General features: G+C 42.4%; 3 protein-coding genes across 4 annotated transcripts in view; all 3 read right to left on the bottom strand.

Moving 5' to 3' along the window:
• Positions 1–37306: 37306 nt before the first annotated feature.
• On the bottom strand, positions 37307–58246 carry chst10 (carbohydrate sulfotransferase 10). Of its 2 annotated transcripts, none has more exons than XM_080422346.1 (6): positions 58104–58246; positions 54163–54289; positions 50799–50917; positions 48665–48902; positions 44323–44428; positions 37307–39903 (listed from the first exon to the last, which is right to left on the bottom strand). In XM_080422346.1, the coding sequence occupies exons 2-6, from the start codon at positions 54266–54268 to the stop codon at positions 39306–39308; spliced, it is 1167 nt and encodes a 388-aa protein (XP_080278472.1). In that variant the 5' UTR covers positions 54269–54289; positions 58104–58246; the 3' UTR covers positions 37307–39305. The 2 variants fall into 2 exon arrangements, with proteins under 2 accessions (XP_080278472.1, XP_080278471.1); XM_080422345.1 differs by having other exon boundaries at positions 50802–50917; positions 58104–58228.
• A 3357-nt stretch (positions 58247–61603) lies between these two features.
• Positions 61604–67485, bottom strand: rpl31 (ribosomal protein L31). The gene is made up of 5 exons (XM_080422337.1): positions 67434–67485; positions 65484–65587; positions 63922–64047; positions 62839–62951; positions 61604–61775 (listed from the first exon to the last, which is right to left on the bottom strand). The coding sequence occupies exons 2-5, from the start codon at positions 65585–65587 to the stop codon at positions 61744–61746; spliced, it is 375 nt and encodes a 124-aa protein (XP_080278463.1). The 5' UTR covers positions 67434–67485; the 3' UTR covers positions 61604–61743.
• A 3450-nt stretch (positions 67486–70935) lies between these two features.
• LOC308080749 (mediator of DNA damage checkpoint protein 1-like) overlaps positions 70936–72089 on the bottom strand; it is a gene marked incomplete at both ends in the record, with an annotated part of 6261 nt that continues 5107 nt past the window's right edge. Inside the window, one exon of the mRNA XM_080422708.1 lies at positions 70936–71139. Within this exon, the coding sequence (XP_080278834.1) occupies positions 70936–71139 (204 nt within the window). The remainder of the gene's footprint in view (positions 71140–72089) is intronic.

The following is a 72089-nucleotide window of genomic DNA, read 5'->3' as shown; positions in this document are numbered from 1 at the left end:
AGATCAGTGGTTCTCAAACCTTTTAGGCCGCAACCCCAAAAATAATCTTATTTTAACTGGGGACCCCCCACCCTGACAAGCACTTGGAAATGTAAGTTGAGGCATTACATTTAGTTTGACTCCGTTCCGCAAAAAAATTAGAAAAAAGATTATCTACAAGCTCACAACGCCTCACGTTGCGAGGTGTTGTGAGCTTGTAGATCAGCCATTTTCCAATTATTTGTCTCTTTCTTATATTATGATATTTTGGTCAATGTTTAACCCGTTTTTATAGTACAGTTTGTTGATTACTTTAACTTAAGTTGACACTTTACTGTCATGTGGGGAACCCCCCCCCCCCCCCCCCACAAATATGGGGACCCCCAGGTTGAGAATCACTGATTTACATGATTCTGATAAGAAGCTAATGCTTTTTATTCTGTGAAGAACATTACTTTATTTACCCTCTGCGTCCTTCAATCCAAAGTGCTCCAATGTAGCAGCCAGGAAAAGAGCTGCAGTGTCCTTCTTTACAAATTCCTTGTAAGGGTTGAAGGCTGCATGCGGTCCTTTTTTGGCATTGCTACACTTCACCTTGGTCATGTTGGAGCAGAGGGTCCCATGGTCCTTTGCAGATCCTTCCTTGAAGAATATGCCATGGTAGACCTGAAGACAAAGTGAAGAAAAACACCAATGCAGAAATAACTAATGTTAGTGTGCAGTTAATACAAGTTTGATAACAAACCATCCAAACATAATGATGTTGCATGCAAGAATAAAAAGAGCAATAATCATACAAGTCACTTTTTAACTAAATAGATAAATGCATGCACACCCTGCATGCACCCATCGTGTTGAACACAAACACATTAACAACTTTGTATGAGAGAAAAATAGGTGATCCAGGTAATGAAAGGTAACATAGAGGAAAGAGCCTTTATTGAAACAAGGGGACTGCCAACATGTTATGACCTTGAAAGATCTTCAACAGGGCGAACAAACTGCCTACATGTTTCGACCTTGAAAGGTCTTCAACAGGGCAAACAAATGCTGTCCACACCAAGAACGACAACTATAACGATAATTAGAAATATATAAATTCACAAAGGGTGTCAGCATCATATTCAACATATCACTCGCATTGGTTCAACATGTTTACAGAATGTGAACATTCATCAGTGTATCTTTATAGTTATCATTTTTGTTGTGGAGGGACCTTTAATGTCTACCACTCACTTCATACAGATTTCTGACTGCATGCCAGTCAAGGAACATAAAAATAAGGCCTTCAAGTCTATCCTCCCTATTCTCTCCATCTGCAAAGGACCACTGGACATTACGACTGTCTCCTTCTGTCAGCCTGTCACCTCCAACTAAAATCTGTGTAACTCCATCAGGGCACTTTGGGACATACCTATACCAAGACAATGTTCAAAGGGAAGAAGGAACGGCAAAATTAGTGAGTCATTACAAGGTTAATGGGTTTAAGGTAGGGCAATTGAAATGTATTCAGGTTTTTATCCTATACGAGTTGTCTCTCATGATAGTATAAAATATTGCATGTTTCCCTACCTGAAAATGCATTATGTTTACTAAAAAGATTAAAGACAGGAAGACCCATGTTACTGAACAAACTATATAGCCATGATTATTATTTGAATATAGGACTATTTAACACTTATATAAATATAAATTATAAACAAATATCATATATATAATATTATATATCAAAGTTATAATATTAACAAATATTTATTATGGAGTTAAAAACATTATTGTGTTATACGTTGTCTATTGACAGTGGTAACCGGAATGCTCACCCCAAAACACACTCGCTCCCATTTCTTCTCGGACCACTTGCCCCCATCGGTTCTTGTACTCGTTTTAACGAGGTTAAGGTTAGGAATAAGGTTAGGGTTAGGCATATTTTACTGAGGTTACGTTTAGGAATAAGGTTAGGTTTAGTCATAGTTTTACTGAGATTCAGTTTAGGAATAAGTTAGGTTTAGGCATAGTTTTACTGACGTTACGTTTAGGAAATAGGAATAAGTATAGGTTTAGGCATACTTTTACTGAGGTTACATTTAAGAATACATGGTGGCGACCGTTTTGAGGTTGCCAGATTTAACCTGGGTGAGCGTGTTTTGGGGTGAGCGTTCTTGTATTCTTGACAGGTGCACAACTGCGCATAGTTTTGAAAGATCGTGTGTAATTATAGGGTGCCTGCAGCTATCAGAGAGTTTAATCTAATACTTTTTCAATGGAACCATTAACGTTTTTCACCACAGGGCTTCATACAGGTTAATTACTAGAAATCTCTTTGATTCGTCTATGTGAAAATATGTCACACAAGTTTAAAAGGGAAATAGTTGTGTTTCTGGAATACGCATCTTCCCAACCGGCAAGTTGAAAGTGTATAATGTTCAGCAAAGAGGTAAGTATTACTAGCCTGACACTCAGCCTGAATTTTCATTTTGTTTTTTGATTCAGGGGCTGGAGCCAGGCTAAAGTATTACTGTAGTTATGCTATTTGAAAGTTGTTTACAGATGGATTTAGGAACATACTCACAGCCTTTATTAGCTACATGGCAATCTGGGAACCCATCGCCAACTGAAAATGAAAAACAGCGCCCTCTGCTGTTTGTTCTATGTCTGTTGGCTCTGGGGGGAAGAAAACGTAGAGCCAGAGCGCAAGGAGACCGGTGTTTGTGTATGCCTATGCCGCGTCACTTCCGGTTGGTGCGCTTGTGTTTTCATTCCCACTAACAATATTTCTACACGGAACACTAACACCACTTCTCCCAGAGAACATGGATCGTTTTGGTTATAAGCCCACTTGTTTCTATGATGAAAGAGTAAGTTAAAATGTGAATATATTTCCGTGGTTTTGTCTGCTCCGCGGACGCTATTGTTAAATTAGTTTCGGTTTGTTTCGAGGGGGAAAGATCGACGGACATGTGAATCCCGCCCACTACATTTGATTGGGTAAAGCGCGGCCTGCTTCCTGATCTGAAGGCACGCCCACTTGTAGCCCAGTGTGTACATGTTACGACGAGCCTTCACGACAGATTCTCACGCAGTGCAGAATCTGTTCTTGAGAGATTAGCTACATGGTAACATTAATATGAATTTTAAACTAGTTAAAAAGGTCAACAAATGTCACATCCTATTGACAATGGTTAGTTTATTAACCCTATATATTGGATTGGGACCCCATCCTTTCTCTACACCTTTAAAAAAAAAAAGGAACATAGTCATTAACACATTGAAAGCTTGTAGATCGGCTATTTTTGCAGAATGTTGCCATTATGACATGTCAAAAGAACTTGGCGCAAGGGTGCATTTGGTGGACTTACTCTTTCTGTATGTGCTGCAGAATGTCAATCAGGTCCGAATTAATATTCTCATTCTTCATGAGAAGGCCTAGTGGATGCTGGTATGAGAGAGAGACCGAGACAGAGAGAGAAAACAGGGACAAATAGGGATCAGTCTGCTGCTGTACAAGGAGAGAGATGCCTTGTAGAAGAGCAAATTAATTAACATTTTGTATTATGTTTTTTTCCACTCAGCTTTGTAAACATTCCATGTGTACAAAAGGTGTATTTGAACTTACTGATGTGGATGCCTCTGACATGTTTGGAGAATATTGATGTGGCATGTGGTGAACCACAACTGAAGACAGGGGTTTGAATGCTGACAGATGCTTGGTTAGAATCCTGCTGCCTAGAACAACAAACTCCCTACGCATGTGGGTCTGAGTTTCGACATTAGGCAGACAGCTGGAAATGTCAAAGTCCTTGAGACTTGAAATAGGGGTTTTGTCACTGAGGTGGTGAGATGGGACTCTGTCCTCCACAGCAGTATGGTGGGTCCAGTGGATTGACTTGTTAGGATTGCTGCTGGTTTGGTGGTGTACAGGCACAAAGAAATCAAGGTTGTCAATTATCACAGAATAAGCGGGTGGAGGAGCAGCCTGAGGTAGAGAACTTGGAAGCGTTGATAGAATAGGCTGGGGATTAGAAGAACATGCAAGGGCTGGTGTAACAGGTGCACTTTCATTAATGCAAGATGAGATATTCAAAAGTTGAAAGTCCAGATCAGAGATGTCCGATTCTAACAACTCACAGTATGAGAAACTGGCAAGACCTTCTGAACTAGTTGGCACTCCTGTGCTAGGTGTACTAGTTGGCACTCCTGTGCTAGCTGGACTAGTTGGCACTACTGTGCTAGGTGTACTAGTTTGCACTCCTGTGCCAGCTAGACAAGTTGCCACTTCTGTGCTCGCTGGTTCAGTTCGCTCTCCTGTGCTCCCTTTATGTGTGGCATTCATTTCTGCCTCTACCTTAAGCTGGTATACAGCTTCTCCACAGAGTTTTGCCATGTCGTTTTGCTTTAGGACAGCTTTGGAGTGTGATGTGGTTATCCCCATTTTGCACAAACGCTCAAACACTGCCTTCTTGGCACCACCATATTGTAGTACACTATTAACATAGTAGGAAAAGACTGACAGACGATTCTCCCTCCCTCTTAGAGCAATTGCAGCAGCAGCAGCACAGGTATGGGGCAGTTTTTGGCTGGTGATGGTGGAGAAAAAAGCAAACATAAATGGCGCCATGCGCTCAAGGTCCTTACTCAGGGCATCAAGGGAGAAGTTCCTAAGATCCTCTGGGGAAGACTTCCATAAAATAAAGTTCTCCTTTTCATGGCAGAGACGCTGACACTCTTCATCGATAACTTGCAAAATGAGTGGTTTTAGGTCATCCATCAGAGCATTATGTTGCACTATCCGCTTGGCTGCTTTCTTCCACTTGACCCTTGCCAGACTTTCTATAATTCCAGCCTCTTCTGGTTGACATGAAATCCTCACAGGGTCTTTTTTACTAGGGTACTGGATAGACACCTATAAGGAGAGCAAAATAGTGAAAATATAGTTGAATTGTTAAACATGAAACAAATATGAACTATTTAAAAAGGTAGAGTAACTGATATATTTTGGTCAAAACTAAGAGTTTGGTTAAACGGTTAATGCACTACATTCTGATAGTAATCATTGATATACTGTTTGTTTAGTAACAGGCGTCCCCCTATCTCTCCAGCACTTTAATATGGTAGCAGAAAATACATTTTCAGGTAGGTGACCCATTTATCAGCTTCATTTTTAGTGTTCCACTTCCAATTTTGTCTGCTCATTTTGTTGTCATCACTTCATATTTCACTTGATTCATCTGTGTCCTGTCTGAGTTCTCTATCCTGATTGGATAAAATATGTATCATGACCTGAAATGTATTTTATTTTAATAAAGAGCTGGAGAGACATGGAATGTCCTGTTACTGAACAACCACTCTATCTATAGCAATGATTACCATCAGAATATAAAGCTATTTAACCCTTATTTTACCCAAAGAAAAACACTTGCCCTAACTTTACATTTATATTGCTACTAATAATTTAATTACTCAGACTATTCTGTCCTACTATGGTAATTGGGAATGCATACAGAATATAAAGTTATTGTGAGGCCAGATGATAGTATGCTGATCATTGGAGATGGGCCAGTTTATTGACTTTATTTTTTGTTTTGCCTGTGAACAGGTGTACTTTTCACTATAAAATGATACATGGGGAGACACAGCAGCAATGAATAGAGTAAAGGTATAATTGCACTATGTATTTGCACTTAATCAAGAGGCAACACACACACACACACACACACACACACACACACACACACACACACACACACACACACACACACACACACACACACACACACACACACACACACACACACACACACACACACACACAAAGGAACTTACCACAGTATTACATTGTCTAGAAGGAATGTCATTGGGTTTTGATGTTGGCGATGTGGGATTTGGCCGAAAATTTGACTGGCGTATCCCGTTGTCTCTTCTCTCGCCCTGTTGTGGGTCCCTCTCTGTCTTCAAGTTCTGTTGCTTTTTCGGGTGTGTGATGGTGGTCTACTTGCCATTGCTTTAAAAGAATTACTGCGTCCTCCACCCCTTTAAATATCCTATAACATTTGTTACAAAGTCTTCCAGAATACACCTTTCTGCAAGACTTTGTGCAAGATTGACTCCAATCTCCCGAAACCGTTCGCACAAAGGTTTCTTCACAGAAACGACAGGTTTTCTGTAAATCATCCGACATGTTTTAAAGTGTTTGTTTCAATGGTTAGCAACAACTACAATAACAACTACAAGAATAAGGGTCGCTTGACAACGACGTCATCTGCTTTGCTACTATTGTGATTGGGTAAGGGTGAACCAATCGCCGAAGACTGCCTCTTTGTCAACGCCCATCTCAGAAACGGCTGTAGTAGGGAGGGCTTTCAGACTGAATAATGGAGTGAAACGAAATGAAAATTCAGGCTGAGTGTCAGGCTAAAGAAGTGGAAGAGATCAAGAAAATTGTCTACTTCCACCTACAGCCAGCAACAGCCTTCCAGGTCGAGGCCGTCCAAGATATGATCTGACAATAGGGCAGGCAAGGCTGGTGTCACTCCACGGCTGCGGCTAGCCCCGCCCCCGGTCGGTGGGGTCGACATCTCCCTTCACTCGGAGGTTCGCTAATAGTAGCCTGCTAGTTGGTGTTTTTTCAGCAGTGTTTCGCCAAAATGGGAATGAATTGTTTTATGAAAACGGTTCCACGGATTCTCACCATCGCGGAGTTGAGAATAAAGGGGCTAAAATGGACAACAGACTAACTTTTCACCGCATTCCCAAATGGAAGCCAGCCAGGTCTCCTGACGTAACAAAGAGACGATGCATGGCTTGGTTGTCTGACAGCCCAGATGACAGAAAAAGACGTGGAAGAAACACGCAAAATAGCACACATCAGGATCCATGTAGAGAGGGTTATAGGCACTATACGCAACAAGTACCATATATTAAATGGTAGGGTACCCATCACTCTGACGCATACACCTAGACTGGTTCCAAACAGGCTGATAATCAGGCCAGCATAAACCAGGAGTGGGCGAGGACATGACAATCCTTGACAAAGTTGTCTGAGTAAAAGCAGACATGACGTTATAATCTGTAGATACATTATCTGTTCCCTTTGTATGTACATAGTAACCTGTACATGTTTTCAAATAAAATACATAGTCTTTCTACATAAAATGATTACATGCAAATAGCACCGCATTCTTTCACATGGCTAAAATGCATAGGCCATTCTATCATTATGCAGTGCTTTCATTCAATGATAAAATGATTAAATATAACCGAATCCTGATGGTGATGGCTCAGGTCACCAGTTGCCTCACCTGTTAATGATCACATTATAATATGGATGGGCAGAGACCATTTTACTCCTCTTTGAGCCTGATGAGGTTCCTTTTTTATACCCATAGTAACCTGTAAATGTACCTTGTTTTCAAATAAAAGACACCTTCATGTGACGTTGACTTACAGTACTTTGTAGATTTGGATTATTATTACAAAACATACAGTAACCACTTCAGCCCATACATTTCGGCCATTTGAAAATAGCCGATCTACAAGCATTGTGAGCTTGTAGATCTGCTATTTTCAAATGATTATACATTTTATACATTTGAAAGTTTGTTTTTGCAGTTGGCTTTTAACGTTGTTGATGTAATTCTTTGGATGTGCCGCTGTGTGTACAAGCTATATAGTAGTGTACCCTGTTGGATGGGTCTGTAGACTGGTAGTGAGTGACCCAACCAACACGGTGAATCTTGGCCACGCCCCCCAAATCACTCCCCCACCCAAGCCAACTTTGCCAGCCCTATTGAACAATTTAACCAGTGCATGACACTTGGTTTCTAGCTTCAGATATGGAGCAGCTGATTCCCATTCCTTTGGCCAGCCCATCATCTCCATTTCTGTCACAGCTTCCCACAGCAATTAGTCTCAATGTGTGGCAACGAACTCTTGTTTTATTTTTGTATTGTTTTATTGGATCTTGATTAAATGACTGTAATGTAATGTAATGTAATGTAATGTGGCTGCTGAGTCAGCCATCACACACTCCCCCCCCTTCGGAGCTCTCGCTGAAACAGTGAGAGAGGTAATCTGAAGTCACGTTGAGTTTGCCGGGGATGTGCTGCACTGTAAAGCGGAAAGGTTGCATGGCCAGGTACCACTTTGTGATGCGGCGGCCATTGGTGTCTTTCATCGGCTGCATCCACTGGAGGGCTTTATGGTCGGTCTGGATCCCCTCACACTTCACGCTTCTCACTTTCTCACGCTTCTCAGTTTCTCGCTTCACATTTCACGTTTCTCGCTTCACGTCCATCATGTCCCTCACGTCCATCACGTCCCTCACGTCCATCACGTCCATCACGCAAGGGACGACACAAGCCATTTACCAGGTCAGCAGCTGCACACCAACAACCCCCCCTCACAACACACTATCACTACCAATGTGGTGTGAGAATCCACAGGTTGGCCATCTCCATGCTGATGATTTATTTTTCAAAGTTATCAGAAAATGTTCACTATCATCACTCTGTTAGTTTTTCCAATCTAGGAGAGAACCGAAACCGACCTGAGGTAGCGACGTCTGGAGAACCCTCTGGAGACACTGTTGCTTCGGCCTGTGGACCAGGTTCATCACCTGCCATGTGGGCCTGAACAATACCGGCCAAGTCTGCCAGTGTTGGCTCTCGGCTGATCTCCTCAGTGTCCCCTCCAGAGTATGGACTACCCTCCTCCTCCTCCTGTAATGGTGTTGGTGGTCCTCTTCCTCCTCTGCCACGATTCATGGCTCATCATGGTTGTGATGATGACATGATGTCTTTGCGTGATGACGTCATCAAAATAAGTAAATAATACATTATTACACAAACCAGTGATTTTTGAGCGGTGCAACCACTCCTATAAGTGGGTTTGGGACTCATCCGTAGCGAAAGTTTTTCTTCCGTCGCAGAAATTTGTCTTTCGCTGTACTGTGATTGGCTGATTGGCTGTGACGTACTGTGATTGGCTAGCGAGACGCATGATGAAATTAAGAACCCATAAATAGCACCATTCACTTCAAAATAAATCACTTTTTTTTAAAAAGTGAAACTTGTATATTTTGAGCTTCCATCACTGTGATGACCACTGTTGTTTTTGAGCACCGAGCGGTGCAGATATACAAGTGTCACAGCCAAGGGTCTGAATACTTATCTTTGCAGGATGTGCTGTGATTGGCTATCGAGACACATGATGAAATTAACTTAAAACTTTGCTCATAAATAGCACCGCTCACTTCACACAGGGTGTGATTTTGGGCGGTGAAACCGCCCCTATATGTGAGGTTTGGACATCGACATTCGCTGCACTGTGATTGGCCACCATTGTACCCCCCCCACCTATTGTACCCCCCCAACCCTGTGCTGTGATTGGCCACCATTGTACCCCCCTAACCCTGCACCGTGATTGGCCACCATTGTACACTATGGTGGCCAAATCAGGACTATTCAGGACTGTGATTGGCTAGTGAACACATGACACATGTGCATAGCCCTATAAATAGGACTATGCACTTTAAAAAAACACATTTATGGTTTTTTTTAAGTTAGGGGTGTACAATGGTTGGTCCACAATATTACTTTTCTTTAAGTGAACTTCCATCACTGTGATGACCACTGTGACCACACCACCCACTTCACACTGGGTGTGATTTTTAAATTAGCAGCTGATTTAATTCATTTTATTCCAATAACACACACACACACACACACACACACACACACACACACACACACACACACACACACACACACACACACACACACACACACACACACACACACACACACACACACACACACACACACACACACACGCACACACACTAAATTATGGGCTCCGGTAGTTAAATTAAAGGGATATTTCACTTTCAAATAAAATAAACATTAAAAAAATATATTTAAAAAAAATGAAAGGAGTTATGGCAAAATCACGGCCCCCTCACACATTAGTAGGACACTCTAATGCGTGAGGGGGCCGTGATTTTTCCATTACTTTTTTCATTTATTTTTAATATATTTTTTAAATGTTTATTTTATTTGAAAGTGGAGTATCCCTTTAAGTTACGAGTAAAGTCACTTTAGAATTCAACAGGTGGTCACAGAGAACATTCTCTAGGCGACAGAGATACTGGGACCATGAAGAGTTAGTGAGGTGAAGGTTGGCATATATTTCTATGGCAGGACATTACATTACAGTCATTTAGCAGACGCTTTTATCCAAAGCGACTTACAATAAGTGCATTCAACATAGGTAGGCAAAGAAACTAGTCACCAGAAGTCTTAAGTCCATTCCCTTCTAAAACACGTGACTAAGAGTATACCTAGCGCTAAGGTAAAAAGTGCAATATATCGGCTACCAACTTTCTTAAACAGATGAGACAAATAGGAAAATCAAATGAGCCAGAGCTAAAATAATTAAGTGTATCAAATAAACAAGATCTAATAAAACAAGAGCTCGTAATACTAATTGACAACAAGTAGGCAAGGCTAAGAGGAAGGATCAGGGTAGTGTTTCCTGAAGAGGTGGGTTTTCAGCCTGCGGCGAAAGATGGGCAGTGACTCTGCTGTCATGACATCAGTGGGGAGTTCATTCCACCACTGTGGGGCCAGAACAGAGAAAAGCTGTGACCGTGTAGATCGCCAGGTTACATCCTATGTAACCCTTGTTCTCTGAGTGGAGAGACTGGCTCTCCACTAAATATTATTCAATATTTACGGGAACTGTCCCCCCGGGGGCAGTGCTCGTGGATACTCTTTAAGACACATCACATATGGTGGCCCTGCCCTGATTTGGCAAGCCGTGGAGGTATTGTAAGCCACACGATTTGTGAGAGACTATTTGATTAACTTTGATTGACACGATCGAGAGGTTAAGGTGTACGACTGGGTAGTGCTGATCCTGAGTCAGAGACAAGGGTTACATAAGATGTAACTGGCGTCTCTTCGTGGTGGAGACGGGGCTTCCACTAAATATTATTCAATATTTACGGGAACTCTCTAAGACACACCGCGAGGAAATAAGCAGACCCAGCCGCCCCGCGGCAGCCAGAAGCAGTTTAAGCCCGCAGTATCAGCCCAAGGCGTGCTCCAAAATCCTATCATCCAAAAGTATGTAATGCTCGTGGCCTAGGCGCAAGACGCTACCTAGGCCCAGCTGGCGACAGCCAGTCAACTGATTAGCCACCTAGCCCGCAAGACGCAGGGCTAGCTTACTATGCCCGACATCACTCCGAGCCCGGCCTGTCCTACGGGAGCCAGGGTCTCGGAGGCACGGTGAGTATGACCTGCTCCACCGCCTGGAGCCCAGCACTCGCTCCGTGAATGGGGTGCTGGCTGCCACGCTCAGTCGGTAGAACCGGGTGAATGTAGACGGAGTCGACCCTGTTGCTGATGTGCGGATCTCTGTCAGAGACGCACCATTCCACAGCACCCAGGAGGCCGCCGTCCCATGGGTGGAGTGTGCCCGCACCTAGGCGGCACTGGTACTCCTGCCCGCCTGTATGCCTGCTGGATCCTTTCTGTGATCCAGCGGGACAGCCTAGCCTTTGCCAGTGGTCCAAGCACTCCTGCGTCAGCACCCGAAGAGCTGGTCTGTTACTCTGTGGGCCTGTGTGGCCCTGACGTACGACACTAAGCTCTAACAGGGCAGAGTGGGAACCGACTCTGTCTTTGTACTCCATCTGTCCGCATGTCAAAGAGGGACAGAGCTCAAACACCAGTTTGGGATATACCCCTGCGAGAACTTTGGGGAGAAAGGCCAGGATGGGGCGTACACCGCTCCTCCATCATCTGGGCCTAGACCTGCATAGCTCCTCATGGACTGACAGAGCTTGCAACTCCACAATTCTCCCTGCAGATACGACTGGTGAAGGCCATGTCCTGCTGCGGAGCCCAGCACGCACTCAGTGATAGGGGTGCTGGCTACCACACCCATGCAGTAGAACCTGATAAATGCGGACGGCGTCAAACAGGAGCCGTCACACAGATCTCAGATAGATGGGCACCTCGCCAGGAGCCCATGAGGTAGCGAGGCCTTGTGTGGAATGTGCACACATTCCTGTTGGGGCTGGCCTGCCTGCCCACCTATACGCCTGCTGGATTGTCTCTCAACCTATTGAGGGAGCCCAGCCTTGGAGACCATCTGCCCCAGGCAGATAGGTCCATACACACTTTCAAGGCCCTGACAGGGCCCAACAGTGACTGCAACCCTGCTCCACTGCCCTGAGGGGGTGGGAAGGGTGCAGTTCAGTAGACTGACTCGTACTCTGATCAGGCCATAAGGTGGAATGCAGGGATTGACACCAGCACCACCCAGGCATTGCCATGTAGGAAGCGTCAGCATCTCTCATGCACGACAGGGACATTCTTGTAGCTGAGAAAGTTAACAGCAAGAATGCTGCCTCGAGAGAAGCCATTGCAGCCCAAGTGCTCACAGGCTCAGATGCCCCATGCCGCAAGGCACTGAAGGCACACGGTACCACCTCCTGTGGGGGGACTGCTGGCCTATCGTGAGAGGGCCACGAGCCCCCTTCGGCAACTGGGTAATTTACATGTTGCCCTTGTTTGGGACCGTCGTGTCACTGGCTGAACCCCAGCGACACAATTCTCTTGGGATGAGGAGGGAGCTCACTCCGTGACTCACACGACCACGCCGGCTTCCGCCCTGCAGAACTACATTCAGGTGCGTAACTGGCCATGCCGTAGCACACCCGTATGGTGCGCTCCGCTCACCCCTGACAGTCTCTGCATGCTCCACTGTGTCACCGTCCTGACGGGACTACATACCCGAACGCGTTAGCTGACCCCGCCAGCAATACGCCCGTATAGTGCATGACTGTAAATGACAAGGAATGTACGGCGTCAAACAGGAGCCGTCACACAGATCTCAGATAGAGGGGCACCTCGCCAAAGCCCAAGAGGCAGCGAGGCCCTGTGTGGAATGTGCACACATTCCTGTCGGGGCTGGCCTGTCTGCCCACCTATACGCCTGCTGGATTGTTTCTCAACCCATTGAGGGAGCCCAGCCTTGGAGACCATCTGCCCAAGGCAGTTAGGTCCATACACACTTTCAAGGCCCTGACAGGGCCCCACAGTGACTGCAACCCTGCTTCACTGCCCCGAGGGGGTGGGAAGGGTGCAGTTCAAGACTGACTCGTACTCTGATCAGGCTGGATAAGGTGGAATGCAGGGATTGACCCAATCCGTACTGGCCGCATGTTCAGGAGAGCCGGGGGCACAATGCGTGCCGTGGCTGCCATCAGCCCCAAAGGGCATAGGTACAGCCTCCAGGTCAACCTGGCCCTCAACTGAAAATCTGGGCGAGCCCAGAGGGTGGCCCGTCCCACTGGAGCAAGGGACAAAGTCCCTGCTCTGGCCTCTAACCCATGCCGAGCCTGCAACCTCTCTTGTCGAGGCGCCGGCCTCAGTGCCCAAGTGCCGTCGGAGCCTGGCCAATCGTTGTGGCACTGCTCCTCTGAGCAAGCACGCACCAGCCGGTCATCCAATCCTGGATGCGGAGGCTCTCCCGACGCCAAGGTCCCAGGACTGCATCCAAGCACCTTGTAACATGCGGGGGGCTACTCTTGCTCTCCTTTAGGATCTTGTTTGTTTCACCTATAAACGAGCCGCAACACCAACCCCAAGAGGGGCGATTTACCACGCCCGCTCCCTGAACTGCACACTGCAGTTGGTTAATAGGCTGCCAACACTCGTAGTCTTGTCAAAACAAAATCCAACTCTACAGACCTGTCCAAACCAGGCAGGGCAGGTAAAGAGGGGGAGCCATAGCCTGAGCTTGGCTCTCACAGCTCCGTCGACCACGGACGTTTAGTCTGTTGGGCTGGAGTGGAAACGGCAACACACCATATATGTTGCGCTCCGTTCGTCCCTGACAGTACGGATGTGCTCCGCTGGAATCCCAAACCTGGTTCTCCAGCGAACTATGCCACAGCTGTAGGCCGACCCAGTCGGCGATACGCTGTATAGCGTGCAATGACTGATTCAGGGGACCCCTGGCAGACCCAGCGCGTTCTGTCTTGCGTCACTGAGACCAGATTCACCGACAGAACTCCGCCACGGACGCGTAGACCGACCCAATCGGTGATACGCCGCATAGTGGGCTATAATGGCCGCCCAGGTTGTGTTCGACAGACCACCAGCCGCCTGCCAAGTGATTCCGCTGACGGAACTCCGCCACGAACCCGCGAACCGGCCTAGCCGGTAATACGTTGTATAGCGGGCTCTAATGGCTGCTTTATGTGTGTTCTAACAGACCACCAGTGCGCCCCGCCCAGTGTTCCCACTGACGGGACCCCGCCACGGACACGCAAACCGACACAATCGGTGATACGCCGTAAAGCAGGCTACAATGACTGTCCACACCAGTAGTGGAGAAAGTACTCTATTACTTCGGCAAGCTGCTCACAGCCCCGCCGGAGCATTCCTGCCATCGCCTCCCGTGCACATCCACGAGCCTCCTTAGCTCGTTGTAGCCGGGCACTGGCCTCTTGGCCTAACATGGCCGATGGCTCAATAGGCCGCTTCATCGGACAAGCTCGGTCCTCCTGCCGCAGCTTGGACTAGGACCGCCACCGATGGCGCCTCACCGGCCGGAGAGCAGCCATACTCCATAAAGGTCAGGGCTATTAAGGTCACGCAAGCGCCGCGTAAGCGCGCGCTGATACGGTGACGGAGTAGCCTCTGTGTTTGGCTAGCTGCATCCGGATAGCCATGGCTCTGTGCATTCTCGGGATGAGCAAGGAGCTTACTCCGTGGCTTCACACCGATGACCGGATTCTACCACGCAGAATTACACCTAGGTGTGTAGACGGCCCCGGTGTGTAGACGGCCCTGCCGTGTAGACGGCCCCGCCGTGCCACACACCATATATGGTGCGCTCCGCTCGCCCCTGACAGTACGGATGTGCTCCGCTGGAATCACCAAACCCGGTTCTCCAGCGAACTACGCTACAGCGCGTAAACAGACCCAGTCGGCGATACGCTGTATAGCGTGCAACGACTGATTCAGGGGACCCCTGGCAGACCCGCCACGGACGCGTAAACCGACCCAATCGGTAATATGCCGTAAAGCGGGCTATAATGGCCGCGGGTATACTGTTGCAATTGTTCGACAGACTCCCAGCGCGCCCCGCCAGTGTCTCCACTGGCGTAACTCCGCCACGGACGCGTAAACCGACCCAACCGGTGATACGCCGTATAGCGGGCTATAATGGCCGGGGATTGGCCGCACAGTTTGTGTTTGTGTGAATCACTTGTATATTGTAACCAATATGCTCGTATGGTGCGGCTCTGCCACCCTGGGACGTTCAGTCTGTTGGGTTGCAGTGGAAACGGCTTGCCTCTAAACGACAGGCACCTGGCCTTTTTTTTAAAAAAATTTTAATGTATATATATATACATCTATATTTGTATACACACATTTTATTCGTTAGGATGGATGCCCATATCAACCTCAATGTCCAGCAGTTTGTCTTGTGTCTCCAGCAGAGTTTCTAGTGTCTCCATCTCCCCCTGGAAGAGGTTGTACCTGAACTCTGCAGCCGCACTGAGGCGCTCCAACAGAAGACATTTCTACTCCAAACTCTTTTCTTGTTGTGGAACGCGCCACAATGTAGAATCGCACCTAGGTGTGGACGGCTCTGCCGTGCAACACACCATATATGGTGCCCCCCGCTTCGCGGGTTGGAGAGAAACGACTGCCGGCAGGATAAAGCAATTCATGCACGCAGAGGGGTCCAACCCGTGCGCGCATGATCCATCCCCAAGCAAAGCATACATCTATCGTGGCCGCCCACAGCCCAGACAAACGTGGGGCGCTGGGCTGGCCATGTTTGCCATATTATTTAAGCCATGTATGCTTATCTATATACCTAAATAAATAGGTATATATTCGTAAACGTATGTATTTGTATACCCATACATTTATATACTCGAGACTCGAATATATGTATACTCATATACTTTATATATTAATACACTTACTCTATCAGTATCTGAGCAGAGCCAATTGTCTCTTTATCTTTATTTCACTTATTTACCGTGAAAGTATTTAAGTATATTTATATACTTATACAAAGACAGAATTGCAGCGAGTGTAGTGACTGGCAGGAGACTCCTGACCTAGCGCCACACTGCCCTCTTGTGACCTGTGGGGCACACTTCTCCTTGCGTCAACAAGGAAGTAACCCGGGACACAATGCAAACTTTGTTTGTTTGTTACTCTTTTCACTCGGCTCCGCCGAGGGCTTTTCGGACCACGGCGGTGATGACCACCGGTAGTAGATGGCCCGGAGGTCCGCCGACTAGGTCAGCCTCGCTCGGGTTCTACGGTCTACCTCGGTACCGCGCCGTGGCGGCGCTGCCGGCGATCCAAGCGCTCAACCGCTTCACGGGGTTGGCCCACTTGATCGCTCCAGCAAACCAGCGGCCGTCCTGGTCCGCCCTCTGACTGGGTCAGAATCGGAACCAGGCTGCAGCCGCGGCGATGGCGATGCCGGCGATCCAAGCTTTCGGCCGACAGACGGCTTCCCACTTGGTCACTCGAGCAGAACAGCAGCAGCCCTGATCCGCCCTCCGACTAGGTCGGATTCGGAACCAGGTTGCACGCCGTTCGCCAGGAAAGTACTTTTGTTGGTGTGAAATATGACAGCGAAGCGTCCTGAGAGGAGCCTCGCAAGACCTGCTCTCTACCAAAGGTAAGTGGACACGCTGCCAAACACCCGTTCTGTACTGTTTTTCGTCTTAATACTGAGCCCACAAAGCGTCTGCACTCGTGGAAATCAAAGAATCAAAGTGGCTCTGCCTGGGTGGGGCTTAAATACCCCACTGATTGCAAATCAGGGCAGGGCCACCATATGTGATGTGTCTTAAAGAGTATCCACGAGCACTGCCCCCGGGGGGACAGTTCCCGTAAATATTGAATAATATTTAGTGGAGAGCCAGTCTCGACCACGAAAGAGAACGGCCAGAAGGACCACTGAGTGACGAGGCAACCAGTCGCCCGAGGCGGCAGACCCAAGTGGTCGGGCAGGGGTGTAAGCCTCGACCATAGCCTGGAGGTAAGAAGGAGCTGTTCCTTTCACTGCCCTATAGGCTAGCACCAGGGTCTTAAACTGGATGCGAGCCGCAACGGGGAGCCAGTGTAGAGAACGGAGGAGAGTATGTAATGATGACAGTGAACCCAGGCAACTGTGTTCCCTGTCATCATTACAAATATGTGTGTGTGTGTGTGTGTGTGTGTGTGTGTGTGTGTGTGTGTGTGTGTGTGTGTGTGTGTGTGTGTGTGTGTGTGTGTGTGTGTGTGTGTGTGTGTGTGTGTGTGTGTGTGTGTACTTGTACCATACTAGTGATGGCCAAATGTCCCCACAAGTAGGCTATAGTAGAATTTGAGAAGTAGAAATTTTGTTTGGACAATGGTCCTCACAAGGACTAAAAAAAATGTTTATGCCTGATTTATACTTAATTGCACACCAGTGTCACACACCAAAAATAGGCGATCTACAAGCTTACAATGCATCACACAGTGTAGATCTGCTATTTTTGGTGTCACCAGCACCAGCGCGCCATTAAGTATAACTTAGACTTCCAGGTTTGGGTTAAAATTGGCCAAAAGGAAAGGTAAAAATGGCATTTAGAAAATTGCCATCCTAAAATATAGATATTCTCCCAATCCTACGCATGATAACCTGCAGATAACTAGCTTGTGATACTTTTTGTGTTTGTCAATACATGTTAGCAATGGGATTCTGCGTTTGTATTCAACTTGTAAATATTAACCACATGAACCCTAGCAACCCTTTAATGATCTACAAACTCACAACGCATTGCGTTCCGAGCTTGTAGATCTACCATTTGTTTGGTTAAGAAATTTGGTGTAGAGGGGAAAAAAAAGGAGGGGACAAAGTATAGACCCCCTGCGGGATCCAGGGCCCGGTCAACAACTAGGGTTGTTAATGGTGAGTGTTATGTTTTAAGACATTGACAGTGAGTGTCCAGAGGGGGGGGGGGGTAGCCCACAACACAGCCGATCTACACCAGACTTTTCAAAGCGAGTGTATTTGATTTGATTCATTTGATTTGCACAACAGTTACTTAAACATAGGCATACATAATAGCTCTTTCCATGGGAAAGTTTACAGTATTAGTTGTTGTGCCGGTGAGGTAAGAAACCCTGGGGGGCTTATGCGAGTACCTCACCGTTTATATTACATATATTAATTTATTTATTATTAAAAACAAAAACAAAAAATAATGAACAGAGAGAGAAAAAAAAAAGACAGAAAAAAAAAAAAACATCTGTGAACTAAACATAAGATAAAGGAAACATAAATTACAGAGACAAAAACAAAACGGAAATAAAATGATTGGGACAAGACAAAAAACATGATACTACGGTATAGCCATGTGAAAATAGTAAAGATAAGATATTTCGAAGGTCCATACTTGACACCAATTATGGTTGCCTACCATCTAGTGTATTCAATTTACTTAACAGACTTCTCTTGTAGGTAGGAAGGGAGGATGTGGCTGCCACTAGGTGGAAGTGGGCATTCCATAGCACAACACCTCTATATTTTGTGGCGAACCCCCTGTTGGTGGTACTTAGTGGGACATGTAATTGATTCGCTTGCCTGGTTGGTTAGGAATGAATGCTAGAATTTGGCTGGAAGTACTGTTTGAAATGATATGGGAGGTGGTTATACTGGTATTTTGTTTTGTAGGTGAATATACATGTTTGAAGTATATTTATATTAAAAATAGTAAGTAAATTGAGTGAAGAAAAAAGAGGTGAGGACGGATCCCGGGGACTAGAATTTGTAGCTATCCTGACAAACTTTTTTTGTAGCATATATAGTTTATGGAGAGAAGTTGGGTAGGTGCTAGCCCATACAATGTTACAGTAGGTTAGGTAGGGATATACTAGGCTGTAGTATAGGGTTATTAAACAGGCTCTACTTAGAAATGGACAGATTTTCCTGATAATCCCCACTGATTTTGAGACTTTCTTTGTTACCTGGTTGATGTGATCCTTCCAACAGTATTTCTCATCCACCATTATTCCTAGGAAAGGGGTGGAGGCTACTCTGCTTATTTCAACGCCTTCAATATTGAGTTTCGCTTCCTCAGGGTTGTATTTTTTCTTTCCAGAAAATATTATAAATTTAGTTTTTTTTATATTTAGTGAGAGCTTATTTAGTTGGAACCATTTAGAGAGGATAAGTAGACCTTGGTTTGCTTCCCTGATGAGGGTATTGAAATTTTTATGGGTATGGATGACGCTTGGGTTGTTGGCGAACAAGATGGAAAACATGTTTTTTGATGCTGCGGGAAGATCATTTATATAGATAAGGAATAACAGGGGGCCAAGAATTGAGCCTTGTGCCACTCCACAGGATAATGTTGCCCTAGAGGATTCTGCATTTTTGACAGCAACATATTGTTGTCTATCAGTTATATAATTTTCTAGCCAGTTGTACACAGTACCTCTAAACCCATATTTGGACAACTTCATTAGCAGTATATTGTAATTCACAGTATCAAACGCCTTGGAGAGATCCAGGAAGAGTCCCAGTGCATATTCCTTATTGTCTAGTGCAGAGGAGATTTTCTCAGTGAGGTCTAGTAAAGCCATGTAAGCTGAATGTTTTTTACGGAAACCATATTGATGGTTGTATAGTATATTGTTTGAGTTAATGTGCTGGAGCATTCTTTTGTAGACAAGTTTTTCTATGATCTTTGAAAATGAAGGTAATATTGAGATAGGGCGATAGTTAGTAAAGTAGTTTTGGTCGTCAGATTTGAAAATAGGAATAACTTTTGCTATCTTGAGGTCACTTGGTACCTCTCCAGTTGACATTGAGATTGAACATATAAAGGTTAGTGGGTTAATGATAGTTGATTTTACCTCTTTTATGAGTGTAGTTCTGATTTTGTCGTGGCCTGCTGCTGTTGGTTTCAGTTTATCTATAATGTCCAGTACCTCCTGTGGGTCAGGGCAGTCAAAATTATTACATACAGGAAAACAACCATCAATATAGTCCAGGGGACTTCCCTCTCTACTTACGATCTTTTTACTGAGAGAGGCACCAACGTTTACAAAGAACTTATTAAACTTATGGGCTATTTCGTCAGGTTCAGTGATGGTTTTCCCTCCATCATAGAACTGATGTGGGAACTTGGATATTACTTTCCTTCGGTGGAGTAACTGGTTTATTATGGTCCAAGTTTCTTTGATGTTTCCGGCGGATGCCTTGAATCTATCACTGAAGTGCTTTTTTTTTACCACTCGGAGGAGATGATTACATTTATTTCTGTACAGTTTATATCTAGTGTGGTTCTCTGGGGTTGGTTTTGTTATATATATTTTATAGAGTCTGCTTTTCTTTCTTGAGGACTTATGCAGTCCTGGCGTAAACCAGGGCTTGCAAGGCTCCTGCTTTTTTGCATTTTTTACAGTAGTTAGGGGAAAACATTTGTTGAAGACATGATTAAATGATTGAATAAAGACTTGGTATGCGCTATTTGCGTCGGTTTGCGTGTAGACATTCTCCCAGGATATATCTTTAAGTAGACTTTTAAATGTTGATATATTTTTTTCATTATAATTCCGGTAAGTCAATTTGTCATCACACTGATTGCTTACTTTGTCAAGGAGGGTAAATTGAAAAATAGGGAAATGATCCGAGATGTCTGTGCACACAATACCTGCCTGGAGCACTTTATTCACTTCATTTGTTATGATGTTATCTATTAATGTAGCAGACCTGTCAGTCACTCTGGTTGGTTTATGGATTGCTGGATAAAAGTAGCTTGAATATAAGGTGTTCAGGAAATTCTGGGTAGGAGAATGGACTTCATTTTTAAAGAGGTTTATGTTATAGTCGCCAAGGATATAGCACATTTTGCCTTCTTTATTTATTTGATCTAATACGGTTACCAAGCTGTCATTGAAGTTATCAATGTCAGTGTCTGGTGGTCTGTAAACACAGCCAACTATAATTCTCCTGCCGCCATTTGACAATATTATTACCAGGAAGAGTGATTCTACACCTTCAGAGTTTAGTGACAGGTCTGCTCTGTTTATGTAATCATAGTCCATTCGGATATACATCACTAACCCACCACCAGTTCTCACATCTCTAGTTACATGTACAGAGTTATAATGGGGGAGCTCGTACACACCTTTAGTGTCTTCAGTAGCCCATGTTTCAGTTAATGCTATAACAGAGAAATTGAGCTTTAAAGATGATAAAAACAGTGAGAGGGGCCCATAATTCGTGTTTAGACTGCGTATATTGAGGTGGAAAGTGGTAAACAGTAGATTTTCGGCTGGCAGTAGGCTAGTAAGTTCCTCAAGTTGTTTCTCTGTGTAATATCTACAGGGCTCCTTAATTTGTGAGTTACAGTATACATCAGGATCTACACTGTGTAGTCCTGTGTTGCCAACCTCCTTATTCAGTTCAAAGGGGTTAAAAATCATATTTTCAAAATTTGTACCGCTATTCCCATCAAACAGAAAAACAGGATCATCATCTTCAACATCGTTAAATGGAAAGAGAGTTACACATATATGGCAGGTCCAAGAATCCCACATCCACACATGTGTGTGTGTGTGTGTGTGTGTGTGTGTGTGTGTGTGTGTGTGTGTGTGTGTGTGTGTGTGTGTGTGTGTGTGTGTGTGTGTGTGTGTGTGTGTGTGTGTGTGTGTGTGTGTGTGTGTGTGTGTGTGTGTGTGAGACACACACTGCAGGCAAGGGGGCAGGGGTGAAGTCAAGGCACAAACGGGTCTCAGGGGCACAGTGGCGCAGTCGGTAGCGCTGTCGCCTCACAGCTAGAAGGTCCTGGGTTCAATTCCCGCCGGGGACGCTGTGGGCGCTGGGGGTGTGTTCTCTCCTCCGCGTCATCAGTGCCCATACCCTAGGTGGGGTTGGTGAAAGGGCCTACTCTGTGTGGAGTTTGCATGTTCTCCCCGTGTCTCCTAGGGTAGTTAATTAATACCCTCACAAAAACATGCAGTAATCCTGGTCACTATACTGCCTCCCCCTGGTCAGCCAGGGTGCCTGATGGAGGGGAAAGGAACTGGTTGGAATAACGTGTTCCTTCCACGCGCTACGTCTAACCAGGGAACCTCCCCCCTGTTGGGTGATAAGAAGCGGCCTGCTTGCTCCTCATGCATTGAAGGAGGCATGAGCTTCAGCTTGGGCTCTCCCTAGGCTGGCAGAGGGAGAGTAGCGCCCAGGATTACATAGGCAATTGGCACTGGGTGAAAAAAATATGGGTTACAAAATCGTGGGATAAAAATTATTTAAAAAAAAAGGCACAGACGGGTCGGCTATGTTGTTTACAGACAAAGGATGTTATGAGAAACAACAAAAATAAAACCTGCCTTAACGGTTGCGTGCATTAGCGCACAATGAGGCTAAAGGAAACATTCAGTCTAAATCACTAAATGTCCAGTTTGCTAATTCACAACTACTACTTTTCTATTTGAAACTTTCAATTTCTCTAAATATTATACACTTTCACGCCAGCCTACCCAGCCAGCACGCCCACTGCGTCCCATATGGTTTCGAGATGGGCTAAACCAAATGGGCCCCATGTCGGCAATGTCAGCGGGATCCACTTGGGTCCCAACTGGGATGCCCATATGGGATATGGGCCTTAGGTGGGTCCCACCTAGGCAATTCTATGTGGGACCGAGGTGGGTCCTAACTGGGTTGCCCATGTGGGCTATACGTGGGTCCTACCTGGGCCCTAGGTGGGTCCCACCTAGGCAATTCTATGTGGGACCGAGGTGGGTCCTAACTGGGTTGCCCATGTGGGCTATACGTGGGTCCTACCTGGGCCCTAGGTGGGCCCCAACTAGGCAAGTCTATGTGGGACTGAGGTGGGTCCTAACTGGGTTTGCCCATGTGGGCTTTAAGTGGGTTCTACCTGGGCCCTAGGTGGGCCCCAATTTGGCAACTTATGTGGGGCTGACATGGGTCCCATTTGGTCTCAATGTGGGCTGAACTATATGGGCCCACTTGGGCTTGCCTGTGTGGGCTATACGTGGGTTCTACCTGGGCGCTAGGTGGGCCCCAACTAGGCAAGTCTATATGGGACCGAGGTGGGTCCCAACTGTGATGCCCATGTGGGCTTTAGGTGGGTTCTACCTGGGCCCTTGGTGGAACCCAACTAGGCATTTTATGTGGGGCCGAACCTTATTGGACAGACAGGGGGACAGACACAAAATTCCCAGGGGCGGCAGTGGCTCAGGGGTAGAGTGGCCGGGTAGAGTGAACTGGAAAACCGCAAGGTTCCCAGCTCGATACCGTCTCTGGGTACATTTCACACAATGAACAGTTCACACAGATGTCTTTCTTGAACTTAAGAAGATAATGACTTGTTGTTGCCTGGCGGAGATCTGCACACTTCTCTTGTTATTATTCTTATTAACTGATCTTATTCTTATTCTTATTTTTCAGTTTGGGCTTGTCAGCTAAAATGCCAAAAATGAAACATGTAAACATGAGTATGTATACCTCTTTGTGGAGGACATCTAGAGCTGCACGGATCCGATCAACCACATTCCTAGCTGAGAAAAAAATCTGTGGAAAGTAGAATGCTGTTTGTCACAAAGATGTTTATCATATTACTGGCTTTACCTCATTGATTCTCTGCTTGCGATTAATTGTTAATCTACTAGCGAGTTTATTCAGAATTTATATGGCATCAAGCCCAGAACTTCAAAATTTGGCTAGATGAATGTTGGAAGCAGAACTTTGGGACTACTGCTTGATTTTGTCTTTTATAAACATAAACATTTTATAACATTGTTGTACCACAACTTAGAAGTTGCCACTACACATTCAATAACAATGCTTACACTGTCTGTGCAAAAGTCACACAAGTCGTTCTCAAAATCAATGCGCTGTGAGGAAAAAATAGGTTAATTTATTGGGTTAAGTTATTTAATTGCACCACCACCTTGATGTAATCTCTTGTTGTTTTTCTTTTGGGCGGCTGGCCGTAGCCCTCAACCGGGTATATCATTAATATGATCAGTATCAATTGACAATTCATACTCAATAATCTTCAGGTCTTCCGTTCCAAAAAGAAAATAGTTGTCCTTTTTGGCTTCAGTGTATGAGCATGTTTGCGCGTGTGTGTGTGTGTGTGTGTGTGTGTGTGTGTGTGTGTGTGTGTGTGTGTGTGTGGAAAGGGGGCTTGTGTGTGTGTGTGTGTGTGTGTGTGTGTGTGTGTGTGTGTGTGTGTGTGTGTGTGGAAAGGGGGCTTGTGTGTGTGTGTGTGTGTGTGTGTGTGTGTGTGTGGGGGGGAGGGGGTGGAGAAGGGGAGAGGTTACTAGCACTTATGAACCATCTCTGGAATGATGTACTGTAGGGTTAATTTGTTGCCAATTTGAACAGAATGAGGATTTTTTACACTTACGCAGTTAGTTAAATATAAGTAAAACTCCTCTGTGCAGAAGGGACTTTGGGCTACAAATGCAGGCAAAGTGTAAATCACACCACAGTCTATTATCAAACAGGAGCAGTGTCCTGAGAATGTCAAGGTTGAGTTCATTGAACTCAGATGGTAAAAGACAATACAATCATCTTTATATGAATTGTCCACTGTTGGCTTGGGAAAATAATTGGAATTGACCTGTCCATTTAATACCTATTTTTACCCTAACCTGTTCATATTAATTGTGTGAACAATATGTGTGTAAAAGTTGTCCAGTATTGCAGCTAACTGTTTCATTTGTTTCTGTCTCATTTAGATGCAGTCCACAATGATATACATTCTAATCAGCTACCAACAGAAGAATCAGAGAATGTGAGTGGTATAGTGGTACTGTATGCTGTATGATAAATTCTTTGTATATTTGCTATATGATGATGTGGGTGTTCACTGTTCATACAATCTATTTCATTTCTCTCTGTTACAGAGGGAAAGTTACATGCCATTCCTCTGTTCTCAACCTGCCCTCTCATCTCCATCACCCTCTGGTAGACCTTTCTACTGCATTCTGATATTAATGAAGTCTTATTTCACAAGAGAATTGCTGATCTACAAGCTCACAACGTGCCAAATTGCAATGTGTTGTGAGCTTGGATATCAGCAAATTTAGAATTGTTTTCCTTTTCTTATGTGAAAATGTGTGAAATTTGTAGCGTACAGAATACTGACGTGACCAGATTAAGAGCCGTTTCACACTCAGGTCCCGGGTGCGCGCTCCAGACCGTTTGGCTAGTGTGAATGTAGCGAATCGACCCGCGAAACGGTTAACCGTTCCGTTCCCGAAACCACCTCCGGAGGCAGTTTCGGATCCGGATCATGCGTTTTCGGGTACGGTACGCTGCAATGTGAAAGCAAGCGTACCATTAGACGGAAGTGGCCCGCTATTTGGAATAGGTGACGGTATATAAACTCGACAAAAACAGCCAACAAAAACACTGCTCTTCTAGCCGGTGCTACTGAATGAATGAAAACGCCCCAGAATGCATTGCGCACTTAAAGGGATACTCCACTTTCAAATAAAATAAACATTAAAAATATATATTTAAAAAAATGAAAGAAGTTATGGCAAAATCACGGCCCCCTCACACATTAGAGTGTGTTAAGGTGGGCTGGTGCATATTACTCTTAAGGTGGAACATAACAATTGAAATAATAATCAACTTATATTATGGGAGCCTTTCTAACAATTTTACTCATTCAATTCTGAACCGATTCTTAAAATTAAAAATTCTCTATTAGCTGTGAAGGGCCTTCTTTCATGTCTATCAGTCATGAAACATTGGCGGGTCTCCATCGCGCATTTCAGGTGCGCGAGCAGCGCATATAGTATATCTTGTGGGTATCTTGTGGAGTTTCAGCTACTATGCATCCCAGAAATATATAGCTTATAAGGCTTTGTAATTTGAAATTTGTAAGTAAATATGGTAACTCATTTAGATGTAGGCCTACGTAGGTTTATAGTTTCCCAAGGACTATAGCCGTTTCATTCATGATGCAATTTCTCTTTCATAACAGATACATACATGTGCCAGATAATCCCCACACCAAGAGAGTCAAAAAAGAAAAGACGTTGGATTGATGTACTTTATTTAGACATGAGACATGAGAAACAGTACATGGAAGTACAATTCACAATACAAGGTTTCAGTCATTCAGTCGGACTTCACTGTATAGGCTATAGTTGCCTTTTCATAAATGATATATTTTTGTACTTAAGCTGTCGTGAAAGTTTATAATATTTAGAGAAATTTAAAGTTTCAAATACAAAAGTATTAGTAGTTGTGAAGGTTAGCAAATTGGACATTTAGACTGAATGTTTCCTGTATCCTCATCTTGCGCTAATGCACACAAGTGTTTCACCAGGTTTTATTTGTGTTGTTTCTCATAAGCGTACATCCGTTGTCCGTCAACAACACAGAAGTCTGTGGCTTGACTTCTGTGCGCTCACTGTGTTGAGCGCTCAGTGCGTTCTCCCCGCTTCGGGGCGAGGCTCCCCAAAGACCGTGCACTTACATAGATCGCCTCCCCTCCCCAGCATAGCTCTCCAGCCTATATTTCTGCGCGACGACCACAAACATTGTCGCATAGTTGATGACGTCTGTGTCCACAGAAGAAACACTATGTGCATGCCGCCACCTATAGGATCGGGGGTATACATGCAAGTGTTCTCTGATGCGATTGGATCTTGGGCAGTGTGAACGCTGGCCAGCCAAGCGTACTGGGGAACGCTTCGATTCAAACGGATCCAGTGAGAAACCGCCCTTAGGATGCCGGGTTGAAAGTGATTAAAAAAGGCACTTATTATATACTTTAATCTACTTAGTTTTATTGAAAAAAGAGTGTCCAATGGTTGTTTCTTCTCCATCAGTTGATACCCTCAGACCTGCTGATATCTCAGTGATCTCTGCCATGGGCCTACCGCTCTCTTATAGGTAACACTATGAAGAAGTGCACCATCTGCCAATATACCGTATATCCATCATCACCACTTTGATCATCTGAAGTGACAACATTACTGCTCAGTGATAAGTGGAACACATTCTGTAGACGTTTGTCTTGCACTGTCTCACATCTAACACAGCATTTTGTGTCTCCTCCCATAGGACTGAGGCATTCAGAATTGTCAGTAGATTAGCAGGTGAGTCTGAATGTCCGTTTCATCACAGTCTAAATCTTTCCCATCATAGTACAGTCAGTGCATATTTAATCATACATACCACTTTACTACAAAAGGGTATTATACTGTGCTTAATATTCTTCAAGATGTTGGTTTTGAACATTATGTGATCCCTTTGTCCTGGATTTTGATAAACCCCATCCTTTTTAAATTTGTGTCTTCTACTGATGTACTGATATGTTCTATTTTTCCTTTGGAAAGCATACTCTAAACTGCTTGTGGCTTGTGGCTGTAAATCCGCAGTAGCTTTGACCCAACCAGCTTGCACTCTGTTCTGTCATACAACTCTCCCCTCACCTACCACTGCTCCCTGGAAGAGAAGATAAAACGGCTTCTAGCTGTGCCACAGGATCCTCCCTGTTCCTCATCCCGCTAGCTATATTCAGAATACACCTTCAGTCTCACTGGGGGACAATAACTACTGTAGACTGTGGCTGCCACCAGCAAGCAGGCAGCAGCTGTCACGTGGGAACGGATTTGGTCTTTGGAAGCTCACCCATGTCTACAGTGATCCTCACCAATCTATATTGAGCCATTAGGTTGAATGATTGTATGACACAACAGACTAATAGTGAATGGAGTTGATATATTGTACTATACTGTAAATAGTAAGTGCTCTACATAATGCACATTGACAATCTCCAGCTGCATATTCTATCATGCTGGGTGATGTTTCAAGAATTGCATGTTTTAGTGTATTTAGGAGCACTTGTAACATGCCGTTGAAAGTTAAGTAATTTCCTTATTAATTAGAGCAGTGGTTCCCAAACTTTTTAGCTCAAGACCCAAAAGAGAAATTAGTTTGGGAGAAAGTGCAAACACCAGGTTGAAGTTAATCCATGACGGTTGTGTCAGACGACCGTTTTGTGATCCATGGTTTCCCCCTGCTTTGTTACAGCAGCACACACATTTGTTATAATTAAGAATACATTAGGAATAATACTTAGCTGTAGCGTGTAGCTGTAGCTATTTGTCTAATATTTCTTATGGTGGAAACACATGATATACAGAGTATTTCTATATCGCAGTATTGATACTTTTACTTAAGTAAAGAATTTGAGTACTTTTTCCACCACTGCACCAATGCAAAGCCCTATTGAAATTGCAATGTTTATTCTTGGTAGGCACAAATGAATCGTGTTTTTGAGGGCCTAAACGTAACGGCCTAATGGTTCAATAGCGCCCCCCTACAAAATGTCAACGTTGAAGCCCCACAATACGGTTTCACCTACGTGTGAACATTTGTACACACCTGTATCATGTCCCGACCTACAAAAAAAGTCTCCTGGCGCCATGACCTAAACCAAACAGTGAGTCAGCCATTTTGAATTTATTGTGGCATTTTAGCACACTTCATGCCATTTTCACAGGATGTACTTTAACGAACTCCTCCTAGGAGGATGGTCAGAATCACCTCAAACTCGCTCGGCGTACACAAGAGACCTTAACGATGAAAAGTTATCAAAAGCGTGAGTCGTCATAAAACGGCGTGACCGTGGCGAAGCGTCAGACTTCCTTGTTTCACCGCCAAACAGGAAGTGAAAATAGCCGATCTACAAGGTCTGTAGCTTTTGAGCAGATCGTCATATGGACATGAGGGTGGTGTCATTGGAATCTGATCAGAGTCCTTGTCTTTCATTCGTTTAACTTGGCTCCACCCCCTTTTCTGATTGGTCGATATTTATAAACACCTATATTTTGCCATAACTTTTGACCTGCTTGTTGTAGCCACCTGTGAGTCACCTCATTGGATTTGGTTTAAAGTCCTTGTCCTTCATTGGAGTTACTTAGCTCTGCCCCCTCTTCTGATTGGTCGATATTCAATTGTTCCTATTTTTTGCTATAACTTTTTAACTGTTTATCGTAGAGACTTGTGAGTCACGTCACTTGATTCGGTTGAGTCCTTGTCCTTCATTAGTTACTTAGCCACGCCCCCTATTCTGATTGGTCGATATTTCATTGTTTCTACCTTTTGCCATAACTTTTGAACAGTTTCTCGTACAGAGTCATGAGTCACCTCACTGGATTCGGTTGAAAATACTTGTCCTTCATTAGACTTGCTTAACTCTGCTCCGTGTTCTAATTGGTTGATATTTTCCCCTAATGTGGACAGAGGTGCAAGGGCCCGGTCATCGCTGCTTGCAGCTTTAATTTACGATTGCAATACAAACTAGAATCAAAATTTCGAAGACATTTTAAAAGTGTCTGCCTGCCTTTTCGCAAGGTGTTTTAACTCCCTTTGAACTTGTACTCAAATACAGTACAGTAAAAGTACAAAACCTCATCTGAAGCAGCAACAGAATAAATATAAAATATTTTTACTCAATGTATTTTAGAATTTGTAGCATTTAAAAGTGAGTTGTGAGCCCCCCTGTTTTTCATTATTCTATTTTTTCAGTTTGACTCGGCACCAGAAAAACTGAGGATGTGCGTTATTTCTTCTTTGAACATTTCTCTCCAGTGTGGACAAGCCTGTGTTTGCCTAGGCCAGCTAGCTGACTGAAGCTCCTGTCACACTCTGTACAATGGAAAGGTTTTTCTCCGGTGTGGAAGTGCTGGTGTGCCTTCAGGTGGCCTGGCTGACTGAAGCTCTTGTCGCACTGTTTACAAGGGAAAGGTTTCTCCCCGTTGTGGACACACTGGTGTTTCTTCAGGTGGCCCAACTCACTGAAACTGTTGTCGCACTGCATACAATGGAAAGGTTTCTCTCCAGTGTGGACAAGCCTGTGTTTGCCCAGGCCAGCTAGCTGACTGAAGCTCCTGTCACAGTCTGTACAACGGAAAGGTTTTTCTCCAGTGTGGATGCGCTGGTGTGCCTTCAGGTGGCCTAGCTGACTGAAGCTCTTGTTACACTGTTTACAGTGGAAGGGTTTCTCCCCATTGTGGACACGCTGGTGTCTCTTCAGGTAGCCCAGCTCACTGAAACTCTTGTTGCAATGTGTACAATGGAAAGGTTTCTCCCCAGTGTGGAGGCGCTGGTGTCTGCTCAGGCCACCTAGCTGACTGAAGCTCTTGTCGCAGTGTGTGCAATGGAAAGGTTTTTCCCCGTCATGGACACGTTGGTGTGCCTTCAGGTGGCTCATCTCGCTGAAACTCTTGACGCACTGTGTGCATTGGAAAGGTTTCTCCCCGGTGTGAATACGCTGGTGTCTTTTCAGGTCACTTAGCCGGCCGAAATGTTTGTCACATTGTTTGCAGTGGAAAGGTTTTTCTCTGTCGTGGACAGGCTGGCGTGTCTTCGGGTGCTCTAACCGACTGAAATGCTTGTCGCGCTGTTTAGAGGTTTGGGTTTTCTTTCCTGCGAAAGTCAGACGATACGTCTTTTGTTCTCGTTGAGATAACGTCTCTTCCTTAGCATCAATGCGGTCATAGTTGTTTCTCTTCATGGAGTAATTTCTCTCTACAGCTTCCTTTCTCCCACCAGGAAGCTCGTAGTCTTCACGGTAAAACTCTCCTGGTCTTGCATCGGGAACAACCGACTGACTCGTCTCAAATGTGGTAGGAAGAGTGTTGCTGTTGGCCCTGTGAATCTCTTCTCCAGCTACATGACTGTCAGCCATGAACGCAGGAGGTTCGTGCTCCTCACACTCCTCTAAATAGAACTGATTACACAGATCACAGACGCTGTGGTCGCCCTCTGGAGCTTCCTGTTCCGTGTGCATCGTGCGGTCTGTTTCTGCATGAGCGTCAGACAGATGAAGACGCCACTCCTCGTGTTGTTGCTTCTCCTCCTCCGCCGCCACCGCTTCCTCCTCGCTCGGCCGAGGAAAGGGCGCTTTCCTCGTCGCGTCGTCATCTCTCGTCATAAACTCAGGAGGCACGGACCTCAGACCTATGGAGAGCTTGAATAAATGGTTTCTCATGATTTCATGACACATCTCTCTGTCACTGTCGGCCAACTGGTTCCACTCTGTGATAGAAAAATAAGTCCTCAGGTCTTCGAAGACGCCCGTTTCGCCGGAATAACTCATTTTAACTGGTTTGCACACCACATCTTGTCCTCTCAACGTCTTCATTAATTTGGTTTTGTGCCAGAGCAGAGCTCTCTATTCTGTGTCTCTGTCACTTGATCCCAATTTACCTCTGACAGCTCTGATGGACCGCGGGGGAAATAGACGCCTCTAACGGGCGTCTTCAACACCTTGTATAGACTGAGCAGAGCTCTAGTCTGACATAACACACAACACAAACTATTGCCATGCATGCCCAACAACGCCGATTTGTGCAGACCCACCCTTGCTGTTCGTCTAATGCAGTGATTCTCAACCTGTGGGCGGGGGCTCACTGGTGGGCCGTGAGGATATTGCAAGCGGGCCCCCAAATAATTGGCAAAATACTAGGATTTCATAAACATTCATATAAAACAAATTTTGTACAAAAGAAATGTCAGTATTTTTTCTTTAAAACCTTGAAAAATTTATTGTGATACCGATGTATACTATGTTAGTTCCATTGATACAAGCCAAAACAGTCGATTGCAAAAATACGGAGAAAATGGCCACAGATCGTATTAAAATGAAAATTTTATCTACATTTTTATCCTGCGATATTTGTAACCCTTTATTTTCACCCGGTGCCAATTTCCTAAGTGATCCTGGGCACTACACCAGCTCTACACAGCGCTACACCAGTCCCCCACAGCCTAGGGAGGCCAGGGCCGAGCTCATGCTTCCTTCAATGCATGAGAGCCAACCTTCTTGTCACCTGACAGGGGGGAGTTTCCCCGGTAGGACGTAGCGCGTGGAAGGAACACGTTATTCCAACCAGTTCCCTTCCCCTCCATCCGGCGCCCCGGCTGTCATGGGGGAGGCAGTATAGTGACCAGGATTACTGCATGTTTTTGTGAGGGTATTAACTACCCTAGGAGACACGGGGAGAACATGCAAATTCCACACACAGTATTAAAATGCTTTTAATGCAGAATGGAGCAACAGTCAGTTGCTAATGATCTGTTAACTAACTTTTAGTGTGGAATGGAGCAACAGTGTGCCTGTGGCCCCCCAGCCTGTTGCTCCATTTCGCACCAAACTTGGCACAAACACTGTTCAGGGGTCTGCCATGACGATAGTCACAGTCACACCAGGGGCCACGTCAGGGACCTATAAGCCTAAATTGCACACATATGGGACGTTACAGCAGTGTTGCAGCAGTGTTTAACATTTCAAATGGCCATATCTCGGTGACCATTGCATTGATCAGTGCAACATAGGACTGGATTTGAAGGCCACATGGCGACCTTGAAATCTAGTACAAATAAAAATTGCCTGGCTATATCGCTCTGGGTTCATGAAAGTAACGGATCGCAGCTCTAAGCCAAACTAACACAAAAAAAGCAATATGTCACATGCACGCTGTCCACCAACACCTCTTGATGTGAATAAAGAACAGTAGAAAAAAAAAATTGTTTTACACAGTCCTTTATTATTTCCTGCTCTGTCCTTGTATGACGAGGAGCCACCAGGAGGGGGCCGTGTGTTCTTACTGTGTGTCTTATAGTAAACATGGTGAGTGACGTTGTGAACCTTTACAAAATAGATCCCTGATCATGAGGATAAAAACAGGACCTTTTCAGTGCTCAGTTCCTCTGGTGAAGCCATTAGACTCATTCATACTTTGTAGGACGCAGCAAAGTGTCTTAAAAAGGTCCTTACACACCAGGCGTGTGTTTGAATAGATTTCAATATTTATTTTTATACTGTGGTGTGTGCCATGAGTACATCCACCCACAACGCAAATATTAGGATACTAGAGTGGGCACTGAGGAAGAGTGGGCACCTAGATTCTTTTTGTGCCATTTTGTCCAACAATAAAAAAAAAAAATATTAAAAAAATGGTCTTAAAGGAATATTTCACTTTCAAAATAATTTTGGGTCATTTTATCGTCTACTCAGGCTTTTGGTAGCACCCCGGACAATTTTTAAGTTGCTTGATTCAGTATTTAGATATTTGATATTCATTTTATCAGACACGCCCCCTTCCCATACAAACCCATTGTAACTTCAAACTCCATTTGAACCATGTTAGATTCATCAGAAACACCCGTCCTTGGTTCTGGTGACTGATATTGTCCTTCTAAAACGTGAGGAGACCGTGTTTTTTCAATTACTTTTTTCATTTATTTTTTATATTTTCTTTGGAAAATGATTTTTTTTTTTTTATTAAAAAAATAATTTAAAAAAAAAATCGAAAAAACACGGCCCCCCTCACGTATTAGGAGGGCAGGATGAGTCATCAGAACCAAGGACGGCTGTTGAATCTAACATGTTAAAAATGGAGTTTGAAGTTACAATGGGTTTGTGTGTCTGATAAAATGAATATCAAATATCTAAATACTGAATCAAGCAACTTAAAAACTGTCTGGGGGGGGGGGGGGGCTCACAAAAGCCTGAGTAGACAATAAAATGACCCAACTTTTTTTTTTAAAGTGAAATATCCCTTTAAGTAATGTAAAAAATACATGATTTGAACACACACAGTACATCATTATCAGACTTAAATGTACCCTGACTTGGCACATGGCTGTCAGCAGGGAGTGTTGGGCGGGAGGAGTAGGGCGAAGGCTCTACGTCCTCCTGGTGGAGGCTCCTCGCTTGGTAGGTGAGACAGTATGGATCCAAACAGCAGTGACAACAGGGTCAAAAATTATATTAAATCTTTTTAAATTTGGGACCAAATAAGACAATCTTGCATGGAGGCGCCCACCCGTCCTGTTACCAAATATCATGAGGTGATGAAGTGACACAGTTTGTGTTTCGGAACGAGCGTCGGCCTGTTGTGAGACTGATGGATTCTTCATCCCGCCGTCGGTGTGGAAGGACCTTTAATTACTACGCAGCATAAATTAGGCTTTAACACCATTAAGACCGGGAACGCATCTGTGTGTCATTTTAAGATTTCTTTGGCTATTCAGAAATAGCAGATCTACAAGCTCATAGCGCGGCACTCGAGCTTGAAGATCAGCTCTCTTTGAAAAATCGTGAAAATCTTTGAATATATGTATTTTTTAAAGCGAACATTTTCTACTTTAATTTGCTTCTGGGGGGGGGGTCCCTGGAACAAAATATTTTGGCGGTCAAATACGTTGATTTTGGGGGTCCTTAACATGAAAAAGGTTTGAGAACCACTGATATATATATAGCAACATACGTTTTTTTCAAAAAACTGTTAGGATTTAGAAGACATTTGTAGAATCCCCCCCAGAAGCAAACATTTGAGTTAAAAAGGTTCGCTTTAAAAAACATATACATTCAAAGATTTGCACAAGTTTCCGCGATAAAAAACAAATAAATAGCAGATCTACAAGCTCATAGCGCGGCACTCGGTGCCGCGCTATGAGCTCGTATATCTGCTATTTTGGAATAGCCAAATAGATCTAAAAATGACACACAGATGCTTTCCCCGCTCTTAATGGGTTAAAGATCAGGATTGCCCCAAACTAGGACCTGCGGCCAAACCTTTTCCCTCTCCCAAATCACGTTGGGGATTTCAAAAACGTCCCCCGAGAATTGTACATGGCGGCATTTCATGCAAATTGTCATATTCTCATAGTTATTACGAGATCTAATTTACTTATTAAACACGTAAAAAAAAATGGCAACGTTGAGATCCAATAAGATGCGGTCTTACTCGTGAATGATGGCTAGGTGTCAGTGTTTTCTTTCAACATGTTAGGTATTGCAGTGGTTCTCTAAGTGGGGTCTGGGCCTGGCAGACAGATAAATGAGTTAATACAGCATCAAAATCAGTTTAACCACTTCAACCCCATGTACAGCATTTGAAAAAAGAAGATCTACACGATCACAAAGTGTGTCACAATGTAATGAGCTTGTAGATCGGATATTTTCAAAATGTCTTGACAATAATGTGAAAAATGGGGAATTTTCTTTGAAACATTTTAACCACATAAATCTTGTCTTGGGGGGTAGGGGGGGGGGGGGGGGCTGGCACAAAATATTTTCTGATTGGGGGGTCCCTGACATGAAACGGATTGAGAACCACTAGCTAACAGTAAGCTAACTGTTAGCTAACTGTCATCATTTTTTGTCCGTCATCATGGTGAGGTGTTTGATTGGCCGTCAGAGTCAGCTGGTCTGGGTCGCCCTGATGCTGAGGAGCAGTGATGGACAAACAGGGTAGAAACCTCTCATCTCCATATTCTAACTCTTTGTAATAGCATCAAAAGAAGCAGAGCGGTTTCCATCCGACAAGAGGCGATTATACTCAAGTATTCAGAAGTACAATTTACCAAGCACATGTTGTTGTATTGCAATCCAAAATTATTGAGGGAAAATCACAATAGCTCTGCTTTTGAATACTCACGCATTCAAAACGTACAATCTACCAAGTACATTTTGTATTGACATTTTGAACACTTAAAAAAAAAATAGTGATAAATGAAATAAATATAATAGTGAAAATAGACGCTATACAAGCTTGTAGATAGGCTATTTTAGCTGTATTTGAAATAGGCGTATATACTGTATTTCTGTAGGTTTGGGTCTCAAGGGTCCCTTCCTAGAAATGTAGTGGAGTGAGTCTGAAGTACAATATTTCTATTTGAAATGTAGTGAGCTTGCAAAAAAGAAAAGAAAACTAAAAAAAAACTCAAAAAATGCTTAAAGCGGCACTATTATAACTTTGTTTAAATGAATAAAATGTAAATTTGTCCAATCTGTATGGTAGAGTATGTTAATACATTATAACTTTATATTTGTATTTCTGTCTCCCTGCTCTTCTATTGAGACATTTAGATCGTGTCAAAGGTCATGTCTCACCTAGACACATGGATCTGACATTTCAATTTATCCCCTGAGCAAGCAGGCAGGCTCTATCAGCTCCATGGTAAAACATTTCAGCACTCGTGCAGGAAACCGGGTTCAAATCCGGGGTTAGGAGAAGGAAAGTTACGTAGTGCAGCTTTAAGTACTAGTACTCAAGTACATGTACTTAGTTACTGTCCACCACTGCAGCTGAGGGTCTTCTAATGACCTCTATATATAGTCTTGACTGCTAGAGGCACAGACAACACACGCACAGCCAAACATACGTCCTGTTGATCCTTCCGGACACTAGCCTGGCATTGGCCAGACTGATAGCGTGGATTCACTCTCACGTTCCTCCCCGGTATCAGTCTGGACTTCGGCCCAATAGGGAGCGAGTATGAGAAATCAGAAAATTATCGGGCCAATCAGTGACTGCGTTTCAACTGCTGTCCGTACAACAGTGAAAAGCATCAAAATCATTTTCTGATTTCTCATACTCGCTCCCTATGGGCCCAAGTCCAGACTGATACCGGGGGAGGAACGTGAGAGTGAATCCATGTTATCAGTCTGGCCAATGCCAGGCTATCCGAACAGTGCAATACAACTGCTACATAACAACTACAGTACAGGGTTAATAATAATGCATCCGTATCCGTTTAATTACCGACAGTACCTCTCTTCTTCCATCCCTGCTGAAAAAAAAACAGCTTAGACCAGCATAAGCTGGTTTTCGCAGTTTTTTTTCCCAGTAGGGATACTTGGATAATTCAAGCATCATGAACCAACATTACAAGTGCGTACTATCCTCCATTTAAATGGGGTGTACGTGATTTTCTTAGTGTTAAATAGTGTTAAATAAGGGTTAACTTAAATAAGTGTTAAATAGCTCTACATTGAGACAGTGTACTCGTTGCTATATAGAGTGTTTGTTCAGTAACATGATTCTCCATGTCTCCCCCAGCTCTTCAGTAAACGGAAAATAATTTTGTAAAAAAGGTCGGGATATCAGTTTTATCCAATGAGGAGAGAGAGCTCTTACGGGATTAACAAGTGGAATTGGAAGTGATGAGGCAAAAACAACAACAAAAGACGCATCACTTACATCCCCTTTTAACTGATACGATCTCATTACAGCTTAACCCAGTAAGACCAGGAACGCATTGTGTAACCACTTTAACCATTATTTGTAAACTTTGGCTATTCCAAAATAGCAGATAGATCTGCTATTTTTGAATAGCCCAAATAAATATAAAATGACACAGATGCGTTCCCGGTCTTAAAGGGTTAAAAGAACTACAGCAGTGGGTCCCAACTTCTTTTCCCCCCCGCTTAAGGCTTATTATAGGCTTCTTCTCGTACGATGAACAGCGAAAACAGCCGATCTACAAACTGATCGGCTGTTTTCGCTAGGTTCTGAAACTTGTTGGACAATGTAATGTAGACTACTTTAGACAATGTAATGTAGACTACTTTAGACAATGTAATGTAGACTACTTTAGACAATGTAATGACCCCAAAAATGCAAGTTATGATTGTGTGCAACATGTTTAAAATGTACTACCTCACAAAACAGACATAGTAGTGATCTCTGGTGCCTCCCCCAGGTTGGGAAAAGACACTGCACTACAGAACGGCAGGGACTTTTTAATCACATTATAATGGAGTGGTTCCCAAACTGGGGGTTTCTACATATGGGGTGGGGGGTCCCCATATGATTAGCTTAATGTGTAACATTGTTTTCTCACTCAACAGTAAACAAAACAAACATACTATGTAAGTGTATACAGGGTATCTGCACATTTATAAAGTGACAATTTTAATACCTTTTTAATACCAAATCGGGGCACATTTTGTACGTAAGACAGAGGCAAAGATTGTGAAAATAGCCGAAACATGCTCTTTCGGCTATTTTCACAATATTCAGGGGGGGGGTCCCCAGTTCAAATATGATTATTTTGGGGGGGTCCCCAGTTCAAATATGATAAATGGGGGGTCGCAGCCGGAAAAGTTTGGGAACCCTTGAAATAATGTAGAAAAAAAACATCCCTTGCTCTGTAGGTGCCAGTCCAGTGTCCAGGCACAGCAGAAAGACTTACTTCCTGTTAAATACATGTACAAAAAGAAAAGAACAAAAACACTGTAATAATGAAATGTTAAATAACCCCATTGTGCAACACTTCATCCGTCATCGCTAATATACAGTACCAGCCAATCACGTGCTTCCAACCCCCTGTAAATCAGTTCTATTTTCAGCTCCAGAGGAGTGTAAATCAGTTCTATTTTCAGCTCCAGAGGAGTGTAAATCAGTTCTATTTTCAGCTCCAGAGGAGTGTTAAATCAGGCTTTTAGTCGACTAATACTGCACTGCTTCATCTGAGTAAACGGAACACTGACTGATGTAAGAGGTATGTTAAACACACTCAACTTGAGATGGGAGTGTTTGACTGTAGGTGGCTGTAGTTTACATTATTATTATTATTATTATTCACTCCTTCCTTAGGGTAGGGTTGGCATCCTTTAGGATTTTAACCATTCCGGTTCCTTCAACGATTCACTCTCTTAAAAAAGGGATAGTTCACCCCCAAAATGACTTTCTTTCTATGGATTAGTCACCCCATGGAGAACCGCTGCCTACCGGTCCACTTGGTCATCAAATTATTGGTTTAGGATTGAGACAAAAACAAAAAAATATCCATGAATTCAAGTCTCCATGGGGTGATTAATCCATAGAAAAAACATGTTTATTCTTTGGGTGAACTATCCCTTTAACGGCCTCATTCCTGTAGGGGGGGGGGGGTTCCAAATGGACCCTTAGAGGTCTGTAACTCTGAGAGTGTGCAAAAGGAACCAAATGGACCCTTACAGGTCTGTAACTCTGAGAGTGTGCAAAAGGAACCAAATGGACCCTTACAGGTCTGTAACTCTGAGAGTGTAACAAATGGAACCAAATGGACCCTTACAGGTCTGTAACTCTGAGTGTAACAAATGGAACCAAATGGACCCTTACAGGTCTGTAACTCTGAGAGTGTAACAAATGGAACCAAATGGACCCTTACAGGTCTGTAACTCTGAGAGTGTACAAATGGAACCAAATGGACCCTTACAGGTCTGTAACTCTGAGAGTGTACAAATGGAACCAAATGGACCCTTACAGGTCTGTAACTCTAAGCTATGGAGGTACAAAGTTTGAGAACCACTCAACCAGCTCTGATGGTGTAGATAGAACCCGGTTCCGGAAACGGGTTTCAAAACGTGACGGAACCGATTCCTTGGTTCCTCAACGTTGGAAAATCCGGGTTCCTCCCCCGGGTTCCTCCGGAATCCCCCAAACCTATGATCCTCTCTGGGTCAGTCAGTCCAGCAGGAAGTCCGGGCTCGGGTAGCCGAACAGGTTGAAGTCGCCCCGGTAGCGGGCGTAGAGGCGCCGCACGTCCCGCCGGCTGACGCCGGCGAAGTAGCGCTCCACCTTGGTCCTGTTGTAGCGCGTGATGCCCGGCGGGATGGCCGGGTAGGACACCAGGCCCTCGATGCCCGCCGCCGCCAGGATGTACGGCGCGTCGCGCTCCAGCGTCTCGTGGTGGCCCACCACGCTGTAGCGGATCTCGCAGGGCGCGCACAGCTCGGCGTACGTCACCCAGTGGATGACGTGCTCGCCGAACTGCCGGTCCATGCGCCGCCGGCCCTCGGCCGCGTCGCCCAGGTAGCGCACGAAGTCCTCGAACCGCAGGCCGGGGCCGGGGCCCGGCCCGTCCCCGCCGGCGGCGGAGGAGGAGGAGGCGGCGGCGAGGTCGCGGTGCTTGGCCTTGCGGTACTTGCGGATGATGGACGGGGCGATGTCGTGCTTGTACCAGGGCTCGAAGCGCGGGTTCTTCACGAACTTGTCCTTGAAGGCGGAGATGAGGCGCTCGAAGGGGTCCCGCACGATGAAGAACTTGAAGTAGGTGTGTAGTCTGTAAGGGCGGGGGGGGGGGGGGGAGAGACAGAGAGGGGGTTGTGAGACTAGTGCTGCACGATTAATCGAAAAAAGATCGCGATCTCGATTCAGACACCTATGCGATCTCGATTTTCACTTTTTTCGATTTTCGATTTTCACTTTTTTCAATTAAAAAAATTATTATTATTATTATTATTATTTTTTTGCTTAATATTTTTATATTTACAAAAGAATTGTGTGAGAATCGTGTGAGAATCGTGTGAGAATCGTGATCTCAATTCTTATGGAGGAAAATCGTGATTCTCATTTTAGCAAGAATCGTGCAGCCCTATGTGAGACTCAATTAAAGCATGGGGGGGGTAAAGCTCCATCAGCCCGTAGCACTAGACCTAACCCTAATGCATGGGGGTGGTAAAGCTCCATCAGCCCGTAGCACTAGACCTAACCCTAACCCTAATGCATGGGGGAGGTAAAGCTCCATCAGCCCGTAGCACTAGCCTTGACGACCTTGACTACGGCTAAAATGTAACTTAGATAGCATGTTATATAGACAGACAGATGCCACGTTAATTTGTTGACCCGGCATCCTATAGTGCAGGGGTCTTCAACCTTTTCAGGCCAGGGACCCCCAAACTGATGGGGAAATGGGGCAGGGACCCTCGTAGGGTAGGGGGGGCTACCACATATATTGTATATTTATGTATACAATTGTGTTTTATATTGCCTGCTCCTATACGCACCTGCCCAGGTGTGCAAAATTATCTACAAAATATGTATAAACATACCATGTTATTGTGCATTGTGCCTCCATTTATCTGTTTGCTATGGATTCATGTTATGTTTAAAGACAATTTGACATTTTGGGGGAAAAGAAGAAAAAAACTTTTTTTTTTCCCAAACAAAAATATTGTTTAATCAAACAACAATTTCGTGGACCCCCTGCAGTACCTCCGCGGACCCCCTAGGGGTCGCGGACCCCCTGTTGAAGACCTCTGCTATAGTGTGTATAGTTTATATAGTTATAGTTATATAGTTATAGTTATAGATAGCATGTTATGTAGACAGATATCAGGTCATTGTTGGCCTGGCATCCTTGTGTATAGTTTCAATGTACAGGCTGATGATAGGTTCTTGGTTTACGCATGTATTACTTATTATTAGATTATTGGTTTACTTATGTATTACTTTATTATTAGATTACTATTTCTATGCATTTGATGTATTATGTGTATTGTGAGGTATTATCTTGTATCCTTGCTTACTGTAAGTCGCTCTGGATTAAGAGCGTCTGCTAAATGCCTAAACTGTAAACTGTAAGTAGATTAATTAGTAGTAATTAGTGCTTTACAGAGGTGGTTCTCAACCTGTGACGCAGGTGACAGTAAAGTGACAATTTAATGACCAAAAAAAAAGAAGAAGAAATTAAATGAAAAAAGGCCATTAGTTACTGCATCAAAAGTAATCAACAAACTATACTATAAAACCTGGTCAAACATTGGCCAAATTGTCAAATAATAATCGTGAAAATAACTGATCTACAACGCAGCGCGAGGCGCTGTGAGCTTGTAGATCTGCTATTTTCACAATATTTATTTGTGGAACTGGAGTCAAACTAAATGTAATGCCTCAACTCCGACAATTCCAAGTGCTTATCAGGGGGGGGGGGGTCCCCAGTTCAAATATGATTATTTTGGGGGGGGTCGTGGCCAGAAAAGGTTGAGAACCAATGCTTTGCAGTAACTCTGACAATAAGATTAAGAATCATCATCATCATCATCATCATCATCATCATCATCATCATAAATGGCTTTTTCAGGTAATAAGATTAATAGGATTATTAAAGAAGCACTTCACCAATTTTCAACCTATCCATCTTCATATAATTGGTACCATTTCGGTCTACTTGGTCTGTGTCTCAGAGTAATAGTATACAGTAGTAGTGTATAGGTCAGAAATCTGCCAGTGACATAGTCTATATTTTGTCATTTCAAACCAGATTTAAAACATGACCTTTTATCAATGCAAGAGGAGAAGAAAAGGTTGAAAAATGGGTGAAGTGTAACCTTTAAGAAGAAGGAATCATCATCATCAGGATTCATAAGGTAATACAATGAATAAGATTATTGAGAATAATCATCATCTTCATCAGTATTTATAAGGTAATAAAATTAATAAGACTGAGAATAATCATCATCTTCATCAGGATGTTGAAGCGGTTTTCAGGTTAACGTACTGTACTGTACAACGAGCAACATGGAAGACGTTCCATTCCACAGCCCAGAAGCCATCCATCCTAAGATACACTGAATAGTTTATCAACTAGATGGAGTCAAGACAGGGTTAAGCAAACATCACTGGGATCCGTATTTAACCCATTAACACATTGATTGCCTAGATCGAGTTAACTAGTTTGTACTAGTTTTTAGAATCCATCACTTGATTGCCAAGAACGAGTTAAAAATTTTTTTTTTTTTAAATTTGACCCAAAGACCAAGGAGATATGATTTTCCGAAGATCTAGACTCCTATCCACTTCCTTGTTAACTTAAAACTTTAAAATTCTGTATCTCGGCTCCTGAGTACTTTTTTTTTTTCAATGAAAAATCTCTGGCAATAAACTGCAAAAAATCAGAAATAATTCTGGCAGTCAATGTGTTAAGACCGGGAACACATCTGTGTCACTTTAAGATTTTCAATAATAGCAGATCTACAAGCTCATAGCACGCCACCGAGTGCCGTGCTAGGAGCTAGTAGATCTGCTATTATTTTTGTGAAATTGTGAAATATTTGTGTGAATCTTTGAATATATATACTGTATATACATTTTTTTACTCAAATCTTTGCTTCTGGGGGTCCCTGGAACAAAATATTTTGACATGCAGACAGATCTACCCACGAGCTTGTATATCTGCTATTTTTTAATAGGCAAAGAAATCTAAAATGATACAGATGCGTTCCCGGTGTTAACTCTTTCAGTGCCAAGAGTATTTTCATAAAGTACTCCCAAACTGCCAGGAATTTGCGTTTTTTTTTATTTTGTAATTTTGTAATTTTTCATTCAAATAAATGATCTGATTGGGGTTTTAAACCCATAATACAGTTCTACCAGTAGAGAGCAACAAATCGACACATTGATGATCTCGCTGGCTCACTCGCCCCCTCCCAAACAGGCTCACGTCATATCCGGTCAGAACCGGATGTTGACATTTTCGACAATCGTTGATCGCGCTAAATTACGATGCGATACACGACTACGATGACTGATCGTCACCCAGACCAAAGAGAGTAGACGTGGACCTCTCCGTTCGCTTTTTATACCGTGTGAAAAACCGTGACTTTCCCTATTCTGGCCGAAAATCACTGGAGAAAAACAACGTGACCCGGAAATGAATTTTTTTTTTTACATCCGGCTCCGGGTGAGTCTGGAGGAGTCAGGAAGCGAAAGTGATCATGAAAAATAAACAGAATAACGCGACCACAGTCAAAAGTAAAAACTCGGGATTTCTCGTGCTGGCACTGAGGGTACTCGGGAAAAACTCGGGATATGTCGGGGCGTGGCACTGAGAGAGTTAATGGGTTAATATAGTCAAAGAGACGGTGCCCTCATACCTGACTAACTACTTCTCTAAAGTGAGTGACGCTCACAGCCACACCACTAGAGGGAGCATGATCTGTTAACACCCATCTATAGAACAAACATGGGAAAGTTCTCATTCTACTACTCTGACACCAACATGTTGAATGTCTTGACATCATCCATTAAAGCATTGGTTCTCAAAGTGGGGTCCGGGGACCCCCAGGGGTCCGTGGGGGGCGTTCCAGGGGTCCCCAGCAAAATGTGTCAATATAGCATCACAATAATTTTAACCACTTTAACCTTTTATACTTTGGCTATTCAAAAATAGCAGATATACAAGCTCATGGCGCGGCACCGAGTGCCGTGCCATGAGCTTGTAGATCTGCTATTTTTGAAAAAATCATGAAAATGTGTGCAAATCTTTGAATATATATATATATTTTAAAGCGAACATTTGTAACTCAAATCTTTGCTTCTGGGGGACCTTGGAACGAAATATTTGAGATGGGGGTCCATGGCCAAATACATGTCATTTTGGGGGTCCTTGACATGAAAAAGTTTGAGAACCACTGCATTAAAGGATGTGTAACACTGGTTTCTTTCACAATTGGCCTGAAAAAACATCTATCAGGAGACCACAAGGGGAGGTCAATGTAATTACCCCCCCCATCTCTTCTGTACATTTCTTCTGTACAAAACAGTGTTTTGTATTTGTATGTATTTGTGTGTAAATGTGTTATGCTATGTTGATGAATTGAATACATAGGACCACAATGGAAATTAGTATCCATGACCTTTTTTGTGTGTTATCCTTTTAGCCTTAATATTAATGGGATGGGGTGGGGTCTCAGAACCGGACCTTTCAGTGATGTCCTGGGGGCTGAAGGACGAGAGGCGAGGCAGGCCGTTCTTGTCGTGGTCGTGGACCAGGTTCTCTGGGATCTCCTCCACCGTGGAGTACTCTCCTGGTGGCACAGTGGTCAACAGTGATCAGGTTATTATAATAACTCTCCTGGTGGCACAGTGGTCAACAGTGATCAGGTTATTATAATAACTCTCCTGGTGGCACAGTGGTCAACAGTGATCAGGTTATTATAATAACTCTCCTGGTGGCACAGTGGTCAACAGTGATCAGGTTATTATAATAACTCTCCTGGTGGCACAGTGGTCAACAGTGATCAGGTTATTATAATAACTCTCCTGGTGGCACAGTGGTCAACAGTGATCAGGTTATTATAATAACTCTCCTGGTGGCACAGTGGTCAACAGTGATCAGGTTATTATAATAACTCTCCTGGTGGCACAGTGGTCAACAGTGATCAGGTTAATATAATAACTCTCCTGGTGGCACAGTGGTCAACAGTGATCAGGTTATTATAATAACTCTCCTGGTGGCACAGTGGTCAACAGTGATCAGGTTATTATAATAACTCTCCTGGTGGCACAGTGGTCAACAGTGATCAGGTTATTATAATAACTCTCCTGGTGGCACAGTGGTCAACAGTTATCAGGTTATTATAATAACTCTCCTGGTGGCACAGTGGTCAACAGTGATCAGGTTATTATAATAACTCTCCTGGTGGCACAGTGGTCAACATTGATCAGGTTAATATAATAACTCTCCTGGTGGCACAGTGGTCAACAGTGATCAGGTTAATATAATAACTCTCCTGGTGGCACAGTGGTCAACAGTGATCAGGTTATTATAATAACTCTCCTGGTGGCACAGTGGTCAACAGTGATCAGGTTATTATAATAACTCTCCTGGTGGCACAGTGGTCAACAGTGATCAGGTTATTATAATAACTCTCCTGGTGGCACAGTGGTCAACAGTGATCAGGTTATTATAATAACTCTCCTGGTGGCACAGTGGTCAACAGTGATCAGGTTATTATGATAACTCTCCTGGTGGCACAGTGGTCAACAGTGATCAGGTTATTATAATAACTCTCCTGGTGGCACAGTGGTCAACAGTGATCAGGTTATTACAATAACTCTCCTGGTGGCACAGTGGTCAACAGTGATCAGGTTATTATAATAACTCTCCTGGTGGCACAGTGGTCAACAGTGATCAGGTTATTATAATAACTCTCCTGGTGGCACAGTGGTCAACAGTTATCAGGTTATTGTGGGCTCGCTGCAGCAGCAGCAGCGAGCACACTATAGCTATTGTCATTTATTTCTATCTTCTCCGCAAAGGTTTGGCACCTAACTACTCCTACATACTTTCACTTAGAAACTCCATTCAAACTGTAAAAAATCCAGCTTACTATGGACATGGATGCTTGTACTTTTCTTTTTGAAATAATTTGTAGTTTTTGAAATATTTAACTTTAAACACCCCAAAAAGTCTATGGGAAAGTCAATGTTATTTCTAGTGGGGAGAGAGAAGGACAGAGGAGAAATGCTCTGTGTTTTCGTAAAGTCACTGTGGACACATTTTTTACACTACAGATATTTATTTTACATCACCAAGTGTGCACAGATCTAAGCTGTGTGATGTATACATTAATATAAACCCATGTACCTATACACTCTAGCAATCATTGCAGCTGGTGCTACCTAATCTGTCAGTCATTGGCTGTCAGGCAGTGGTGCTGCAAAGTAATTAAGTACATTTACTCAAGTACTATACAAGTGCTTACAATGCACAGTACAATACAATGTTGAGGTACTTTTACTTTACTTTCCATGTTTGTTACTTCTACTCCACTACAATGACAGCATTTGAGAGCTTTAGTTACTTGTTACTTTGCAGATTTTATTATTAATACAAAACCTACAGTAACCACATACAGCCGATCTACAATGTGATGCGTTATGAGCTTGTAGATCTGCTATTTTCTGAACATTTTTGTACTTGTACTTTTGTACTCAAAGTATATTTTGATGCTAAAACGTTTGTACACTGCAAGCTCCACAACTCCCACCCCCCCACACACACCCCATACTCCTCCACGTTTTTGGCACGCTACTAGTTCTACATAGCGTGGGACCAGACGAATCTGCCAGTGCAAAAAAAAAAAAAGCCCTCGAAGTCCTACATGCTTACACCTAGAAACACCATTCAAACTTTAAAATGTTCAACTTACTGTGGAATCGTGTGCTCAATCATGAATCTTTGAAATGTTTTGTCGTATTTAGAAATATTTCACTTTAAAAGTTCAGAAAATTATAATGGAAGTCAATGGAAGATTTTGGTACATCACAACTCCATACTTTCACCTAGAAACTTTTTTTTTTAAATGCAGCTTACTATGGACACACATGCCTCAACATTTTACTTTGAAATGTTTTTCAAATATTTACAACCAATTTAATCCAATCAGGAGAGAGAACTCATACAGGATAAATAAATTAAATTGGCAGTGAGGAAACATAAATGAGCAGACAAATTTGGAATTGGAACACAAGCTGATACGTGATCTCTATGAGGTTCTTTCTCCTGATTAGATGAAATGGGTGACTCACTTATTAAAGAGCCGGACACCTGAACAAACACTCTATAGCACTGATTACTGTTGGAATGCTTTAACGTTTGAACAATAACATTTAGTTTAAATCAACTAATCACTTACAGCATGTTTAAGTCTAATCACTGATATTACTGGATAAAGGCAGTGAATAGAAGCCTTTATGTGAGAACCTGTTTGAGCAGGTATGTGTGGTCTGTTTGCCATTGCTCAGGGCTGTTTGCAACCCTTTCCTCAATAAACACACAGTTTTCTTTAAACAAATGATATGTGTTTAAAGAAAAATGTGTGTTTATTGAGGAAAGGGTGTGTGTGTGTGTGTGTGGACATATTATGTACACACATGATAAAAAACTAATAAAACCACTCTGGGCTGTCACCATATATGTCCATTAGAATAAATACATAAAGCCATCAAACTACACAAATGACCCTGTGTTTTTCTGTATTTTGCTGGATGATGATAATTACCTCAACAAAATGCTCTAGTTTCAAACCTGTTAGGTACCATGGCTGTTTTGGGGGATCTTCTGTTTGACATAGATCTTTATCTCAATCTTCAAATTTCCAAACTAAGTAACACACTGAGCCACTAAGACTGCACACCCATCTCAGTTTCAAGTTTGCACCATACACCATTGCACCATCCATTCATACACTACATCAACCAAACCAGTCAATCAGTCAGTCTGACTTTTAACTGACTGTTGGTACAGTTCCTTGTGCAGTCAACAAAGAAAGTCTCACAATATTAAAAAAAGAAACCTATATAATTCAAGTAATACCAAAAGGAAAGTTGAATAAATAGTTAAATGCTACTGTATTTAACCACTTTTAACCTGGCAGCCCTATTTTGCTCATGTCAATGTAGGTCAACATTTTCAAAAAGAGTTTCCAAAACTTCCCAAAAGTAGCTACATTAGCCGATATATCATCATATATATCATATCATACTTTAAAGAATGGTATAGTATACTACATGCATGTTAAGAGCGGAAACATGACGTGAACACATTGCTGTAGTTTATATCCACTACATTCACTGGGGGGGGGGGGGGTTATCCCACAAAACAACCTATTGAGTTCTTGGTTTGATCCTATTTTGTTGGGTTAATATCGTCCAACAACATAATGGTCATGTTTGTGTAAGGCTGTACTGTATGTATTTATTCTAACGCTCATGTGACAGCCCGAATGGTTTTATTTGCACCTGTTAACTGATTGACTGCCAATCGCGTAGATCTACGCGAACCTATTTAAAGCCGCCACGTGCCAGTCGCGTAGATCTACGCGAACTTTAAAAAAAATCAATTTGACCCAAAGACCAAGGAGATATGATTTTTCGAAGATCTAGACTCCTATCCACTTCCTTGTTAACTTAAAACTAAAAAATTCTGTATCTCGGCTCCTGGGTACTTTTTTTTTTTTTTCAATGAAAAATCTCTGGCACTGGCCAGAAATATTCATAAATACTTCTGGCAGTTAATGGGTTAATGCGTATTTCTGTTTCAAGACATAATGTGTTTATGTAGGCCAGGGGAAAGGGTTGCAAATAGACATTTATGTTCCGGGCTATTTGACTCTCTAACTAACTAGAGTATTTCTACATTGCAGTATCGATACTTTTACTTAAGTAAAAAAAAAGTGAGTACTCTTTCCACCACTCACAATATAGTGTGGTGGCCCGTGTGAAACGCAGCACTGAGGTCTTGTGACGGGGACACTCACCGTTGAGCACGATGAGGACCTTCTTCCACTGGGTGTTCCCCACCTTGGGCGTCTGGCAGAAGAGGATCTTGTGTTTGTCGGACACAAAGATGCGGTCCAGGACGAACCTGCTGATGGAGACGTGCGTGAGGTTCCTGAGCGTGGCGTTCTCCTGGCACACGGCCGCGAGCAGCTCCATCCGCCGCTCCGTCACCCACTGCCAGTCTGAGGGCGTCGGTGCCGCCGCCGTGGGCGGAAACTAACCCCCCGCACGCACGCACACACACACACACACACACACACACACGACTTTTAAAGATGCTCTAGAATAGTGGTTCTCAAACCTTTCAGGCCGTGAAGTCGTGAACCCCCAAAATAATCGTATTTGAACCGAGGACCCCCTAAAATAATCATATTTGAACTGAGGACCCCCTAAAATAATCATATTTGAACTGAGGACCCCCTAAAATAATCATATTTGAACTCTAGGAGTTGAGGCATTACATTTAGTTTGACTCTGTTCCACAGATAAATACAGTATTGTGAAAATGTTTGCCTCTTGTAATATTTGACAATTTGGCCAATGTTTGACAATTTTTTTATAGTATAGTTTGTTGAATGATCACTTTTGACTCTTTTTTTTATATTAAAAAGGTCTTAAAAGTCCTTAAATTGTCACTTTATAAATGTGCAGATACCCTGTATACACTTATACTGTATGTTGGTTTGTTTACTGTTGAGTGAGAATGTTGCACATTAAGCTGATCATCTGGGGACCCCCCAAACTCATTTGGGGACCCCCCTGGGGATCGAGACCCAAAGTTTGGACCCCCACTTTACTATGCATTAGGCCACAACCCCCCATAACTCTGAGAGTGTACAAATGGACACTCCATCTGAACCAATTGGACCCGTAAAAAAAAGGGTCTATTTTGGTTCCATTCATTCACCCTCAGAGTATAAAGGGTCTACACCATGAATTTATTTTTTTTGGGGGTTTTTTAGTATTTTTTGGGCTCCCCAGTGTCTCTTGTACCCCAAAAAATATATTTTTTTAACATTCAGTCATTCATTCTCATTTCAGAGATTTTCAGAATGGGCGTGTCTGAACAGGCCATTTCAGAATGGCAATGCAAGTGACATCACTTGCATTGCCATTGCATTGATGCTGGCCAGACAGAATTGCTCAGTAGCCCCCCCCCTGCCCAAGAGGACGTTTTGGTATTGCAGCTGAAAGTGCTGTATAAGCCAGAGACAATTGACTTGGGACAATTGACTTGGGAGTATATCTGAGTGATGATTTAGGCTCAAACCTTTTGAAAAAGGTTTGAGGGACATACACCATATGATATTAAATATCAATTTTTTTTTTTAAATTCATGGTGTAGATCCTTTAAACACTTCTATGCACTCAGTCACATTATCGTATATGTAGATTAGTCATATTATGCACCTTATGCTTCTCCTCTCTCTCTATGAGATGACTATCTTTTAACTGCAATGATGAGCCTGCACAACCAATAATTTCACCCACTTACTTGTAATGTGATGTGACAATAAAGATTGATTCTGATTCTGATTCTGAGTTAGCAGTAATTTAGCCGAGGACCCCCTGGAAAGCTCCTCAAAGACCCCCTTTTAAAAGCTGGATGTATTAGTCGATTATTAGTCGACTATAGGCAACTATTGGCCAATCAGATTCGACTATAGAAATCCTTAGTCGGGGACAGGCCTAGTATGTAGCTATACATATATATATATATATATATATACATATATACATATACATATATATGTATGTATGTATGTATGTATGTATGTATGTATGTATGTATGTATGTATGTATGTATGTGTATATATATATATATATATATATATATATATATATATATATATATATACACATACATACATACATACATACATACATACATACATACATACATACATACATACATACATACATACATACATACATACATACATACATACATACATACATACATACATACATACATACATACATACATACATACATACATACATACATACATACATACATACATATATATATATATATATATATATATATATATATATATAGCTACAATCTAAAATAACACAGATGCTTTCCCGGTTTGAATGGGTTCATACCACATGTGAAGGCTTGGGGTCCGGCCTGTCCGGCCGGTCCGGCCCGTCCACAGCCTCAGACCGGGCTCCCTGACCGCCTGGCTCTGTCCAGCTGTGGGCGTCCGTCTTCTCTCCATAGTCTGGAAGGAAAACAACACGTTTTAGGAGCTAGTGGTCATCTTTACCCCAGCAGATGTCAAAAGGTCATGTTTAGGGGCCCCTTTTTGACTATGCTAGCTCCTCTTGGTACTCCAACACCTCAGTGTCACTGAAGACTAAGCTTCAAACCTCCCAAAACAAACTGATCCGACTACTTCTCGGACTGGGGCCCATGACCCACCTCTCTCCCACTCACTTTGCCAGCCTAGGCTGGCTCAGGGTGGAAGACAGGGTTAAACAACAAAAAATGGGTCTGGTCTTCAAAATTGTAAATGCGGATTTGCCCGATATGCCCCCTATACGACTCTGATATCTGTATAAATACCTCGAAAAAGTTAGTGACACCCACAGCCACGAAACTAGAGGGAGCGTAAACAACAATCTGGTACCACCCACCCATAAAACAAACATGGGCAAATTCTCCTTCTATAGCACAGCCACCAAGGAATGGAATAGTCTAACCCCATCCCTCAAAAAATGCAGTTCGCTGGGCTCATTCAAAACAGCCCTAAAAACCCATCTTTCTGGAGGCCGAAAGAGGAGCTAGTACAAGTTTCCCTGTAGACAGACGACCCCCCCCCCCCTCCCTCCTCTTTTTTGTACATATTTTGTATTTCCTCATGCTTTTTTTGTATATAATTTTTATTTTTCCATGCTTCCCCCCCCCCCTTTTTTTGTACATATATTTTTTCATGCTTTTTTTTGTACATAGTGGTATTTTTTCTGTATTATCTGTATTTTCATGTTGATTTTTGAACTGTTTGGTTGCTACTATATATGTCTATGAAATTAACTCAAGGACCCCAACGGAAACAAGTCCGCAAGGACTTTTTTGGCCGGACCTTTTAGACAAAAGCATTATAAATGTAACTGTGTTGTTTTACATTCTTTTGCCTAATAAAAATTTCAATCAATCAATCAATCAACTAATCGATTAAGAGAAAATTAAAAACAGCCGATCTACAAGCTCACAAAGTGTGTGGCTACTGTCACCGTTCTACAACTTGGTATAAAATGGAGCTCAAGCTGTCAGACTAAATAAATGTAGTCGATTATTACCGACTACCGTAGATCAATATCAATACGTTCATGTAAAAAATATAAATACATTATTTCTCGATCTCGATTATGTGTTTTGAAAGTCCTCCACAGAACAATCTTTAAAGGATCTACACCATGAATTACATTTTTTTTTAAATATTTAATATCATATGGTGTATGTCCCTCAAACCTTTTTCAAAAGGTTTGAGCCTAAATCATCACTCAGATATACTCATCCCAAGTCAATTGTCTCTGGCTTATACAGCACTTTCAGCTGCAATACCAAAACGTCCTCTTGGGCAGGGGGGGGCTACTGAGCAATTCTGTCTGGCCAGCATCAATGCAATGGCAATGCAAGTGATGTCACTTGCATTGCCATTCTGAAATGGCCTGTTCAGACTTGCCCATTCTGAAAATCTCTGAAATGAGAATGAATGACTGAATGTTAAAAAAAAATTCATGGTGTAGACCCTTTAAGAAGACAGATGCTCCAGGAGGTCAGCTAACCTACTATCTGCTGCTCTGAAGTTGATGAACTTGACTTACTATCTGCTGCTCTGAAGTTGATGAAGTTGACCTACTATCTTCTGCTCTGAAGTTGATGAACTTGACTTACTATCTGCTGCTCTGAAGTTGATGAAGTTGACTTACTATCTGCTGCTCTGAAGTTGATGAACTTGACTTACTATCTGCTGCTCTGAAGTTGATGAAGTTGACTTACTATCTGCTGCTCTGAAGTTGATGAACTTGACTTACTATCTGCTGCTCTGAAGTTGATGAACTTGACTTACTATCTGCTGCTCTGAAGTTGATGAACTTGACCTACTATCTGCTGCTCTGAAGTTGATGAACTTGACCTACTATCTGCTGCTCTGAAGTTGATGAACTTGACCTACTATCTGCTGCTCTGAAGTTGATGAACTTGACTTACTATCTTCTGCTCTGAAGTTGATGAACTTGACTTACTATCTGCTGCTCTGAAGTTGATGAACTTGACCTACTATCTGCTGCTCTGAAGTTGATGAACTTGACCTACACGTACGGTGTGTGGTTTGGATGTGATAAGTTAGCAGATCCCCTGGGCTAGTCCACACGTGGTAAACATGGTGAAAATATATTACTAAGGTGTAATATTACTAAGTGAAAATATATTACTAAGGTGTAATATTGACAATTGTGTGAAGATATATTACTAAGGTACACAAGGTACACATGTAATATTGGCAATTGTGTGAAGTGTGGATATTTCTTTAGCTGTGTTGTAGAGGACAGTGGCCACTACATTTAAGTTATATCCATTTGTGTTGTAGTGGCGAGGGCCACTGCATTTTACTGCATTTTACTGCTTTTATTTTATTTTATTTTATTTTTAGTCTGATAACTCCATCCGGAGGATTTAGTGAATTATCCTCTGGGGCATGTCGACACGTGGTGGACCCTCCAGGGCAGATCCTTTTGTCTATGTTTATTCTATATATCTTGTATAACCCCGATATCATTCTCAGGGGTGTACGGTGTGTGGTTTGGATGTGATAAGTTAGCAGATCCCCTGGGCTAGTCCACACGTGGTAAACATGGTGAAAATATATTACTAAGGTGTAATATTACTAAGTGAAAATATATTACTAAGGTGTAATATTGACAATTGTGTGAAGATATATTACTAAGGTACACAAGGTACACATGTAATATTGGCAATTGTGTGAAGTGTGGATATTTCTTTAGCTGTGTTGTAGAGGACAGTGGCCACTACATTTAAGTTATATCCATTTGTGTTGTAGTTGTGTAGTGGCGAGGGCCACTGCATTTTACTGCATTTTACTGCTTTTATTTTATTTTATTTTATTTTTGTTTGCTTTATTGTTAAATTGGTTCTAACTGTAATTGTATCCTTGCTCTGTAAAGCACTTGGAGCTGCATTTCATGTCATGAAAGGTGCTATACAAATAAAGTTTATTATTATTATTATTATTACTATCTGCTGCTCTGAAGTTGATGAACTTGACTTACTATCTTCTGCTCTGAAGTTGATGAACTTGACTTACTATCTGCTGCTCTGAAGTTGATGAACTTGACCTACTATCTGCTGCTCTGAAGTTGATGAACTTGACTTACTATCTGCTGCTCTGAAGTTGATGAACTTGACCTACTATCTGCTGCTCTGAAGTTGATGAACTTGACCTACTATCTGCTGCTCTGAAGTTGATGAACTTGCTGGCGAACATGAGGATGAGCAGCACCCATCCACAAGCCCCCAACAGCAGCCAGTGGTGCCGCATGGTACTGCACATCAGCCTGCTGCCATGGAAACCCTGCAACATAAACATAAACAAACATAAACATAAACATAAACATAGACATAAACATAGTGCTGCATATCAGTCTGCTGCCATGGAATATAGTGCCTACTAGTACTGTAGCTCTGATCCATAGCCTAGAAGGAGTTCTCCTTAAGGCTATGGTACCTGTAGGGGGCGCAGCGGAGTAACGAAATAATGTTTTCTTTCCGGTGAAATATTTTACATTTTGGCCAAATAGTGTATTTTAGACGTGAGGTGGGGGGGGGGCTCAGAGTGTTCCCACTTAGTAGAGTTGGCTTTCAACTCCATAAAACCCTCTTTGTTTTGGCGAGTAGCGAAAAGAGTATTTTTTATTTTGACTGCAGACGAGAGGCTGTGCAGCCTGTGGTGCGCGCGCGAAGAATCCAAAGTCCCATAGCCTTAAAGGACCACTTCACCCATTTTCAACCTATGTTCATATAATTGGTCCTCACTAATACTCATGATAAAATGGTACAATTTTTGTCTACTCGGTCTGTGTCTCATAGGAGGGCTGTGGACGGTCCAGAAACCCGTCTACCAATGACATCATCGTTAAGGTCATTACACACCGCCGATTATGCGAATATACGCAAAATTCTGACTCGGTCCGAATAAATAAAAGACGCTTTTTTGCAAAACTGATGTGGAAGCTTGCATTGACTTTATAGTTTATAAAGGTTTTTAAAAAAAACAACAACAAGATTTCACATTTTTTAATTCGACTTTTATTAACGCGAGAACAATGGCTTCTATTATTGCATCGCAACTTTCCAGGAATAGAAAGGCTGCAGTTTCTATTAGCTTGGATTCCCCATTGATGATGTCACTGGTAGACGGGACTCTGAACTGTCCACAGCCCTCCTCTGAGACTGAGTAGATTTTTTTAAAACCATTTTTTCATGAGCATTAGTGAGGACCAACTATAGGTTGAAAATGGGGAGAACTCCTTCTAGGCTATGGACCACCAGAGCTAAGTGCCTAGTAACATATACACATATAACCGCCTAGTAACATAGAAACATCATAAAGCAACCACCTAGTAACAGAAATATATATAACCACCTAGTAACATAGAAACAAATAACCACCTAGTAACATGTAGAGCTATAGCAATCACTAACCACCTAGGAAGCAGAGAGCTTGAGCTACAGAAAGCATGAGGAGTTGAGTATCAACCTACATTAATAGTTAGACAGTTAGTTGTTCTTCTTTTTTTGTGACCAACTTTTTATTTGATCTTTTTTAAAACAAGCTTTCAGAGGTAAGAGACATTAGATTCACATCACTGTGTGGGCCAGCAGTTCATACAAATTCCCACGGTGACAAAAAAAAAGTGTCTTTTCAGTACATAGATTGTCCGTATGGTCATGTACTGTATAGTCTGCCTGCCTGTCGGCAGCTGTGACAGTCTCTTCCTCTGATCTGGCGGTCCTCTGGCTGCAAAACGGCCCAGGTCGCTTCTTAACCCCCCTACCAGACCCCCGGGTTCGTAGAAATTATAGCAGGGGTCTTCAACAGGGGGTCCGGGACCCCTAAGGGGTCCTCAGAGCTACTATAGGGGGTCCGCCAAATCTTTGTGTGATAGGATTTTTTTTTTTTACATTAACCACTTGAACCCTAGAATTCCTTTTCTGAGGAGAACTTTTTTTGGCAAAGAGGCTATAGGTGTAGAGGGAAAAAAGAGCAGACTAAAGTTAAAAAAAAAACGTTAATATGAAACACAATTGTATGCAATATAGAGTAGGGGGTCCCTGCTTCATCTTTCTCTCAGCTAGGGGGTCCTTGGCCTGAAAACGTTGAAGACCCCTGCATTATAGGAAAGGTAAAACTATGATGTATACATGTATATAATACGATATTTTTTTTAGATAATGCAATGAAATGAAAAACAATAAAACAATAAAAAAATAATTGTGTTAGATACCCTCTAATCTTGTTACAAAGTAAAAGGGAAAAAACAACACAAAAAAACAGAGAAAACAGAAAAACAACATTATTTTTGTTCAGTCTCAGATGTCAGTACAAGTGTTCAACCCTAGTGGAGTACTGATTTAACCTTCTGGGCCGCAGTAAGTAATATTTGAATTGATTCTGTCCTTGCGCCCTGTGCTCTAGCACTGGATGCCTACAATCTCAAGACTTGGTAGAAGGACAGCTTCCAACGGTGAATATTGAGATTATGAGGTGGTTTCTCATTACAAGCATTTTCTTTGCTGCCGTTAAACCGGCCAGAAACGCCCTCTTTTTGTGAGGTGTTGATCTTAGAGATGAATCATCATTTAATAATAAAATGTGTGGCAAATAAGGTATATGTTTATCTCCGTTATATCAGTGAGAAATAATGCAACCTTGGCCCAAAAAGCTACAGTAGTACTCCTGCACATTCCCACATCATATGTACATATATGTTCCCATGTTCCCACTTTGTAAAATTTTGATTTGGCAGATTTTCAAAATTTCCTGGATGACAAATAAAATCTTTAAAAAGGTTAGTTGTTGTTCTCATGTACATTACATTAATTATTCAGTGTGTAACATAACAATAACATGTCTATTAGATGTGTAGTTCTCATGTACATTACATTAATAATTCATAAACATATAGCAGATCTACAAGCTCATAGCGAGTCACATTTCGTGCCACGCTATGAGCTTGTAGATCTGCAATTTATTTATTTTTATCGTGAAACTTTTTGCTAATCTTTGAATATCTGTTTTAAAGCTCATTTTTTAACTCAAATCTTTGCTTCTGGGGGGTCCCTGGAACAACATATTTTTGAGGTGGGGGTCCTCAGCTCATATACATATCATTCTGGGGGTCCTTGACATGACTCAACAAAAAAAAATACTCAACATTCTTTACTTAAGTAAAAGTATCATCAATACTGCAATGTAGAAACACTGTTACAAGCAAAAGTCTGGTAATCAAAATGTACTGGAGTAAAAGTACAAAAGTATTGTCATAAACATTATACTTAGAGTACCAAAAGTAAAAGTACTCATTGCACAGAATGTCCCCTTTCACAACTTATAATATTATGTCTAAAATGTATTAAATAGCAGATCTACAAGCTCACAGTGAGCTTGTAGATCTGCTATTTTCAGTTTAAGCTGAAGTGGTTAATGCATGTTTTATAATCAAAATCTAAATCTACAAGGTAACTAGTAACTAAAGTTTTCAAATAATTATAGTGGAGTAAAAGTAAAAGTACTGAAACTGGAAATACTCCAGTCAAGTAAAAAATACCTCAAAATTGTACTTATAAATACAGTACTTGAGTAAATGTACTTAGTTACTTTCCACCACTCCCTACATAACATAAACATAGAGGGCTTCAGTGTTAGTTAGCTAATAGCTAGATGAAGCTGTGTGGTTGGTTAGGGTTAGGATCACTTTTACTATCATATAATAACTCATATAGTGGGGGGGGGGGGGGGGGGGTCTGGGGACCCCCTGGGTCCTTGGAAGGGGGTCCAAATGATGATGATGGAGCCCTATGGTCTGTAACTCTGAGAGTGAAACAACAAATGGAAAATAAAAAATAAAAGTTTGAGAAGAACCCAATGTTAACACACACACACACACACACACACACACACACACACACACACACACACACACACACACACACACACACACACACACACACACACACACACACACACACACACACACACACACACACACACACACACACACACACACACACACACACATTTCTACACTGTTAGCTAGCCACACCTCTGTGTGTGTGTGTGTGTGTGTGTGTGTGTGTGTGTGTGTGTGTGTGTGTGTGTAACTCACCTCCTCATGTAGACTCAGAGCTGTGAAGTAAATGATGAAGAGGATGATGGTGGTGATGATGATGATGATGATGAAGATGAAGGGCTCAGCATCATGTCTGTTGTTAGCCTCTGTTAGCCTGTTAGCTGCTAGCCTGCGATCAGAGTTGCCAGATTCTGGGAGAGAGACAAGCAAACCGTGGTCTATGAAAATAAGCCCCAAAAGGGTGTTGTTGCCAGATTGTGTGAGAGAAATGAGCGACCAGGAAATCTAGGAAAACAAGTCCAAAAGGGTGTTGCCAGATTGTGTGAGAGAAATAAACAACCAGGAAATATAGGAAAACAAGCCCTAAAGGGTGTTGCCAGATTGTGTGAATAAGCAACCAGGAAATCTAGGGAAAACAAGCCCAAAAGAAGCAACTATATATGGCCACATGAGCATTTTAAATATCATCGGCTAATTGAAAATAGCAGATCTGAGACGCCTTGTGAGCTTGTAGATTGGCTATTTTCAAAATAATCTTGAAATATATATTTTTTTAAACATTCTAACAACACAAATGCTCCCCTTTGGCACAAAACATGTTCATGAAAATATTAGAGAACCACTGGTTTAAAATAATTATTTAAAAACTTGGAAACAAGCCCAAATAAACAGCTACACTTTAGAAACAAGACCAAATAAACAACTACACTTTAGAAACAAGACCAAATAAACAACTACACTTTAGAAACAAGACCAAATAAACAACTACACTTTAGAAACAAGCCCAAATAAACAACTACACTTTAGAAACAAGCCCAAATAAACAACTACACTTTAGAAACAAGCCCAAATAAACAACTACACTTTAGAAACAAGACCAAATAAACAACTACACTTTAGAAACAAGACCAAATAAACAACTACACTTTAGAAACAAGCCCAAATAAACAACTACACTTTAGAAACAAACAAGCCCAAAAAAACGCAACCATCAACATTTACAAGCAACTATACAGAAAAAGAAGCCCAAAGTCGCTCATAATAAGCCGACATGGCAACCCTGTCTGTGCTCAGCCAGAGTGTAGAAGAGAGAGTAACGTCACGCTTTGATCTCGCCGCAAAGCGGGCCTCTATGGGCTATAGTTCCAAACATTGGAACTATCTCATTGACGCAGACAGAGCACTTCCGCATTCCATTCTTACAATGGGAGTCGACGCTACTGTCATTACTCTCTTTCTAAATTACTCTGTGCTCAGCATCATGGTGTGTACTTTTACTACCAAATCAAACCACCGGCGCCCCCTAGCGTCCGACCATGGTGCCTACACATACTGTATACAATGGAGCATGTGTGTAATATAAGTATGACTGAATGTCAGTGTTGGAAAAACTACTCACATTTCTTACTTAAGTAAAAGTATCAATACTGCATTGTAGAAGTAGTACTCTGTAACAAGTAAAAGTCCAGAATTCAAAATGAACTTGAGTAAAAGTACAACAGTATCTACATCAAAATGTAGGTTACTTAAAAAACCAAAAGTAGAAAGTACTCATTATGCAGAATGTCCCAATTCACAAGTTCAAAATGTATAAATCACCTTTTGAAAATAGCAGATCTACAAGCTCACAACGTACGTTTGAGCTTGTAGATCTGCTATTTTCAAATGACCAAAATGTGTATAGGGCTGAAGTGTGTTAGATATTGAAATACAATAAAGCTTGTTCTTTTTTTCTCTTTCAATGATGGCTGACATTTGTTAATTTAATGTTCAGTTATATATCTATCTTCTCACACTCACCACTGATTGCTCCACTTCTCAAACATTTTCACATCAAGGACTCCTGGCAGAAAAAAGACTCGTGCTCTAAATAAACTTTTAAGGAAGACTCCTTATAGACTAAAATAAGTTTTTCTTTGTATTTGAACATGCTCATAAGGTGCAAAAAGTAGCAAATGTTTCGGTCAAAGGACCTTCGCCAGTGCTATATCAAGGACCCCAAGATTGATTACATATTAGGCATCAGACCCAGACCCCCATTTGAAAAGATTTAGTTTCAGGGACCCCATAAGGATTTTCTTTTCTTTTTTGTACAGAACTTTACAGCTGTTTAGGCTACTGTAGGTGGAGAGTGAAATCTATGATCTGATTCTGAAGTGTCATTATGCATTCATTCTAATGAAATTATTTTTCTCGTATTGCCGGGGACCCCTAGAACCCTCTCAAGGGCCCCTGGACCCCACTTTGAGAACCACTGGAGCGACAGTATGTCACACATTAAAATGCTGATTTCATTTAACTGAGTTACACATGTCCTACTGTACTCACACATGATGGCACCGTGGAATAAAGAATCGTTTGTTCCGCGTTGATGCATGTTAATCGTGGGACAAATTACACATGCAGCACTTTAGATAACGTTGCCGTCAGGCGGAAACAGTTCAAAACTGTTATTTTTCAAACTTTAGAAATAGTGAAAATAGCCAATCTACAAGCACACTTGTAGACCTATTTACACAGCTTTTGTCTGACACTCGTGATGAAGTAGGGCATCCATTTATGAAAAATCATAAGAAGTTTAGATGTGAGGCAGCATCACAACACCACAAAAACTAGTGTCATATTAACTTAGTTCTGACTTGATTGTCTGCAGAATTTGCGTTTGAATGCTTAAGCTGGAAGACAAATGCTGTCAAGAGCAGCACAGATTTGAAAAGAATACTTTATAACATTTAAGACCATTTCTTGTGCTATATTACATTCAAAGGCGGTTATTTCCATCTCTGCTGGTTAACTCACATGCTGGGGAGTGGGGAGGTATTATTCACCATGTTGTGGTGGAGACAGGTCAGAAGTAACATAGTGGAAAGCTCACAGGCTTTATGGGTTATCCTTTTGATAGGCATGTAGAAAATTATGTTTTATGCATATCGTTGCCGGGCAGAAACCGCTCCATATTTTTTAACTTAGATTAATGTCCTACTATTCATACTACAGCGTCACACAAAAGCATCAATAGTGGCTGAGCTTGTAGATCTGCTACGTTTGCAATTTTTTTATTTGGATCCTGAAAAGTAACAGTTTTGGACATGAGGTCAAAAGATATCAAAGATAAAAGATATTTGTGTTGAAATAGCTTTATGGAACCTTTTTTCTAAGGGCCAGATTGTGAGATCTAATGCCTCCCTTTTGACAAAACAATGATGTAATAATGGTTCCAATCTGGCGTGCACCAAAGTATACATAACCATCAGTGTCATTAACCCATTAAGACCTGAGGCGATTCTTAAAAATGTTTTCTAAATCCTAACAGTTTTTTGAAAAAAAATCTAAAAAATATTTTTCAAGAAATTTCAAAAATAGCAGATATACAAGCTCATAGCGCGGCAATGAGCTTGTATATCTGCTATTTTTGAATAGCCTAATAAATCTAAAGTGACACAGATGCGTTCCAGGTATTAATGGGTTAATAAGTGGAAAGAAACATCACCCTTTGATCAAATCTCAACACTCTGTGAAATAAAGACATAAACAGATCCTTTCAAAAGTTTTATTCCACTTGCTGAGAACTCACATAACACAAGATCCTATTAAACATGCAGAGTGGATAACAAACATTGAACTGCTCCTTTTGAAAAGTTGTTTTTTCCCCCCTCAACTTGCAGGGTGGAGAATTCTAGTTCTCATCAACGTTGACTGTCTGGAGACCTGTTGAGGAAAAGGAGAAACTTATTAAATTCTTAAGTCTAAACCACATGAACCTTAGTGTCCCTATTCTGTGCATGTCATAGTAGGGGAATGTTTGGTGAAAATAGCTGATCTACCAGCTCAAGCTTGTGTGTTGCAACACGTCATGTTGAGAGCTTGTAGATTAGCTATTTGACATACAAAGTATATAAGGTTTAACAAATAACCAAAATTAGACAATCTACAAGCTTACAATAGACAATCTACAAGCTTACAATAGACAATCTACAAGCTTACAACGCCTCGTAAGCTTGTAGATTGTCTGGTGCGTGATTTGACATGATAGAAGACATGCTGACTTCTATGGAATCCAAATGACTGAAACCAGTCATTTGACTGAGAACTTTATTCCATGCATACACAAAGCAGACTCTGGGGTCCAGGCGGATGAACGCGCTACAAATAGAGGGACCTCAGCACCTCTGTCTGTACTTAGCGTTCACTACTGCACTGAAACTAGATTTGGGCAAAAACACAGCCAGCTTTGGGTGATTTTAACTTGCAATTTCCCCAAAATAGGACAAAACATTGCCAAGTAATGTGAGGGCACAGTTGGGTGTCCCGACAATGAATCCATTGCGTTTGTCAACAATCTATGGAAAATAGTGCTTTTACAAAATGGCCAATGTTAGAAATGAGTCAAGACTGTTCAGACTGGACTGTACAGCCATATCATGGCTTGACTATGAAAACAAATGTCTGTAGACTGTCCACACAGCGCAGGTATCCTTGTATGATAATAATTGATGGGGTGTTTTGCTACAGTACATTTTTATGATGTGAACTTCTTCCTCTGCATTTACCAAAAAGTTAGAAGCAGTGGGCGCAGTTAACACAGCACCCAGGGAGCAGTTAGGTGTTAAGTGTCTTGCTCAGGGACACATAGTCTTCCAACACGAGGGTCAACCCTGGCAACCTCCTGAGTCCCAGACAGCCTCTCTAGTCTACCCACTCAGCTATGGCCGCCCATAGACTCTTAAGACAGTGTGTCCAGTTGTAAAGAGGATGTTTAATATCAGCTCACCTTTGCATGTTGTGACGGGAACGTATGTGACCAGGGTGTACAGTTTGTTGGGGGAATCCTCGTCCTCATTGCGCTTCCTGGAAAGCCGCACGCGGATCCTGTACGGCACGTTCCTGTACAAACGACAAAGAAACGTTGAGCGGCTTCATTCAATCTAGTTGGAATGACAAGCTGGGCAGCCTCGTGTTTAGCCAGGCCAGATGATCAAGAGATACCCGCCTACTGATACGTCTGGTGACATCTACATTCAATGCATGGGCTAAAACTGGGCAGGAATCATTTGGAAATTTAGAAAATAACAGCATCACAGAAGCAATGCCAAGACTTCATACAGGGAAGAATTGGTTTTCAAAGCGGTGGGCTGCACGTAGGTTTGTTAGCGCTGGTTTTATCCGTCGGTCCAAGCCCTTAGATTGAATTTTTTAGATTTCTCCAGACGTGATGTAAGACTAACAAGCTGACTGCATTGTGACTTCATAGTGGCTACGCAAACGTCCCAAGTTAAATTGTTCCAAGCTGGCGAAGGCACAAAGACACTTGGTAGAGGTTTGGGTTGGGTAGATGCCTTGCCATAATGAAACTCAATATTGGTGAGATAGCTTCAATAGTTGCTCTGTTGATTAGAAATGAATTGATATTCCAAATAATAGTCTCCTCATTGACTTACGTTGCATGGTGAAACAGCTCTCAGAGTATTTTAAGCACAAACACAAAGTAGGCCGAGTTGATTTGAAATGTTATATATTGGCATAATCCAGAGTGCATTTGTTTGTGTGCTAAGAGTGACTTTTAAGACCTGTTTTACTGTGCACTGCAAGTCAATGACAGGACTATTTTGGAACAGAAAGAAAATACATGATATTGAAGATATCTCGCCAATATTTCGGGTAACATCATGGCCAGATAACTACACAACCAAAAACTCTACCAAAGCACATTTACAAACAGGCCGTTCACACTGAAATAATCTTACACCAACCATTACATTTGACATATATATTAGTATTTAGTCTTTGGATATATATATATATATATATATATATATTGCACAATAGACCAACGTGTGGTCCCCTGTCTCCTCACCTGACGCCTTTGCTCCACACCGCCTTGTTGAGACGAGTGTCGATGCGGACATCGGGGGTTCCCATCTCCTTCACGGCGAAGTTGCGGATCTCCTTGATGGCGCGGGGGGCTCGCCTCTTGAAGCTCCTGTACGGAGAGACACAGGACGATGGGGGGAAAGACATGTGATCAGACTCTGCAGTGTGATTCACCATTAGGAAACTGTGGACATTCTACAAAATCTGTCTGGCTAAATGTGATCCAAGTATATCCCTAGTTGAACTCTAATTATGTCATGCTTGTAGTTTACAATGGTGAATCACATCCAAATTATATAAATGTCCCTCACAACTGATGGCTATTATATAAATACTGTATAATCATAATCTAGACCAGGGGTCTTCAACAGGGGGTGCTCAGAGCTACTATAGGGGGTCCACCAAATCCTTGCGTGATGGGATTCTTTTTTTTTTTTACATTAACCACTTCAACCCTAACATCCCTTTTCTGAGGAGAACTTTAGCCAAAAATAGCAGATCTACAAGCTCACAATGCCGTTGTGAGCTTGTAGATCTGCGTTTTTTGGCAAAGAGGTACAGGTGTATAGGGAAAAAAGAGCAGACCAAGTTGGGGAAAAAAGTTGAATCTGAAACACAATTTTATACAATATAGAGGGGGTCCCTGCTTCATCTCTCTCTCTCAGCCAAGGGGTCCTTGGCCTGACAACGTTGAAGACCCCTGATCTAGACACATTTATCTTCCAGGCACCCAATGACTTCTATCTTACAGATGGGGTTTTAAACCTCTATTACTACAGATTCAGCAATTGAGACATTTCTATCAGAATCAATGTGGAAAAATCAGTGTTACTTTCCCACCCAGTGCATATAAATCTCCTAATGCAGCCACTATACTCCATCAAAACAGACGTTTTGCTAAATGTGGAATTGTGTTAACATATCACAAGGTTTACTTAAAAACGGCCAATAGTCAGACAAGACGGTAAGCAGCATTCGGTCACACAATATCCCACATACAGCGAGAACAGCAGAGCTACAAGCTCACTCAAGCTGCAGTGAACTTGTAGGTCGGCTATTCTCGGGTGCAAGAGTACCAGATCTAACGCTGCGGATTCATTCATTTCAGTTTTAAGTGTCAAACTTCATCCACACAACCACTACTAAGGCTCACTGGCCATCCTACTCTTTGTCTGTGTATCGGTTCTCAAAGTGGGGTCCTGGGACCCCCAGGGGTCCTTGGGGAATACCAGGGGGTCACCAGCCAAATTAGTTAATAAAGCGTCACAATCATTTTAACCCCATTATCCATATTTCATACTTTGGCTATTCAAAAATAGCAGATCTACAGCTATGAGCTTGTAGATCTGCTATTTTTGAAAAATCTTGAAAACGTGTGCAAATGTTTTAATCTTTTTTTTTTAAAAACATTTTAACTCATCTCTTTTTCTGGGGGTTCCCTGTAACAACATATTTTCAGGTGGGGGTCCGTGGCCACATACATATAAATGTGGGGGTCCTTGGCACGAAAAGGTCTGAGAACCACTGGTGTAGTAAGGTACTCACACTCCATGGATGCGCTTGTGGACATTGATGGTGTATTCCCTGGTCACCACCTCATTGATGGCGGAACGACCCTTCTTCTTCTCTCCTTTCTTAGTTGGGGCCATCTGGAAACGTACACAAACTTAACATGAGTACAGTTTACAAGGTCAGGGACACATCAAACCACATGAACCCTACCTAGCAGGCCTATTCTGGGAGAGACAGTCGAGTGAAAATAGCCGATCTACAAGCTCATAACTTGTCGCAACGCAATGCGTTCTGAGCTTGTTGAACAGCAATTTTCCGCTAAGATATAATCCGCTAAGATATATTTAGTAGTAGAGAACGTACACAAAAAGCCTATTTTGATCAGAGTTTTGCCGTTATCTCTACACATACTGGTACAAACAGTAAAGGAATTCTGGACCAAATAATTTAACTATAAACATGTTCTTAGATTGGGGGCCCAGAGATTTAAAAAAGAAAAGAAAGAAAAAGATCTCTCATCAAACGGGGGTCTGTAGCCTAGTTCATAACAAATTGCGGGTAATTGAATTCCAATTAAAATCTTTGAGAATCACTGCCCTACAGCATGACATTAAAACCTCCATCTTTGGAATTCAACTACAGACTGATTGCAATGTTTTTAATAGAAGACTCGAATTATGGCTATTTGTACTATTTACCCCATTCCTGAAGTCTCCTGTTGGAGATGTTACAGCAGGTGTTCAGAATTACACTGATTTGTCCAATTTAAGTTACACTTTTATCATACTTTCTACTCCACTACATCTCCGAAGATACACTTGATAGCTGTCGTTACTTGGCAGATTTAAGTTAAATAATACATGACACATTAAATTGATGAGAACATTAATGCATTACTAAAAGTAATGATTACTAAAAGTAATGGACCATTCTGCATTAATACCTATTACATTTGGTACTCAAAAAGTTGATGACAATACTTTTGCACTTTTACCCCAGTAAAGCTTCAAAATGCAGATGATGTTATTCATGTTAAAAGACGTGTATTTCTGGATCAAATATCGGATCCCAACAACACCAGAGCACCTCTTTCTCTGCTTATCGTCACTTTGCATTCGTGTAGAATAGATGCTAACAAACAAGCCAGCCAACAGCTAGCGTTGCCAGGTTTGCTGAGAGAAATAAGCAACCAGGTCTATGAAAACGAGCCCAAAAGCAGAAACTATAGGCCACATGAGCACTTTAAACCTACAAGTGAGTGTACATACATTTGGATTGGCCATTTGAAAATAGCAGATGAGCTTGTAGATCTGCTATTTTCAAAAAATGAAAAAAAGTGGGCTCTTTGGATTTTTTTTTTTGAAACATGTTAACACAGATCTGGTACAGAGGGGCTTCCTTGCACAAAACATTTACAGATAAGGGAAATATTTGAGGAACCACTGGTTTAAGTAATCATTTAGAAACAAGCCACTACACTTTAGAAACAAGCCCCCAAAAAACCACCACCACCAATATTTACAAACAACTTTAGAGAAAAAAAGCCAGCAAGTCGCTTATAATATGCGGGACATGGCAACCCTGCAAGCTAGCCTTACAGCTTGGACATAAATAATCACCTCAGTGAGTTTTTAACTGACAAACAGCCAGGAATAACGATAGTACTAACGAACCGAAGTACTTGTTCGTACCACGTTTTCTACAGTAATACATTATATTGGGTTTAACGCCACTTAAAGCTGTGGTTAGCCTTGGTTGTGTGTGTGTGACTGCTTTCTACGCTGTTTCAGCATGAGAACACTGAGGAGGATTCATCGTCCATTCTGAGTATTAAAAACATCCATAACGGGGTCCATACCCGCACAGGGAGCTGAACTAAACCCCGATGAAGGATATTATTTAATAAAAGTGTTGTTTTCGGGTCTAACAGTGACAGGATGACATTAGATTAAACAGATCAAACGTGGGCTGAATTCTACTCACCGCGACTCAGAGCAGAGGCGGAAGTTCGAAAGGACTCGCAACGGGCGTTGCATTGTGGGTAAAGGATGTGAGTCCGGCTCCATATGTAGTCCGGGTGGGAACGAAGGCAGCGGTGGGGGAAAAAAAGTACTCAGATATTTTTTTACTTGAGTAAAAGTATCAATACTGCGAGATAGAAAATACTCAGAAGTTAAAAAGGCTTGAGTTCAAAATGCTACTTGAGTAAAAGTACAAAGGTATTGGCTTCAAAATATACTTAATGTACAAGTAAGTAAGTACTAAAGTGTTTGAAAAATAGCAGATCTACAAGCTTGCGACGCGTTGTGAGCTCGTAGATTGGCTATTTTCAAATAGCCTATGTATAAAATAAGGCTAAAGTGGTTAATGTATGTTTTATAATATAATAATTTATATCTGCAGAGTTTTAGTAACTTAAGTTTTCAAATAATTTGTGTGGAGTAAAAGTACAATATTTGCCTCTGATGTAGTGGAGTAGAAGTAAAAAAAATACCTCAAAATTATACTAAAGTACAGTACTTGAGTACATGTACTTTAGTTACTTTACACCACAGTCGGAGTGGTGAGATGTCGGAATGGAAGGAGCACCCCCACTGGAACGAAGGCAGCATGGATCACACGTGACGATCGTCATGGCTGAACTTCAACCTAGTGTTTGCATTTTCTCCCTTTACAAGCAGTACATCTACATAAACGTTCAAATTTCTAATATAAAGTGCTTAACTCATGGCCATAGATGTTACAATTATATACGCGTTCTCAGAAATACCCGTGTCTTCCGTATTGTTCAACACAAAGCATTTTAATCCGATCAGTGGCCATTTTCTTCGAAATTACTCCAAGCTTTCAACTGCGCCTATCGGTTGGGATGTGTACTGCACTCTGATACATTATAACTCTATGAGGAAAATGGCCATCGATCAGATTAAAATGCTTTTTATTGAGTAAAAGGGAAAATACGGGTACTTTTGAGGGCCCGTACATAATTGTAACATCCTTGGCTTGGCCATGAGGTATGCACTTTATATTTGAAATGTGAACGTTTATATAGACGTAAATAGAGAAAGCCAGATTGAAGCCAGATTGAACCCCCTGGAACTCCACTTTGAGAACCAATGGCCTAAAGTGTCATTAGAGGTCAGTCAGAGTCCTTGGTACATCTTTTATTCCAAGTTATGTGACAGATGACATGGCACATTACAGCAAAAATGTCAGATTTTGTGAGCAGAAATGTCAGCTCACAATGCATCACAAAGCAACACTTAAAAGTGGAATCTGGGGACACCTAGTGGTTGAATGTTGGGGAGGGCAAATGCATAATTATGTTTTTTAAAGCGAAAAATTTTCTTTGCTTCTGGAGATTCTACAAATGTCTTCTAAATCATAACAGTTTTTTGGAAAAGAAAAAGCTCATGTTGATATAATAGTGGTTTTCATGTCCAAGACCCCCAAAATTATATGTATTTTTCTGCGGACCCCCCGATGTATATCTATTCAAAGATTTGCACAGATTTTCACGATTTCTTTAAAAAAAAAATAGCAGATCTACAAGCTCGTAGTGCGGCACTCGGTGCAGCGCTACGAGCTTGTAGATCTGCTATTTTTGAATAGCCAAAGAAATCTAAAGTGACACAGATGCGTTCCCGGTCTTAATGGGATAATCCAGCATAGCCCTTTATCCAGTTGTGGGGAAATTATACTTGAACTTCCCTTTCAATAGGCTAAAGGACAAATCTATATTTTAATCCAGCATAATTCCCCTTTATATCATTCTATCAACAATAAATAGTAGTAACAATAATAGTGACAGGGTAGCTACACTGTATACTGTACGGTACCACACAAAGTGAGCAGGTTAGGTTCAGTGCCTTGCTCAATGGCACTTACATGTCTTTAATGCACATTGCAGAATGATCATTGAATTCGGCAAATCTTTGATTTGGACGGGAATTTATAAGCATCCAAGATCCTATTAGAAGTCCCTGACAGTGAGGGGTACATGCAATGGTGTAAAGTAACTAAGTGCATTTACTTAAGTACAATTTTGAGGTATTTGTACTTTACTTGAGTACTTACAATTTCCAATACTTTTACTTCTACTCCACTACATCTCAGATACAAATATTCTACTTTTACTTCACTACAATTATTTGAAAACTTTAGTTACTAGTTACTTTGTAGATTTTGATTATTATTACAAAACATAAATTAACCACTTCAGCCCTATATACATTTCGGCCATTTGAAAATAGCTCACAATGTGTCGCGATGCGACACATTGTGAGCTTGTAGATCGGATATTTTCAAATGATTTCTATACATTTGAAAACTTGAAATGGGACATTCTGCATAATAATGAGTACTTTCTACTTTTGGTACTTTAAGTACATTTTGATACCAATACTTTTGTACTTTTACTCAAGTACATTTTTTATTCCAGACTTTTACTTGTAAGGGCACGGCCCCACCACACTTTTATTTGACCTCTGGGGCGGAATCTGCCAATGCTTTGTCAATGCAAATGTGTGGATTCTTGGAAAAAATCCGCAAGACCATGAATCCACGCATTTGCATTGACAAAGCATTGGCAGATTCCGCCCCAGAGGTCAAATAAAAGTGCAGTGTGGCCGTGCCCTAAGGGCGCGCTCCCACCGCACTTTTATTTTACCTCTGGGGCAGAATCTGCCAATGCTTTGTCAATGTAAATGCGTGGATTCACGCAAGAGCGGATTTTTCCGCTTGTCGCGCAGACCTTGCGTTTATCCGCTCTACACGACTTGTCCATTTGAAGCATAAAACTGCTGGAGGCAGGAGCTGCTTTTCCTCCTCTGTCCAATCGGGTGAGTGGAAGGCGGACCGTCCCAAGACTCAGGAAGCAACATGGTGCTCAAGGCAGAAGGCGGTGCGGGCCAGGGGGAGTGTCCTGAAAGTGAGTGACAGGTGCGTCACTTCCGTTTTTTAGAATCCGCTGGCTGCAAAAAACTGTGGCCGCGCACAACCTGCGTTTAACGCTAGCCGACCATGTTTTGGTGGGAGCGCGCCCTAACACAGTATTTCTACGTTGATTGATACTTTTTAGCTTTCATGACATTCAGTTTAACAACACATTAAAAGTCTTTGTCATGGTCCTTCAAACGTGTATAAAAAAATTCCACTCTAGTGAGCCATTGCAGGTGTTTTTCTCTCACATTTCTAAAGCCTTTTCAACTGCAATGAAAAAATTAATCTTTGCCTGCGGGTGTCGCTGTTGAGGGATTTTGCCTGTCAATCATCACCTCTGCTCCCCTCCCCCAAAAGAAAGGATAGGGGAGGGGAGGGGCGAGGAGGAGAGTGGGCGGGATTAATGGCCTGTGACTTCACTGTCCAAGGGCCAATCACAGATTACTTTTCAGCCTAATTATTCAGAAAACCCCAGACCACAGAAAAATGTATGTCATAGAACCTTTAAAGTAAAACATTTGAGTACTTTTTTTCCACCACTGGTTTACATTGCTGACATGTCCTCTTCCTGCAGCGGGGCCTGCCAGGTGTTGGCGGCGGAGATGGACAAGACGTGGGTCTCCAGGTCCACCTTCTGCTGGAGGACCCCCGTCAGGATGAACTCGGCGGTGACAGTGGGGAGAGAGGCCGAGACGGCCGGGCCGCACAGGGCCCAGTCCTCCTCACATGAGACCACCACTGTGTGGGCCTGAGATATTAGACGGAGAGAAAGACATATAGTCACCGTGATTATTTCAAGAGAGGCCAGTTTAACCACCTAGTGTCCCCCATTCTGGGGCCAACAGTTTGTCAAGAATAGCATTGTAAAAGAGTTCCTTTTGATGGGGGCTAGGTGAACACAATAGACAAACCAATGATATTGCATGATCAGGTCAAAACAGTGGTGATGCCGTTCTTTTCCCCCCTTTTTTTTCACCTCCTCCTTTGCTGATTGCTGGTGTCAATAAGCCATTATTCATACCCAGCTGTGTCTGATATAAATGGTAAATGGTGCATTAATATAGCGCTTTTATCCAAAGCGCTTTACATAGATTTAGCAATTACATTCACACATTCACACACACATTCACACACCCATTCACACACACATTCAACACACACATTCACACACACATTCATACACACATTCACACACACATTCACACACACATTCACACACACATTCACACACACATTCAACACACACATTCACACACTGATGGCGGAGGAAACCATGCAAGGCACCAACCTGCTCATCAGGAGCAATTAGGGGTTCAGCGTCTTGCTCAAGGACACTTCTAACTCTGGGGGAGCCCGGGATCGAACTGGAAACCTCACGGTTCCCATCCGGCCGCTCTTCCGGCCACTCTACCCCTGATATCTACTCTACCCCTGATATCACTGCCGCCCATTGATATCAAATGTTTCAAATGTTTCTTTACGTTACAGTTTTTCTGGGTGACCAGCCACCTAAGCCTGAGGGCCAATCAGCTATGTCTAGCTAGCTAGGCTGGTCAGCTATGCCTGCTGACCAGTCAGCTATGCTGGCTTTGATTAAGAAGAAGTTCTAACACATTCACCAGAACAGATGATTACTCAGTAAATACTTACAGGTTGTTGATAAAATGTTCGTCTGCTTTATTGTCATTTCCCTATCTT

The sequence above is a fragment of the Gymnoscopelus braueri genome (genome assembly GCF_963280865.1).
Source record: "Gymnoscopelus braueri genome assembly, chromosome: 24".
NCBI lineage: Eukaryota > Metazoa > Chordata > Actinopteri > Myctophiformes > Myctophidae > Gymnoscopelus > Gymnoscopelus braueri.
Note: the sequence above shows the minus strand (reverse complement) of the source record. Positions and strands in the feature narration are given on the sequence as shown.

Bases quoted from the DNA above. Each gene is read 5' to 3' on its own strand.
- chst10 (XM_080422346.1), bottom strand. From the start codon at position 54,268: ATGTGCAGTACCATGCGGCACCACTGGCTGCTGTTGGGGGCTTGTGGA. The intron at 48,903-50,798 runs GTATGAACCCAT...GCGGGGGGTTAG, and splicing joins ACCCCAAGCCTTCACATGTG to TTTCCGCCCACGGCGGCGGC. The intron at 44,429-48,664 runs GTGAGTGTCCCC...CTGTGCCACCAG, and splicing joins GGTCCTCATCGTGCTCAACG to GAGAGTACTCCACGGTGGAG.
- rpl31 (XM_080422337.1), bottom strand. From the start codon at position 65,587: ATGGCCCCAACTAAGAAAGGAGAGAAGAAGAAGGGTCGTTCCGCCATC. The intron at 64,048-65,483 runs GTGAGTACCTTA...CTCTCCGTACAG, and splicing joins CACAAGCGCATCCATGGAGT to GAGCTTCAAGAGGCGAGCCC. The intron at 62,952-63,921 runs GTGAGGAGACAG...TCGTTTGTACAG, and splicing joins GTGTGGAGCAAAGGCGTCAG to GAACGTGCCGTACAGGATCC.